This window comes from Arachis stenosperma, chromosome 2 (assembly GCF_014773155.1).
Source record: "Arachis stenosperma cultivar V10309 chromosome 2, arast.V10309.gnm1.PFL2, whole genome shotgun sequence".
Taxonomy (NCBI): Eukaryota; Viridiplantae; Streptophyta; class Magnoliopsida; order Fabales; family Fabaceae; genus Arachis; species Arachis stenosperma.
In genome coordinates this window covers 92,377,435-92,449,523 of record NC_080378.1, presented here as the reverse complement: position 1 = coordinate 92,449,523, position 72,089 = coordinate 92,377,435, and the positions used below count along the sequence as shown (strand labels likewise).

General features: G+C 33.1%; 4 protein-coding genes across 4 annotated transcripts; 1 reads left to right on the top strand and 3 right to left on the bottom strand.

Annotated features, from left to right (window-relative positions):
* Positions 1–18,548: 18,548 nt before the first annotated feature.
* LOC130963164 (uncharacterized) lies at positions 18,549–19,190 on the bottom strand. Its single transcript, XM_057889313.1, has one exon. The coding sequence runs from the start codon at positions 19,188–19,190 to the stop codon at positions 18,549–18,551; it is 642 nt and encodes a 213-aa protein (XP_057745296.1).
* Positions 19,191–37,584: 18,394 nt separating this feature from the next.
* Positions 37,585–41,279, top strand: LOC130961024 (receptor-like cytoplasmic kinase 176). The gene is made up of 6 exons (XM_057886631.1): positions 37,585–37,961; positions 38,479–38,801; positions 39,329–39,464; positions 39,592–39,734; positions 39,844–39,967; positions 40,493–41,279. Exons 1-6 carry the CDS (start codon positions 37,910–37,912, stop codon positions 40,945–40,947), a joined length of 1,233 nt encoding a protein of 410 aa, XP_057742614.1. The 5' UTR covers positions 37,585–37,909; the 3' UTR covers positions 40,948–41,279.
* A 1,905-nt stretch (positions 41,280–43,184) lies between these two features.
* Positions 43,185–45,602, bottom strand: LOC130963163 (uncharacterized). The gene is made up of 3 exons (XM_057889312.1): positions 44,952–45,602; positions 43,850–44,846; positions 43,185–43,303 (listed from the first exon to the last, which is right to left on the bottom strand). The coding sequence occupies exons 1-3, from the start codon at positions 45,600–45,602 to the stop codon at positions 43,185–43,187; spliced, it is 1,767 nt and encodes a 588-aa protein (XP_057745295.1).
* A 22,221-nt stretch (positions 45,603–67,823) lies between these two features.
* LOC130957779 (expansin-A4-like) lies at positions 67,824–70,931 on the bottom strand. Its single transcript, XM_057884626.1, has 3 exons — positions 70,681–70,931; positions 70,063–70,381; positions 67,824–68,575 (listed from the first exon to the last, which is right to left on the bottom strand). Exons 1-3 carry the CDS (start codon positions 70,832–70,834, stop codon positions 68,266–68,268), a joined length of 783 nt encoding a protein of 260 aa, XP_057740609.1. The 5' UTR covers positions 70,835–70,931; the 3' UTR covers positions 67,824–68,265.
* Positions 70,932–72,089: the final 1,158 nt, after the last annotated feature.

The following is a 72,089-nucleotide window of genomic DNA, read 5'->3' as shown; positions in this document are numbered from 1 at the left end:
AATTCTAGAGTTTCATGATGATTTGTTGAAATCTGGCTGGCTGAGAAGCCATGTCTAATCTGATTGGACCGAGGTTTCAACTTATCACCACAAGAGCTTGTTGATTTTCATCAATTTTGCTTTTGGAGCAGTGATCTACTAAGGCTTGGCTGGCCTTTGGCCATGTCTAGTGTTTTGGACCGAAGCTTTCTTTGAAAGCTTGGCTGGCTGTGAAGCCATGTCTAATTCCTGGACCGGAGTCTTAGACTAGCATTGCACTGATTCTTGGAATTCTCATTAAGAATTTTGATACCCTTTTTAATTTTCGAAAAACACAAAAAAATTACAAAATCATAAAATTCAAAAATATTTCTTGTTTGAGTCTAGTGTCTCATCTTAAGTTTGGTGTCAATTGCATGCATTCATATGTCTTAGTGATCTTCAAGATGTTCTTGATGATTTACTTGCTCTTATCTTTGAATTCTATTGACTTGAGTGTCTTGTGTGTCTCATGAGCATTTTCATTTTGTTAGTGTCAGTAGTATACAAACTGCTAAGTTTGGTGTCTTGCATGCATTGTTATTTGATTCTTGTTGCATTTTGATTATTAAAAAAATCCAAAAATATTTTTAATTTGTGTCTTTTCAAGTCAATGATACAAAGAATTGAAGATTCAGAACATACTGCAGAGGAATTATACAGAAAAAGCTGAGCATTCAAAAATGCCCAGTGAAGAAGACAGACTGGCGTTTAAACGCCAGCCAGGGTACCTGGTTGGGCGTTTAACGCCCAAAGAGGTAGCATTTTGGGCGTTAAACGCCAGAATGTATACCATTCTGGGCGTTTAACGCCAGGATGGTGCTAGGGGGAAGATTTTTTTTTCAAAATCAATTTTTTTTCAAGTTTTCAAAGTTTTTCAAAATCAAATCTTTTTCAAATCATATCTTTTCAATCAAATGTTTTCAAAATCAATTTCTTTCCTTTTTCAAAGATACTTCCTAACAATTAAGGATTTGATTGAACATCTCAAATTTGTTACCTTTTCTGTTGAGAAAGGTTTAATGTTTGAATCATATCTTTTCTTGTTAGGCAAGTCACTAATTTTCAAAATCAAATCTTTTAAAATTATTTTCAAAACATATCTTTTAAAATTGTTTTCAAATCATATCTTCTCAATCACATTTTTTTTAAAAACCAATCATATCTTCTCAACCACATCTTTTTCAAAATAGTTTTCAATTAAATCTTTTTAACTTCTAATCTCAAAATCTTTTTCAAAAATCACTTGATTTCTCTTCCACTTTCAATTTTCGAAAATTATCAAACAATTTTTCAAAATATTTTTTAAAATCTTCTTAATTCAATTTTTGAAAAATCCTCTTCCCTCTCTCTCACATCCTTCTATTTATGGAGTACTGCTCCTTCTTAATGCACAATTCGAACTCTATCTCATCAAGTTCGAATTCTTCTACCTTCTTTTCTTCTATTTTTCTGTTCTTCTGACACCTCAAGGAATCTCTATACTGTGACATAGAGGATTTCACATTTTCTTTTTCTCTTCTCTTTCATATGAGCAGGAGCAGAGACAAAGGCATTCTTGTTGAAGCTGACCCTGAACCTGAGAGAACCTTGAAGAGAAAGCTAAGAGAAGCCAAGGCACAACTCTCTTTAGGGGACCTGACCGAATTCTTCAAAGAAGAAGAACACATGGCAGCCGAAAACAACAACAATGCCAACAATGCAAGGAAGGTGCTGGGTGACTTTACTGCACCTACTCCCAACTTCTATGGGAGAAGCATCTCTATCCCTGCCATTGGAGCAAACAACTTTGAGCTTAAGCCTCAATTAGTTTCTCTAATGCAACAGAATTGCAAGTTCCATGGACTTCCAATGGAAGATCCTCATCAGTTCTTAGCTGAATTCTTGCAAATCTGTGACACAGTCAAGACTAATGGGGTTGACCCCGAGGTCTACAGACTGATGCTATTCCCTTTTGCTGTAAGAGACAGAGCTAGAATATGGTTGGACTCACAACCTAAAGATAGCCTGGACTCTTGGGAAAAGCTAGTCAATGCCTTCTTGGCAAAGTTCTTTCCACCTCAAAAATGGAGTAAGCTTAGAGTGGAGGTCCAAACCTTCAGACAGAAGGATGGAGAATCCCTCTATGAAGCTTGGGAAAGATACAAACAATTAATCAGAAGATGTCCCTCAGACATGCTCTCTGAATGGAGCATCATAGGTATTTTCTATGATGGTCTCTCTGAACTATCCAAGATGTCTTTGGATAGCTCTGCTGGAGGATCTCTTCATCTGAAGAAGACGCCTACAGAGGCTCAGGAACTAATTGAAATGGTTGCAAATAACCAATTCATGTACACTTCTGAAAGGAATCCTGTGAACAATGGGACTAGTCAGAAGAAAGGAGTTCTTGAGATTGACACTCTGAATGCCATACTGGCTCAGAACAAGATATTGACTCAACAAGTCAATTTGATTTCTCAAAGTCTGTCTGGAATGCAAAATGCACCTGGCAGTACTAAGGAAGCTTCATCTGAGGAAGAAGCTTATGATCCTGAGAATCCTTCAATGGAAGAGGTGAATTACCTAGGAGAACCCTATGGAAACACCTACAATTCTTCATGGAGAAATCACCCAAATTTCTCGTGGAAGAATCAAGAGAGACCTCAACAAGGTTTCAATAACAATAATGGTGGAAGAAACAGGTTTAGCAATGGCAAGCCTTTTCCATCATCTTCTCAGCAACAGACAGAGAGTTCTAAGCAGAGTACTTCTGACTTAGCAACAATGGTCTCTGATCTAATAAAGACCACTCAAAGTTTCATGACTGAAACAAGGTCCTCCATTAGGAATTTGGAAGGACAAGTGGGTCAGCTAAGCAAGAAAGTTACTGAACTCCCTCCTAGTACTCTTCCAAGTAATACAGAAGAAAATCCAAAGGGAGAGTGCAAGGCCATCAACATGGCCGAATTCTGGAAGGAAGAAGAGGCAGAGGACGCCACTGAGGAAGACCTCACTGGACGTCCACTGGCCTCTAATGAGTTCCCCAATGAGGAACCATGGGAATCTGAGGCTCAAGATGAGACCATAGAGATTCCATTGGACTTACTTCTGCCATTCATGAGCTCTGATGAGTATTCTTCCTCTGAAGAGGATGAGTATATCACTGAAGAGCACGTTGCTAAATACCTTAGAGCAATCATGAAGCTAAATGACAAGTTATTTGGAAATGAGACTTGGGAGGATGAACCCCCTTTGCTCACCAAAGAACTGGATGACTTGTCTAGGCAGAAACTGCCTCAAAAGAGGCAGGATCCTGGGAAGTTTTCTATACCTTGTACCATAGGCACCATGACCTTCAAGAAGGCCTTGTGTGACTTAGGGTCAAGTGTAAACCTCATGCCCCTCTCTGTAATGGAGAAATTAGGGATCTTTGAGGTGCAAGCTGCAAAACTCTCACTAGAGATGACAGACAACTCAAGAAAACAAGCCTATGGACTTGTAGAGGATGTTCTGGTAAAAGTTGAAGACCATTACATCCCTACTGATTTCGTAGTCCTAGAGACTGGGGAGTGCATGGATGAATCCATCATCCTTGGCAGACCCTTCCTAGCCACAGCACAGGCTGTGATTGATGTTGATAGAGGAGAGTTGATCATTCAAGTGAATGAAGAATCCTTGGTGTTTAAGGCCCAAGGACATCCCTCTATCATCATGGAGAGGAAGCATGAAGAGCTTCTCTCAAAACAGAGCCAAGCAGAGCCCCCACAGTCAAACTCTAAGTTTGGTGTTGGGAGGCCACAACCAAACTCTAAGTTTGGTGTTGAACCCCCACATTCAAACTCTAAGTTTGGTGTTGGGAGGTTCCAACACGGTTCTGAGTATTTCTGAGGCTCCATGAGAGTCCTCTGTCAAGCTAATGACATTAAAGAAGCGCTTGTTGGGAGGCAACCCAATGTTTTATAGTTAACTATTTTCTTTTGTTATTTTATCTTTTTTAGGTTGATGATCATAAGAAGTCACAAAAACAATGAAAAAAGCAAAAACAGAATGAAAAACAGGAAGAAAAACAGCACACCCTGGAGGAAGATGCTGCTGGCGTTTAAACGCCAGTAAGCCTAGCAGTTGGGCGTTTAACGCCCAGTCTGGCACCATTCTGGGCGTTTAACGCCAGAAAGGGGCACCAGACTGGCGTTAAACGCCAGAAAAGGGCTAGAACCTGGCGTTAAACGCCAGGAATGGGCACCAGCCCGGCGTTTAACGCCAGAAATGGCTCAAAACGTGAATTTTGATGCCATTTGGTGCAGGGATGACTTTTCCTTGACACCACAGGATCTGTGGACCCCACAGGACCCCACCACCACTCTCTCTCTTCTTCCCCCATTCACCAATCACCTCAACACCTCTTCCCCAAAAACCCTTCACCTATCAAATCCCATCTTTCTCTTCACCACTCACATCCATCCTTCATAAATCCCCACCAACCTCACCCTTCAAATTCAAACCACTTTCCCTCCCAAACCCACCCATAATGGCCGAACCATCATCTCCCCTCTCTCCTATATAAACCCTTCTTCACCCCTTCATTTTCACACAACCTAAACAACACTTCTCCCCCTCTTTGGCCGAATACACCACCATCTCCCTCTTCCTCATTTCTTCTTCTTCTACTCTCTTCTTTCTTCTTTTGCTCGAGGACGAGCAAACATTTTAAGTTTGGTGTGGTAAAAGCGTTGCTTTTTCATTTTTCCATAACCATTATGGCATCCAAGGCCGGAGAAACCTCTAGAAAGAGGAAAGGAAAGGCAAAAGCTTCCACCTCCGAGTCATGGGAGATGGATAGATTCCTCTCAAGGGTGCATCAAGCCCACTTCTATGAAGTTGTGGCCTTGAAGAAGGTGATCCCCGAGGTCCCCTTTTTACTCAAAAAGGGTGAATACCCGGAGATCCGACATGAGATCCGAAGAAGAGGTTGGGAAGTTCTTACCAACCCCATTCAACAAGTCGGAATCTTGATGGTTCAAGAGTTCTATGCCAATGCATGGATCACCAAGAACCATGACCAAAGTGTGAACCCGAATCCAAAGAATTATCTCACTATGGTTCGGGGGAAATACTTGGATTTTAGTCCGGAGAGTGTGAGGGTGGCGTTCAACTTGCCTATGATGCAAGGAGATGAGCATCCTTATACAAGAAGGGTCAACTTTAATCAAAGGTTGGACCAAGTCCTCACAATCATATGTGAAGAGGGCGCACAATGGAAGCAAGATTCAAGAGGAAAGCCGGTTCAATTGAGAAGGCATGACCTCAAGCCCGTGGCTAGAGGATGGTTAGAGTTCATACAACGCTCAATCATTCCCACTAGCAACCGGTCCGAAGTTACCATAGACCGGGCTATCATGATCCATAGCATCATGATTGGAGAAGAAGTGGAAGTTCATGAGGTCATAGCCCAAGAAATCTACAAGGTGGCGGATAAGTCCTCTACCTTAGCAAGGTTAGCCTTTCCTCACCTCATTTGTCACCTCTGTTATTCAGTTGGAGTTGACATAGAGGGAGACATCACCATTGATGAGGATAAGCCCATTACCAAGAAAAGGATGGAGCACACAAGAGACCCCTCTCATCAAGAAATCCCTGAGATACCTCAAGGGATGCACTTTCCTCCACAAAACTATTGGGAGCAACTAAACACCTCCCTAGGAGAGTTGAGTTCCAACATGGGACAACTAAGGGTGGAGCATCAAGAACACTCCATCATCCTTCATGAAATTAGAGAAGACCAAAGAATCATGAGGGAGGAGCAACAAAGACAAGGAAGAGACATTGAGGAGCTTAAGCACTCCATAGGATCTTCAAGAGCAAGGAAGAGCCGCCATCACTAAGGTGGACCCGTTCCTTGATTTCCTTGTTCTTTATTTTCTGTTTTTCGAATTTTAGTGCTTATGTTTATCTATGTTTGTGTCTTGTGATCATTAGTGTCTTAGTGTCTATGCCTTAAAGTTATGAATGTCCTATGAATCCATCACCTTTCTTGAATAAAAACGTGCTTAATTGAGAAAAAAGAAAAAGAATTGCATGAATTTTAAATTTTATAACAGTTTAATTATTTTGATGTGGTGGCATTACTTTTGTTCTCTGAATGTATGCTTGAACAGTGCATATGTCTTTTGAATTTGTGGTTCATGAATGTTGGCTCTTGAAAGAATGATGAAAAAGGAGACATGTTACTGAGGATCTGAAAAATAAAAAAAAAATGATTCTTGAAGCAAGAAAAAGCAGTGAATACAAAAAAAAAAAAAAAAACCGAAAAAAAAAAGAGAGAGAAAAGAAAGAAAAAGAAAGAAATAAAGTTGTGATCCAAGGCAATAAGAGTGTGCTTAAGAACCCTGGACACCTCTAATTGGGGACTTTAGCAAAGCTGAGTCACAATCTGAAAAGGTTCACCCAATTATGTGTCTGTGGCATGTATGTATCCGGTGGTAATACTGGAAGACAGAGTGCTTTGGGCCACGGCCAAGACTCAATAAGTAGCTGTGTTCAAGAATCATCATACTTAACTAGGAGAATCAATAACACTATCTGGATTCTGAGTTCCTAAAGAAGCCAATCATTCTGAATCCCAAAGGATAGAGTGAGATGCCAAAACTATTCAGAGGCAAAAAGTTAAAAGCCCCGCTCATCTGATTAATACTGATCTTCACAGATGTTTTTGGAATTCATTGCATATTCTCTTTTTATCTTATTTGATCTTTAGTTGCTTGGGGACAAGCAACAATTTAAGTTTGGTGTTGTGATGAGCGGATAATTTGTACACTTTTTGGCATTGTTTTTAGTATGTTTTTGGTATGATCTAGTTAGTTTTTAGTATATTTTTATTAGTTTTTAGTTAAAATTCACTTTTCTGGACTTTACTATGAGTTTGTGTGTTTTTCTGTGATTTCAGGTATTTTCTGGCTGAAATTGAGGGACCTGAGCAAAAATCTGATTCAGAGACCAAAAAGGACTGCAGATGCTGTTGGATTCTGACCTCCCTGCACTCGAAGTGGATTTTCTGGAGCTACAGAAGCCCAATTGGTGCGCTCTCAACGGCGTTGGAAAGTAGACATCCTGGGCTTTCCAGCAATATATGATAGTCCATACTTTGCCCAAGATTTGATGGCCCAAACCGGCGTTCAAAGTCACCTCAAGAAATCCCAGCGTTAAACGCTGGAACTGGCACCCAAATGGGAGTTAAACGCCCAAACTGGCATAAAAGCTGGCGTTTAACTCCAAGAAGAGTCTCTACACGAAAATGCTTCATTGCTCAGCCCAAGCACACACCAAGTGGGCCCGGAAGTGGATTTTTATGTCATTTACTCATCTCTGTACACCCTAGGCTACTAGTTTTCTTTAAGTAGGACCTTTTACTATTGTATTTTCATCTTGGTTCTTCTGGTTCCCTCTCTGGGGCCGAAACCAATGATCACTTTTGTTCTTATGTATTTTCAACGGTGGAGTTTCTACACACCATAGATTAAGGTGTGGAGCTCTGCTGTACCTCGAGTATTAATGCAATTACTATTGTTCTTCCATTCAATTCCACTTGTTCTTTGTCCAAGATATTCATTCGCACTCAAGAACTTGATGAATGTGATGATTATGTGACGCTCATCATCATTCTCACTCATGAACAAAGTGACTGACAACCACTCTTGTTCTACAAGCAAACGAGGCTCTAGTGTTTATCTCTTGGATTCCTGATACACGATGCATGGTTGATCGCCTGACAACCGAGTGCTCGCCTGACAAACGAGCCAACCATTCCGTGAGATCAGAGTCTTCGTGGTATAGGCGAGAACTGATGGCAGCATTCAAGAGAATCCGGAAGGTCTAACCTTGTCTGTGGTATTCTGAGTAGGATTCAATGACTGAATGACTGTGACGTGCTTCAAACTCCTGAGGGCGGGGCGTTAGTGACAGACGCAAAAGAATCACTGGATTCTATTCCGGCCTGATTGAGAACCGACAGATGAATTCCGCTATGCTGTGACAGAGCATATGCAATCGCTTTCACTGAGAGGATGGGAGGTAGCCACTGACAATGGTGAAACCCTTGCTTAAGCTTGCCATGGAAAGGAGTAAGAAGGATTGGATGAAGGCAGTAGGAAAGCAGAGAGACGGAAGGGAAGGCATCTTCATGCGCTTATCTGAAGTTCCTACCAATGAATTACATAAGTATCACTATCTTTATCTTTTATGTTATTTTCGTTCATCATCATATACATTTGAGTTTACCTGACTAAGATTTACAAGATGACCATAGCTTGCTTCAATACTAACAATCTCCGTGGGATCGACCCTTACTCGCGTAAGGTTTATTACTTGGACGACCCAGTGCACTTGCTGGTTAGTTGTGCGAAGTTGTGTAATGCCATGGTATTGAGCTACCACGTTTTTGGAGCCATTACCGGGGATTATGAGAGTTGTGAAAAAGTATTGTTCACAATTTTGCGCACCAGTGGGGTAGGCCTTTAGTTCTTTTTCTTCAAGCCCGAGTTTGTCGAAGGCCGTTTTGAACAGGATATCTGCTGAGCTTCCCTGGTCAATCAGGGTTCGATGTAAGTTGGCGTTTGCTAGGATAATGGTGATTACCATTGGATCGTCGTGTCCGGGAATTATCCCTTGAGCATCTTCTCGGGTGAATGAAATAGTAGGTAATTCGGGCAGGGGACTGTCTTCTCGGATGTGATAGACTTCTTTGAGGTGTCTTTTTCGTGAGGATTTGGATGTTCCTCCGCCTGCAAAACCTCCATTTATCATGTGAACATGTCTTTCAGGTGTTCGTGGGGTTTGTTCGGCCCGATCTTCATTGTCCCCCCGCCTTCTCTTCCTGGTCTCTTCTCCTTTCTCTGCTATGTATCTGTCGAGTTTTCCTTCTCTGGCTAGCTTTTCTATAACATTTTTTAGGTCGTAGCAGTCGTTAGTAGAATGACCGTAGAGCTTGTGATATTCACAGTATTCGGACCGATCTCTCCCTGCTTTCTTGTGTTTTAGCGGTCGGGGCGGTGGGATCTTTTCGGTGTGGCATACTTCTCTGTAGACGTCTACCAAGGAGACTCGGAGGGGGGTGTAGCTGTGGTACTTCCGTGGTTTGTCCGAGTTGGGTTCTTCTTTCTTTTTCTGTTCCCGATCCCGATCTCGGAGTGGGTAGGTTGATTCCTTCCTAGAAGAGTCTCTTAGCTGGGAGGTTTTCTCCATGTTGATATATTTTTCCGCCCGCTCCTGCACCTCGTATAGGGAGGTCGGGTATCGTTTGGATAGGGATTGGCTAAACGGTCCTTCTTTTAGGCCGTTTGCTAGTCCCATGATGGCTGCTTCAGTGGGCAAGTGTTGTATGTCCAGGCAGGCTTTGTTGAATCGTTCCATGTATTTTCGGAGAGTTTCTTGGTCACCTTGTTTGATCCCGAGTAGACTGGGGGCATGTTTTGTCTTGTCCTTTTGAATAGAGAATCTTGTTAGGAATTTTTTGGTTAGGTCTTCGAAGCTGGTGATTGATCTTGGTGGCAGGTTGTCGAACCACTTCATGGCTGACTTGGTGAGAGTGGTGGGGAAGGCTTTGCACCGAATCGCGTCGGAGGCGTCGACTAGGTACATTCTGCTTCTGAAGTTGCTGAGGTGATGACTTGGATCGGTGGTGCCGTCGTAGAGGTCCATATCGGGTGGTTTGAAGTTTCGCGGTACCTTCTCCTTCATGATCTCTTGCGTGAAGGGATCGTGGTTGCCCTCGGTGGTGGTGCCGCGTTCTGTTCGGTCTTTCAGGTTGGCCTCTATTTTCCGCAGTTTTTCTTCTAATTCTCTGCGCTTTCGAGTTTCTCTTCTCAGATCTTGTTCAGTTTCTTTCTGCTTCTTTATGTCCTCTTCGAGTTGTTTTAGTCGGTCTTGTTGTGCTCGGACTGCTTCTAGAATTTCCGAGCTCTTCGCTCTTTCGGAATTTTGTGGATCCTTGTTTGGGAGTGACGTTTTTGGGCGATTCTGTTTGTTTCCTCCTGGAGTACGTGGTGATAGAGGGCTGTCCGGTCGTTCTCCGGTGTCAATTTCGTCCTCTTGTTCGGATGCAGCGTGCTCATCGTTGAGAAGGTCGTCCGCCATGGTAGAGGGATGACTTCCAGGTCCCCGGCAACGGCGCCAATGTTCCGAGGGTTTGCCTGAAACGTGCAGCTCGGTCGTCTGGAGAGGCCAGTGGTGGGGGTTCGGTGACCCGAGCTTGGTATGCAGAATGGTTGGTGGTTGTACCTGCAATGACACTCCGATGCTTAAGTTAGCATGGGTCCAAGCAGATATGTGTAGATTTGGAATGAATGCCATACCTGGGTGCTCCAGTGTATTTATAGTAGTTGGCAGTGATCTTCCCTAGATAAGATATTCTTATCTTATCTTATCTTTGGGAGTTTTATCTTTATCTTTGTGGAACCGCCTTTTCCAGGCCTTTTCGGCCTTTAGGTTTGGGCTGCGTTCCTTTTGATGGGCCTTCCTTGCTCTTTGTCCGAGGTCCGACCTTTAGGTGTGAGCTTTAGGATAAGGTCGGACCTCTTGCGAATTTGCCGAGTTGGAGGACCCCGATCAGGGTATGAACAGTTACTATTAATAGTTTGTATTTATTTAAAGCAGTTATTTATCCTTATGATGTGTCTTATGTCTCTAAAGGGGTTAGTTGAAGAAGGTTCACTCACTTTTTTATTTTTATTTAACACATGGACAAAATATACCATTATTTGATCTATGCATGTAGCTCTAAAACAGATACCTTTTATATATCTATGGAGGAAGAAACAATTTATTTTTATCTGTGATTGTATAATCACGGGATTGTGTATTATCGTTATTAAAAAAGTTCTTTTAGCCTGTGCTTACTAAATTTTTGAATATTTTTGTGTGCATTAATCTATACATGCTATCAGTATGTAAGCATCTCTCTTTCAGGATTTCAAAATAAACTCTATAATATGATTTTAAAAGAATTTTTGTTGATGTCAGAATACTGAATGGCTATTGAAAATCCAAAGGATGCTTATCAAACTGCTGAAATTATTCTAACATCAAAGATTCACTGCATAGTATTCATTGAATGAATTACACAGAGACTTTATATTGACACTATCATGAAAGAGATATTTTTTATAGCTTCTCCTTATATGCATGTATAATGAAATTAGAATGGCTACATTTTTCATGGGTTATTAATTTTTTTCTCTATATATGTTCTTAGTCTTAAACATTTGTTTTCTTTTTTAGCAGTTGTGAGAATGTTTTCAAAAAGGTTCACTCATCTGCAGGGGTGCGCTCAATAACGTTTCATTCGGATGGAAGAACTAGACATGAGGATGATTTGAAGGTAAATGATTGTGAAAGATAATATAATGTAGCACTTGAATCAGGGTGAAAAAAAAGTCATTTAAAGTGTCGAAATGATATATTGTAGGTGTATTCATGGAAAAATGTTATCTGTCATGATTCTGTTGATGTGAGATGTACAACACTTGATGATTTTTATATTAATGTGAAACATATGGGATGATCATACTACCAAAATTTTGTTGAAGTCTGAGTAGCAGATATATCAATAAGATTATCTTTTGTCAATCTGTTATTTTTAGTGGTAATTTTTTGAGTTTTTAGGTACCAAATTTTTTATTTTCAATAGAGATTTGAGAAATTACATATGTATTTATTAAATAGTCTATAAAATTAATAAATAATTTGATTTGAGTTTTAAAATGATATTTTTTAAAATTATATGATATATAGAGAAGAAAGGATAAAAACATTTGTATGTTATATCCATTTTGTTTTGATTAATTGAATCCAACACTAAAATATATTTATATGTTTTGAATATGCACCCATCATCACATTGTTAGCAATTCTTAACTGATTAGTTGGATTTTGATTAATTGGATTCAACACTAAAATATATTTATGCTCTCCTTTTTATTAATAAGTTCAAATATATCTTTTGTTTTGAGTTAATAAATTGACACTAAATTTTAATTTATTTTGTATTTTGCTATCAAAATGAAAATTTAAATTTATATTTTATTAATAAGCTTCAATGTAGAGTTTGGTTCAATGCATATTTATTAAGTACTTTCCAAAATGAATGGTAGAAAAATGTATTACATGCATATCATTTTGGACTTACTTCAAAGTGCTAACACCAACAAATGGGAGAGATTTGAGCCCTTATGCTGAATCCAACCACTATGAGGTCATGAATATTATATGCACCACTTTTGTATATGCTTTTTCTTTTAATATTTGAAGTGAAAATCTGTTATATTACTTGGTAATATTGTAGGAACTTTTCATATTTTTCTGATTAAAGGACTTGTGAGAGATAGTAAAATCCAAAAGATAGTGTTTAGGAGGCTGAAGTTGAGATGTTCAAGAAGATTTAAGATCTAATTGAGTGATTTATATATTTATCTAAAAGTTTTATATGTTTTGGACATTGATTTTATGTTATTTTGAACTTTGCATTACGTCTTTATATTAAAAGCTTTTATCTTGATTATTAGTTAGGGAATCAATTTTGTTTCTTTGTTGGTACCTATTATATCAACTGAGTGTACCTTTCATGGATTTTCTATTCTATCTTAGATAATTTTTAATATTTTTATGTGTATATTTTCTTTGTTACAATTTTAGATTTCTATGCTTTCCATTTTAGGACTGATTATGTTCAAAGTGTTAGAAATGTTATAAAACACCTTGGTTTTAATATTAATTCTTTTATGATTTTTTTAATATTCTTTTGATAACTTCTGCTAATAAGCGAACTTGATAGAAACCGAATTTTTAGATGTAAAAGAGCATAATGAATGGCAATCTTCTAATTGATCTTTAATTTTGTAATGATTACTCAGTTGAAGAAATAAAAACTTCAAAAGATAAGTTATGTCCTGGTATGGGATTTGTTTTTTCTTTCATATGAATTTAATCATTGTGAAATATTCATATTTTTTCTGATATGGTGAATCTCATCCATTTAGATATTTTTTATTCCAATAAGAATTTAGAAATAACAGTTGATTTGTTTTAAATTCTGAAAAGATTCTTCTCTTTAAATTTGGTGAGCATTTCTTTCTGTATGTATCTGTTACAATGGAGAATAACAGGTTGATTTAGCAAGATATTCCTTTTTCACTTCTTTTTTTAAAGAATATAATCTTTTATCATGTTTTAGCAAAATATTCCAATAAAAATATATGCTTGATTATATTTTTTGCATTCTGTTGTTTTATTATATTTAATAGATTAGTAATTACAATTAGTTTTTAAGTATTTAGTTTTGATTAGTTGTTGAGCCTTAGGCTGTTTAATTTGATGTATGAGTCGTCTTAATTTACAGCGGTAAAAAATTATCATTCATGATATATTGATATTCATTAAGTTTTTTCTTTTCTTAATGTCAATCCTTTTAGTCTCAAAACATTCAGTTGCTTATATATATATTGCAAAATTACAATCTAGGCAATTACCTAGCCTGACAACTTTCAAGTTTTTCATTGTTCACTTATCCAAGAATAAAAACAATATTTTTCTTATAATAACTTTGATTATTTGATATCATTCATGTTTATTTTTGTTATCTTTCAAGTACAAATATATTCATTTAACATTGGAAATTAAAATTATTGCTTACTACACTCTATTGCTTTTGCAAGTTTTAAAATACAATTTATTCAGGACTAAAGATACAATGTTACTAATTAATGACGTGTGATTTTTTCTCAGTAATTAGACAAAGAAAATATTTAAATATAATTCTGATATAAATTTATTTTTCAAGTTCGTAAATTTGATTATGAGTTGATTTTTTAATTCATGAGCTATGTACATATTTTATGTACATTATTGCTGATCTGTCTATTACTATATTTTTCTGGATAAAATTTTGTATTTGATGGGAATGATGATGATGATTTGTCATTTATCATTTAATCATGTTTTGAAAATTATTGGTTAGAACATATCTGAGTAAAATTGATTTGTATTCCTTGATTGTTTAGGAATTTGAGGCATCTATTATTGGTCTATAGTTGCTCCAAGTTGCACTTGTGGGGGATTAAAGTTGAATGATAGATAGTATTATACTTGTGCTTTCAATGTTATATTTTTTTTAATTTGTATATGAAGGAAATCATAAAAATTTTTATTGCCAAGGGATATGTTCATTTATGTCCTAGTTTTATGCTTAACTTTAGTATGATTATAATCAATTTTTCTTGGCTTAAAGTAATATTAGTTGGTATATGTGATTTATAATGATCTTTCTCTTGGTTAGCGTTCATCTAATGATTTAGGTTCGTTTTATATATTTTCTCACTAAAATACAAGATCTATTTGGCATGAAAGCTTTTATGGTTATATTTGTGAACGGATAATGTATGACTAAGCAGATTAAAGTATCTTGTTGGGAGCAACTTCTGTAATCGATGACCTAGATTGAGGTTAGTTTAACCTATCTAATTTTTTATTTTGTTGTGTTATGTATCTTTTATGATGATACTTGTGTTTAGGATGTTATCCTTATTATCGAATAAATGTCAATTATAATTCAGTTATCCTTTTTAAATATAAGACTTATCATCTAACATGTGCAACTTAGGCATAGTTTCTTTCCTTTTAGTGATTAAACATGAAAGTCTTAAGGAATAATTGGATTTAAGAAAAATGTTGCTAATGGTCATACTAACAATACCTAAATTGTGCATAGAGATAATTCAAACTGATTAGTGTCTTAAAGAAATATTCTCTACCGCCAGACAAAGTGCTGATATCCATGATTCAACTTGATTACAATATTTCAAAAATAACTCTAAAACTCATCTTTAACTCAAAGATCATTGTTGATGCATTCAGAAAATATTCCTGAAGACTTCTTTAAATACCACATTATCCGTCTCATTCTTTTCCTCCCCATCATGACACAGTAGTATCTTAAGTCCTTCCTTGTTTGTGACTCTAGAAACTGCAACATATAGCTGACCATGCGTAAAAATAGGTTTTTTGAGTAAAAGTCCAACCTTTGACAACAATTGACCTTGACTTTTGTTTATAGTTATTGCATAAGATACCATTATAGGAAACTGTCTCCATTGAAACTTGAATAGTATTCAATGATCGAATGGACTTAAAGTCATCCTTGGGATGAACATTTTTTGTCCTTTATTTTTTTCTGTGCAATGTGTTTTTTAAGCTCAGTGATAACTAAGCGTGTACTATTGCACAATCCTAATGAGTGATCAATGTTCCTAAGTAGTATTGTAAGAGTTCCAACTTTTAATGTCAACTCATGGTTTGGAACACCCGAGCATTTGATTGTGTTCAAAAACTCAAGAATGTGTATGGATACCAGTAAGTCATTATTAAATTCTGTTGGGCATGCCTTATTAGAACTATAATAGGTATGTGCTTCAATGGGATTTAAGCTCATCATGTAGTTGTTTATTTCATCCACAATTTGCAATGATGGTGCAAGTATCACTCGGTCTTCTATGTCTTAATCAAGATCTTTCTCCGAAAATAGTTTTGGGTAAGTTACCTTACAGATTACCTCTATTGGGTTATCACAGTCCTTCACCAGAGTGTCATATGAGATTTTAATTCTTTCACCTCAATCTCTAGGTGTACCATAACTTCCATAACCAATACCTAGAATCCAATAAGCAAGTTGCTTTAAGTCATGTGACATTTCATTGGAATTACCTACTCTTAATCTCATGTTTTTTGTGAGGGTCACCAACTAATAACTATTTCAAATATACGATGTGTTTATTGTGGCATTAACAATTTTTTGCCTAGTTTCTTTTGGGATTACTAGTAGTATTTGTCAGAAATCACCTCCAAATACCATTGTCTTTCCTCCAAATGGTTCTATTTCTCTATTCACATTCTTGAATCTTAGAATGTCTCGCATCGTCCTATCAAGGGTTTTAACGCAGTACTTATTTACCATAGAAGCGTTATCCCAAATTATTAGTTTTGTCTTTATCAACAATTCAGCCAAGGCGCCCCTATCTTATATTGCATGTGGAGAAATCATCTAGATTGAGTGGGATTGCAAAACGTGAATGTGTTATCCTGCCACCAGGTAATAAAAGTGATGCTATCCCACTTGATGCAACAGAGTACAATTTGTGATCGATCTTATTGCAGAAGCTAATGTTTGCCAAACAAAAGTTTTTCCAGTCTCACCATAACCACACAGGACCTTTGTTACTATGAACTATCTCCATTACTTTCTCGTAAACCATCATTTGCTCATCTGTCAGTTGTTGTAGATAAGTAATATGATTTGCAGCTAGTTGCCTTCTGTCATACCAAAGTCATCACAAATTAACCTATTAACGCCATCCGCTATTAGTTGATGATTCGAACATTGACTCATATCTAGGACTGACATTGGTGGATAGTCTTTAAGGCTCTTGTTGTAACTGTTTAGTACATTTTCAATTTGTATGAGTGTTAGCTCCTTCAACTCATTATCTATAAGTACTAAATCTATGTGCATAACAGAAATCTAAATCAGTGCAATGTAATAACTCATCTAAATTGAAAAAAGTTCCTATATGACTTATATAAGCTCTGGAATAGCCAAGCTGACCATATTAAGTATTTGATTTGAGTTACTATTGTTCGTACAATTTTTTAAGATAGGACAATTTATTATAAATTAATATATTAGTCTAATTAGCATAAGACCCTTCCTTTTTTAGTCAGTGATATATTTGTCACAAATTCCTATCGATCACTATCAATTGGTTATCCTTTTACTTTATTTTCTCAAAATTTATCACAACTATATTTTGATTAAACATTACACAATGATATAAATATGCATATTCATGAAAATTACTTCATTATTTACATTGTGGTTGGTTAGACTACCAAAATTTCAAATTGTTGTGATAGAACTTATCTATTAATTACTAAAATATCATTTTTTACTTATTGACATAGCGAAAAATCAAATTGTTATGTTAAACATGAATTGAAGTAAATTAATACCTAGATTATCAAGTAGACTTCTTTGCTTATGAAGTATGTTATCACATAGTAGAGTCTAAATTTTTTCATACATATATTTGACCTATCCATTGAATTAGAAAATAAAAGTGTTATAAAGTGTTATAAAAGTATTTCTTGTCACCATAGAAAATGTTATGCATCTTTAAATATCGAATAAACAACATCATCTACAGTCCTGATATCTTCATAGCAAGTTGGTCCCTTCACAAAATTAAAGAGTAGTCTGAGGTAATAACTTTCACCCAAACCTGGAGGCACAAAGAAGATTATTCCAATAACATAATGTGTTTTCTGAGGCAACCATACCCTTTTTTTTTCTTTCCATACATATTTTGTAGGGAGCTCTGCATATGTCAATGACCTAGCCTCCATATAATTCCTATTTTCTTGAAACTATCCAATGAAGATAGATTTCTTGACAGATGCTTGTTTCACCATATCATCTAAATTTTCGTAGTTTTTAAATATCACATTTTGTTCATCGGGTAAGTGAAAACCTAATCTCACAACAAAGAGATCTTTATAATGGATGTTATACCCAAAAATTTTTCAAGGTGCTTCACATAAAAATATGTATTTATAATCATAACGTGTTCATACAACTCAGTGTTTTATATAGCACTTTTATAGAATAAAGTTGTCACACAGTCATATTCTTTATTCACATATTTGAATAAATACTTTATTAACCTTGATTGGTTGCACCACTCAACATTAATATGACCCACATATCTCATAAGTAAGAGCCTGTTATGAGAGACCACATAACTTTTATCAAGGTTAATACCAGACTTTTTAATTATTCTTCCATTTTTCCTGCGTCTATATATCGTATAACCATCATTGTCAACGATTGTGTTATTAACAAATCTCTTAGAAAAGTGACAAATACATCTACCATCCTCCATACAAGGTGAATCCTTCTTAACCAAACCACATGGACCGTGCATCATGTGCTTCTCTACTGCTTCAAAGTAATCTGGATCTGTCTCGTTATCTACTATCTCAGCTGATATAATTTTGTCAATGTCTTTTGCTGTTGGATATTTATCATTCTTATGGAGAAATAGTAGTATATGTGTATGTGGCAATCTACGTTTCTAAAATTCAATTGTATAAATAACTTCAAAATCCATTCATGAAAAGTTAATTAGATAGCATATATATGTGACATAATATTTATATTAATAACATGAAAAGTTTCTAGTATACTCATGTTTCACCCTACTAACTTTAATTAGTAAACTTACCTGCACTAACTCTCCCAAATATCTTGTTGGCTCTGATGTCTTTAATTAGAGTATCTAGTTTTACCTTAAAAGCTCTACAAATAATATTAGATCTATCTTCACAATTTAACTCTCTGTTCTTTAGAAAGTCATCAATCTCAAGCCACTTGAGATTGCATGTGAAGGTAATGAAAAGCTCAGGATAACCCTCCACCTTATATATAGCCATTGCATCTTGATAGTTCTATATCATATATCTGAGACCCCCCTAAATGAAGAAGGCAATAGAATATGTTTATCATATGATGATGGTGTTGTTTTCCTACTCAAAACTGCTTCTTTTATTCCCTTGTATATTTTACAGTTGAATTTATCTTGTTCTTGACATATATAGTTCAACCTGATTGATTCAATCTTGGAATACCCATCAACCAAAAATTGTTGGAATAGTCTCCTTACATATAAGAGGGGAGATCCATCATCTAACTTTTCTTGAATCCTAAATGAAAAATTTTTTCTCATGGACACCTCTTGTCGTGCTTTTTCACCATTATGATTCTTCTTATTAAGAATTATATCTTCTTTGTAACCGTCCTCTCCATAAGAAAATAACAAAGGATACTGTAATTCCAAATAAGCTGGATTGAGTTGATTGATCTTTTGTAATCTTCTACTTTGTGTCTCATCCACAATGTCCCTATCAACCTTATCTATATCAAAATCTCCAACAATCAAAGCAGCTACTTCATCTATTGAAGAAAAGTTATATCTTCTACCATCCTTTCTCCTTTTGCCCAATAGTCTAAGCTTGATTGAATTATTGGATTCTTTAGCAACTAAATCCTTAACCATACGAAATGTCTTGACCAAAATGTTATTGTCATCTAGCATTTTTTCAAATCTCTTATAACGTCTTCATGAATTTGCTTGTTCTCTTCACCCTTACAGTTAGCAATCAAGTAAAATATTATAACAGCAACATATAAATTACAATATTTTTGCTATTAAAATTATAACTAATAATGTGTTCATCGAAAGGTGACAAACCTAGTAGCAGCCATGCAGGTTTAGACTTCATTATGTGTATCAAATATATATATAATTGCACAAATTTGGAAATACTTACTTTTAAGGGTATGAGACTACTCATTAAATGATAGTTCTCACCAAAGAGAATGAAAATTGGTAGGTCTCTGGAATTATTTATGCCACGACCTATCTTTGCGTCCATGGACGTGAACTGGAACATGCTATTGTAAGATCTAATATGGGTTAAGTATGATTTTGGTCTCTAAAGTAGGAACTAAAATTTTTTTTCATCCCCGGTATTTTTTTCGCTATAAAATGGTCCAAAAATTTCAGTTTATTTTAAAATTGTCTTTTTTACCCAATTTTTTATTTTTATTACTAAATTATCCCTAACTAAAAAAATTATAAAATAAAATAAAAAAGAAAGAAAGAAAGGGGAGGACGAAGGGGGAAGAAAGAGAATGGGGGGGAATGATTGTGATAATAGTTATGGTGTTCATGATGTTGAATGGCAAGGCTGTAAAGGTTGCTTAGGCTGAAAATACTGGGAGAGTTGTGCATTCTATGTATGGTGCTATGACGACCTAGACCGAGAATATGGCCGTGAAAAGGCGGCGATTCGTGGACCAGATCCGTGGTGTGACCGTCTAGGGAGTTGGATTTGGGGGATGAACAGACAGAGGGGGCGTTGAATGCAGCCTTAATTGGACTAGGCCTTGACCTTGGGCTTATGCGCTGGAAGCTGTTACTGGAATCAATGTAGCGCTGCTCCAACGGGTAGGGATCAGTCCCTGATGTTCTTTGGTTATCTTGTTATTGGTGTTATTTTTCTAGTTGTTGTTGTTTAACTGCTTCTACTTTTTTCTTCTGCATTCTGCTTCTGCCTACTTCTGTTTCTGCCTTTTGGGGAAAAAGGAGGAAGAGCATTTTCGTCTGAAGGACGATTTTAAAATAAGCTGAAATTTTTGGGACCATTTTGTAGCGAAAAAATGGTCGAAGACGAAAAAATTTTCAGCCCCCTACTTTAGGGACCAAAATCGTACTTAACCCATCTAATATTGTCACGAAAATGCTTGCTCTTTGGACCATTACCATATAACAACTCATACAACACTTTATGTGCTTCTTGTGAGTGTGAAACTTGGACTTATTCTCCTTTACAACATAGTGTGAATTTAGGTTGTCCTGTGTTGTAGTTCTTGTTTGACCTTTCGTCGTACCAGAAAAGAGCATTACAATGCTCACATTCATACATTGCATCCCCCATATGTAAATACTCTGCAAGCAGCAAGCTGGTTTAATTTAGTCCATACGATATACTAAGAAAATCTAAGGCTTTTTATTTTTATGTAAGTTAAACATGTTTTATCTAATACGTACCGTTATCTTTAGAATTTGTTTTTTTAAGAGCTTTGGAAGATTCTCATCCATACCTTATTTTTGCATCATTTTAAGAATTTATACCATAGCCAGTTCTCTATTATTCAGTTTACTGATTGTTGAAACCTTCTTACTAATAGGTCAAATGTACCAATATGCTCACAACCTAATTACTTTTGTTCATTAATCCTAGTATTAATGGCCATAAAAAAATGTACACTGATCTTCTGCATAATTGCTTCTTAGTCAACCACTCTTAGACAGACTATGAATACCTATATGAGGTAAAATATAATAATCAATTGTCCTAACGACTTTTGTAAATATCCTAACCACTGAAAAATACAATAAATAATTAAAAAAGTTATTGGTTGGGTATAATAGTAATTTTATATATATGCATAGCTTATTGTTAAATTTCAATTTAAAACAATCAATTATGAATACCTTGTTTGTGGATGCTGGTCTCATTTTGCCTTGCAGCATTTAACTTCAACCTTCTTCTCCTCCTAGCATTTCTCATTTTTTCTATTTGGTTTGATAGTTTTACTACACATATAGTCAACATTATCTTGATAAAAAAAGTAGTATGGTCTCATTTATAATAAGAAAAGCTAAGCATGATTAGTGATCCATGTACCTTGTGCGTCCATATTCTGTTGTGCTGTATTATCCTCTATATAATCCATACTAATAGTGCTTGAGTGCTTGATATTTTTGTCTTGATAGATTGAAATGAGTCAACTCTACATTGAACTATTCCTAAACCACTTGAATATGTATTTTGAAATGCATTTTCTCTGCACTGACTGTCATTAGGTCTTGCATAATTTAAAGTAATATTCTAAAGCATGATGTCATTTAGCTTACATTGAATTGCAGTCTAATCCATATTGCTTTGGTTCGATGTAGTTGTAGATGTTGTGCCTATTAACCAAAAAAAATCTTTTATTGAGATACAGATTGGTTCTTTTTAGGAGCATTCAAAATCTAATTATCTGTATATCATTTCGCCAATTCATATTCAATCTGATCTGGTCATACATAATAAATTTTACCGTTCTAACTTTGATATAAATTGGTATGTTTTTGTTGAGTTCATTTCAATGCTATTTTTATCCTATCATGCCTTGCGAGGTCTAAATATCCAAAAGTAAATTTGTTTACTCAATTTGTACTGCTAGAGAAATGTTTGGTGAAGTGTTTACTATATATTTGATTATCTCACAGTAGGGTTTCTCTTGCCAAAGTATCAGCTAAGGGAAGGCAAATCTCATTCTAACTATGCTGTCCATTATTGACATTGTTTCCCACCTTGTTAGCTAGATTAATATTCCTTCCATTACTTAAATAACAAAGACTATTTCCTTATCCTCTAGTAGCATTTTCTTTGCATTGTTATGTACGCAATCTATAGTATCTGCATTATGACATCAAGGTTAACTACATTATTTTTTTTTATTTCAGAGCCTTTTAAATTTGTATTTAAAGAGTCATTACTTAATGGTATAGAATCCCTTGTTTAGATAATTTCCTCCTTGCTTCTTACATTGAATTGTGAATGTCCTATAAATAAGAAAATGAAATCATCATTATCTGAATGTAGGACTTGCAACCATATTTTGCAGCATAGAAATCATCCTAACAATAATTTTTTTGACCACAGGTACTGTATATTAAGAAAACATGGACTGATTTTTTAGCACCTATGTCTATATATAAAGATTTTCAACTACCTGATATTTTTTGTTAAATTCAGTAGTTATTGGTCTATTTCCATGATTTTTCCAAATTAAATATTGTTCGGATGCATTCAGTATAAGTATATAATTTCTAGCCTTAAATTTTATCCAAGATATGAAGATATATATAACTAATAACTTAAATCAAAGCCTCTAACATATTTTCTTCCAAATTTACATGTTTTAAATCATTCAATTCTCATTATTCCAAATCAGGGTTACACATGGTCTTGAAAGTATTATAAAGGTATTACCTTGTTGACCTGCTTCATCAGTAAGTTACCTTTTCTGAGTTAGTTTGATTGCTTGTTCCCTTATAGCATACTTTGCATCTCTATTAAGCTATGCTTTGTCAAAACTGTCATCTTTTCAGTGTTCTGGAACTTTCTTTGAATACACACGATATTCAATTCTGGCCGCATATTTTCTTTTACTTGATGAAAGGCTCCCTTATATTTGTTTGAGGGATCACCACATTAAGTATATATTAAGGTAGTTGTTAGCAAGTAAGAAAATTTGATATACTAAGGTTTAGGTTGACCTACCATTGGTTTATATCCTGATTTATTAATTCGTTACCTGGTAAAAAAGTTCTAATGCCATCTTGATGTAGAACTGACTCTGTTTGTATATAAGTCACACCTTGGTTATTTGTGATGTTTGTCCAGTCATTATTGTAATGCTGGTCCATTTTTCTTTTATTATTAAGAGATGCATATTCTTCCTTATCTGCACGTTGTGATTTGAAAAAGATTATTAGTAATACCACCAAATGGATTTGCTCTCTTGTTTTTTTATGTTTCCAACAAAGAAACTAAGTGATCCCAATTACATTTTCAATGAGTATGTATGAGAGTATATCTTACATGTCTAGATTCTTTGTTTGAGAATTGGAACTAATTTCTGTGAGAGGGTTCTGGTCGTCATATCATATGAAGGTTGGCTCTGTGAATCAAGTAAGTTGGTCTTGCTATCTTCTATTTTATTTTATCTGTCCATTAAAGCAATATACTCTCATAAATTTTCACTAATGTTACTTTCTTGCTTATTTTGAAGTTCCACTTCATGAGCTGGAAAATTTCATATGTGCATTGTGTTAAAAATTTGTATTAAAAAATTATTATTGCATTTATTTTTTCAATATGTTTTACTCTCCAAAGAATATTATTCTTTGGTTATTGACTCATCTTAGTATAAAGTTATTGACACTGCCTTTTATATGATATTGCACAAACTTCGTGTTATGATTTGAGTAACCTAAACTCTAAATCCCTCAATCACAAAATTCAAAATACTGTTAAAAATATTATTAAAAATACAATTTTATTTAATTATTGTTGTAACATAATTTGATAAAACACTTAATAACTTGCTGTATAATTAGTCATATACAAATAGTGATCATTTCTTAATTGGATTTTGTTCATGCAGATGCCTTGTTTACGAATTTCTTATTATCTAACTGAATGGTGGTGTGATTGGTTTTTTGTTTCTTCAAGATTCATCTATGAGTCAGTATTCATTTCACTTGCTCTTCTCAGACTTTTCACTTGTTTACTACAATTGGTATCACATAATGTGTATGGATTTATCAATAATCTATTATTATAATTAAAATATCATTTGAAGCCACTCTTTTATATATATATATATATATATATATATATATATATATATATATTGTTAATACATAAGAGACTGAGCTTAATTTAAAAACATAAATAATTCTAGTAAAAGAAAGTTACTAATTTTTTAGCCCATCCCAAACTTATAAATCATTCCTATGACCATGGTTGCCTCAGTGAAAATATTACATTATAATTTCTAAACAAAAAGGAAATAACTCCTAATTCAAATGAAATGCACACACCCTATCATATAAGATGAATTGTCTAACTATAAAATGGTAGAAAACAAAATAAAATAGAAATCATTATACTCACACCCCATCTTCGTCATGATAAACTAAACCATATAGAGTCTATTGGAGTACAGAATGATTGTTTTTACATTAACATGCTTTTACCAAAATCGGTGCACCAGGTGGTCTCTTCTTTCTTCCATGTACCTTAGCTTTGTTATAAGAATATTAGATCTCTCAGTGTCATTTGAATAGCTAGAACCATTCCTAGTCTCCATCATTGATATAATATCCATACCAACTAATAATGAAGGAGTGTATGAAATTTTAAGACTAATAACTTTGATCATTTTAGTCCAATCCAGTTTTCGATCCCCATTCATTTTCATTTCTCAGACCAGTATCTGCCTTGATAATACAACATTGTGATAGGTTACTAATCATATACCATCTTCAAAAGGAGTCAAAAAATGATATTCAGATGTCACCTCTGTGGGTATTTTTGCCTTGTGAAAATATCTGTGCATAAGATTGAATATGATTATACTTACTGGCTTAGGAAAGTTTAGACGCTCCCAACCTATTCGTAGACAAAGCCATTGTCCACAATAGATTTGAGTCAAAGCTTCTGAATGTTGCTTTCGAATGAACCTTCATGAGTCCACTCCCTTTCAACTGAACTATAAAGACTCCATGACATGTTGCTTTCAGAGTAATGTCGCTTGTGTACATGCACAATACGATATTTCATAGTAACTTCTAAATATCCAAAGGCATAGAGAGATACAACATGGTAGTAGTGCTTGCTAGCTTCGTCTGGTGCAAAATGCCTCTTTCGGGTGAGGAGATTCCAGATAAGAAGCCTAGAATTAAGATCTCCCATGGAAATCCTCAAGCAAATGACTCCATGGTCAGAGCCTATGATCGAGTAAAAGCCATAGTGGTTGATTTCTATGGGCACATTGAAATGAACCTGCCGGCCTGTATCAACAAAGGCTTGTACGAACCACATTAAGTCTTGGACACTTGGGGGGACCCAATCCTAACAATGACATTTTAGTCTCTTTATTTAGTTTCCTTATAGTTTTGCTTGATGAATAAGTCGATGCATAGTCTTAAATTTCAATCTCTACTCAGAGTTCTGCACTTTCCTATTGTCTTTGGGTCTGCTTTCACAAAGATCTTCAAGATAAGATCATCACTCAAGAATGGGAGATGAAATCTCTCTGGTGAGATATCACTCATTATGGCTGTATAGGGGTTGAAGGTTTGGGTAATGGGGTTTAGTGATTTAGAAGAATGGGCTTCAATTGGAATATCACTCAATTGTTTGTCCTATCCTATTTATATAATTAGCTTAGATAGTATTCATGTGTGGCATTGTTTCATCGTTCATTGTGACATTAGCATGAGTCAAGTAAACTAATCATTTTTTATTACACATCAAACGAGCTGTGAACAATATTCTATTTGTATTAAAATTTGAGTATGATATAATTATAGTAGATGAACTGTACCAACCTCTTTATGTTTTAATAAAAATTTAATCAATAGGTATTTTTCTTATTCATTTTAAGAGCAATAATTTAAAATTGATGTATTTAGCTATATGTTAACCTTACCTGTGACGGATTTTGGGGATTGCAAGCTATAAGTTAATATGAGTTATTTATATTGATGTTAGATTTGAAAACATATATTAGAATCCCAATAAATCAATTTAATGAACAATGAACTAATAAATTTTCTGATGTTATAATCTATGTTCTATAGTTTAACAGACCAATAAAATGTGAATTGTATTTAAAAATATATGCAAATAAGTTATTTCACCAATAAACTATTTTTGTAATAAAAATCAATAATTTGTTAGTTGAAATATCATATAAATTGTGTCTAAGTTGCTTATTTTTGAAATAATTTATTGGTTATAACAAATTAACAATACTCAATATAATTTTTGTTCTTTTTGTGTGCTGATATAAGTTAACATGATTAGGTTAGTTATAAACCTATTAAAACGTATGTGTATGTGTATTGGCATTTTTTTATCTATCAAAAATTGGTATTGATCAATGGTCACTCATAAAATTTTCTTTCGTCACAATTGCTTTATGCATAACTGCTTTACCCTTTGACTCCCTTCCTAAATCAAGTTTTCACTAATTAGTATATAGTTCATGCTTTTCAATGACACTTAGCTGTGTAAATTCATCATGTCTGGACTTTATCTAGCAGTTATTAGCATATATATCTGCAATTTTAATCATGTATCTCACTGAATTTTTATCAATATCATCAATATGCATTTTATTGAGATCTGACTCAGCATAAGTTGTCATTTTAAAGTGTTTTTGCTGCATATGTTGTAGCATTGAACCTTTTCTCTTATTTAGTAGATTTTTTTTATTGTATATTGATACTATACTAAATAGAAAGGATATGATTTGTAGAATTCACAAATGGTTTAGTTTAAGAGAAATATTTCAAATTGTACTTTATGAAAAAATCGTACTTTCTTAACTTATGATGAAGTTGGACTATTTTTAAACATAAATCAAGATGAGATATTCTCGTTTATTACTACCTTCGTAGAAAAATTATTTGAGAGTTCTACTATAGTTAAAACATAGCTAAATTGCCACTTTTGTCTTAAAACATAAGAAATATAGTTTAGGTAGGCTTTACTAAAATTTAGAGTTCTGTACAATATAGGATTATTGTATTATAAATTTTTTAACATTCCTAAACTAAATTGAACATAATAGGAAATTTGGATTAACTTATACATTTATCAATTTTTTTGCCATTTTATATTAAACTAATACTGTTTATCGATTAACAATGTCGTGATGCAGATTTGTTTGATATGAAAATGATTAAATCTTAACATTTTGATTTTATTGGTCTAAATTTTTGGGTGATATCCACCACCATCAAAACCATTACAAAACAGTGTATGTTGTGAATGATAAACCATTTGAAGGTAACAACTATACATTAATTTTTTGATCCATTGTCCCATGCTAGAAATTTTCGTATATAGTCCATGCATCTGTGAAGGAAACGAAATTTCATTTTACTAATACATCACATAATTATTTTATTTTAGTTACACACTAATTCACATCACCAATTCTGTGATGAAATCTGAACCACCAATTACCATTTGTGTTAGTCACTCGTAAAATTAATTTAAGCATTGATATAGTTAACAGATATCTTGTTATGATACGTACACACTAATGTGACATGAATGCACTTGGTTACTTATTAGATTTTTTTGTAATATCGTTTGACTATATAAAGAATCTTTTCTACGTTTTTCAATGTTTAAACTGAATATAGTATATCTCGATATCTATTATTTATATTGGGTTTGGTCTTGCTTTATGCATTGCCTGGGACATTTGTTGTTACTGATTTTTTCTTTTTGATTAACTATTTTTTTTCGCAACTAAATGAACACATTGATTTACACAGAAACTGTAAAAAAATTAAATTCAAGCTCTGAACCTAATGATGGTTAAAGTCATATATGAAAATTTGGTCAAGACAATTATGTTAACATCTTTAAACACACGATCTCTCTATCCAATGGCCTATGCGTCTATACCATTCAATATTTAGTATAATGTATACTCTTATGATGATGTCATATGTTTAGGCATTTGATCCTATGCACATTGCAAATCTGAAATAGATCTCTTGCTCATATTTTTTAATTCAATGGTTAATACATCTATCAATATCTTATTATATAGATTGTCGAAAATAGATACTGTGTCACCTGATAGATTGACTAAACTAAAAGTTGGTTGTATAAATATGCACAATTAATGCAAGACATTAGTATCTAATTTTATTAGTATACAAAAATTGACTTTATGGTTAACGTATTCAAAGAAATCCAATCTTAGCTAAATTGCTAGTGTATATACCAATGAATCTACCAAAAAGTAATTAAGTTAGATGAATAGGATTGGAATTTTGCTTTCAATCTATATCATAATGCCCATGGTATTCGTTTAGGTGTTTTGACTTTCTCAGATTTTCTAATTTATGGTTAACACTTCTATCAATATCTTGTTATATAGATTGCCAAAAACACTGATATTGTGTCACCTGTTAGGCTGACTAAACTAAAAGTTAGTTGTATAAATATGCACAATTAATGCAAGACATCAGTGTCTAATTTTATTAGTATACAACAATTGACTTTATGGTTAATGAAGGAAATCTAATCTTAGCTAAGCGGCTGGTGTACATACCAATGAATCTACCAATAAGTAATTAAGTTAGATGAATAGAATTAGGGTTTTGCTTTCAATCCATATCAGAAAGTCCATGATATTCGTTTAGGTGTTTTGACTTTCTCAATTAATTAACATTTAGTTTCCCTGTTATATTAGGCATGAATTAACTAATATAAGACAAATCAAATACATCAATCAATAATTAATATACTTATATCACTATTGTTAACCCTTTTTAATATCTATTTGTGTTTTTTCTCCTTCATTATTTAATATCTAGGACACTACACGTATAAATAACTTCAAACATATATAAAATTAATTTTTTACATACATAAAATTCGTCTTGTGCATAATCCAAATGAGATAGCAGTCCCAATTTAATGTTCTTATATATGACAACTAATGATTTACATATCCACTGGCATATGCATCTGTGTCATTCACTAATCTATATAAGATATTTATTGATCACGATTTTAGATGTTCAGACAAAAAATCCCAAATAAATGTTATTACCAATAATCATAACAAATTGAAAATTATAATAACAAAAAAAATAAAAACCAAGAACCAAGAACCAATAATCATAAAGAATAGAAAAATCTTCATGTCACACCAAAAAAAAATAGAAGTTAGAACAGAAAAAAAAGTTTAGAAAAATCAGATTAGACAACAAATCAGAATAAAAATTGAACAAATAATACCTAAGGCTGAGAACGATGGAGTACAACTGAAAATAATGGAAAACCACGGCACTAAGGATGATGCGGCTGCTGAGATCGATGGTGCTGAGAATGACGACGTTGAGAGACGCGGCTTCTGAATAGCGTGAGGCATTGACGGACGACGAGAAGGAAATGGAAGTTGCTGGACAGCTGATGAGCGACGGTAGACAGGAGTAGAGGATTGTGACTGAGAGAGGAGTGTGTGTGAGTGAGATAGGGAGTAAAAGAGAGCAATTTTTGTGTGTGAAAGAAAAGAGCAAGGAGAAGCGGCGTGAGTGTATTAGGGTTTAGGTTAGGGATATTTTGTAAAATTAATTTATATATATATATATATATATATATATATATATATATATATATACTGGTTTGGTTTGGTTTGGTTCAAGTTTTCAGTATCAAAACCGAAAATCTAACCGAACCAAAGAAAAAACTGCAAAATTTTATTTTTTCGATTTATTCGGTTATCGATTTTTTGGTTCGGTTGATCAGTTTTGTTCGGATTGGATCGATTTTGAACACCCCTAGTATATTGTGTTAGTTGACAATAAACCAATTATCTCTAGTTGTGTTTGCATATAATTATTATGTACTTGAGATACACACCATAGAGCATTGAGAATTATTATCAGACTTAATATTAATTACAGGAATTGTAACATCCATTGAATTACTGAACCTATTCTCCTACAAAGAGGCACACAATAATCCTTCTTAGATATTGTAAGTAGCATCTTAATTTCTTGATTAGTAGGTTATACAACTACAGATATATAAGATACATACAGTTAAAATATCAGAAGTAGAGAAATTTTTTTCTACAATTTCTTCATTATCATATATTTTCATAATAGTGTAAACCTGATTATGCTTGTTGATGTTAGCAGTTTTAACATTAATTTTAAAGAGTAACTTCTTGTCTAGCATATTATCTAGAGTTGGGATAACCTTCCTCTTCCACACACTGCAAATGTCAAAGAATTATCAAATCACAATTAGTGTATATGCAAAAAATACCCCAAAAATTTAATATCTAAAAAGGACATATACTAAACAAACATCTTCATTCTTGATTTGTTCAGCTTGCCTTCCTATAAGTTGTGTTATTTTCCTATCCCACATTAGCAGAGTAATACTTTCTGTTCCATCATAGGTCATAACTTCAACCTTGCACCTATTATAAAATATGCAATAACATTAGTAAAAAAAAAATTCTTCGTAATAAATTTCACTGTCAATAGTTCAACAAACCAACAAAATGTCTTCCATATTTTATAATTCATGCCAATAATTCAGTTTTTCATTAAACTGCATCTAAAATATTTTGAAATACTTTATTCTTTAAAATTATTCTTAATGATCCGATAATCAACTCCATGTTTGACACTTAAGGGATGCACTACCATGTGTGTGATCACACTTAGAACATTTATATCAATTTTCAATGGGTGTTTTTACTTTTTTTTAAACACTTCCTACATATTTGTAAAATCAATTGTTCTTGCCAACATTGATAGAGACAATGGTTCTGCTAATCCACATAGGACCTTCCTACACCAACTCCAAGTGAAAGTATCAAACTACCATGGTTGAATTTAATAAATACCAACTATAATTAGTTTTAGGTAAGAGAGTTAGCTAACTGGACCTCTGTTGAATTGAGTGCGTCCTCTATTGATTTTATCATGCTACCTTTTCGATTCAGTTCTGCAACATCAGATTACACACCATGACTGAAGACCTGACTAATCCTAATCGAACTAGACCTTGCACTGTCTAACAAGCTGCATATTAACTCCATTAAAGTATGTCGTTAATGAGAACACAACACTGAAAAAATGCTTGTCATCGAGTAGCACGCAAATCTATTCCAAAAATTATGTACTTCCTTCATTTCTGGATTAATCCGTATTTTTGAGAGATTAAAGTGATTTTGAACCGATGTTTGAAAACAGAAACAATAAGAACCAAACCATCATTAGTAAACATAACTATATCACATCCAATCTTTACTCAACCAACCACTTATATTAATGAAGTGGTTTAGGAACTTTAGCATGTTGATGTATACCATTCCATTGGCTGAATTTAAAGAACTGCAACACCACTATTAGTGGTTCAATCCTGTCATTTTTAAGATGGGGTAGTATTTAGTTTACCATGTCACCAAACAACACACAATGAAGATTGTTGTTACTGCATTATACAACACCCATACAAATTCACATTAAAATAATGTATACGATTTCAAATGACACAGAACTTATTAATTTGTTTCAAGAGACTTACTTTAGGTCTGCTATCACAATAACCATACACTTTATTTCTTTTTTCTTGCTAGTGATTATATCTCTTAAATTCTCTTTTCCAACCATCTCACTTAAGATATCTAATTAACAATCAATAATACCTACTTAGTCACAATTTGAAAGATACTTGAAAGATTGGTTACAATCTAAGATAACTGACTAAGTAATTGCTTACCTAGTAGCTAATAATCATCAAGCTTTTCAACAACAAGCAAATCTAGGATAGGCTTCAAGCAGAAGGGTTTGAGAGGATAGCTTGAATTTTCCACACAAACAACAACTGTTTTGTGGGAGAAATTCAAAGTCCACTAATGTATTGTTTTAATTTTCTCCATCTTGTCCACAACTATGAATTACTCATAGTGTACATTTTAAATTCCTCAAAAAAATTCCTCCACTTGTTAAATAAATCTTTATGGATTGAAGCTTGGATTCTCTCTCTCTCTGAAAAAAAAAATCATTTTGTATAAAATTTTCATTTATCAATAATAAAATAAAAGGAAGTAAATAAAATGAAAGAGCTTGCCTTAATATATTGAAGCACCATCTCTATACTATTAACTTCCTTTTGGTTGTATCTGTTTAGATTTTTTTTATATATGAACAACATACACCTTAAATTTTTATTCAAGTTTTTTGACATTTTCATCCATTAGCATATCATATTCTTCAGACATCTTTACATAGGTCTGATAAAAATGAACCGTTTTCTATTTATTGCTGCTTCTACTCTATCCGATAATGTGTGTATCAAAAAGTTAGTGAAGAAGAGTTTCACTACCTTTTATACTATTATTTTAATTAATTGAATCACAAAAAATTCATTTCATTGAGTACTCATTGAGTTAGTCTGTTACTCTATGCATTGATCCATTTTATTGTATTTTTTTATATTATAATTATCATTTAATTACACTTATCAAACAAAGGATGATCCACATGTTAAGTAAAGACTACTACTACACTCCTATCATATAAATAATTAAATTTTATTCTTATTTTTATTTTTTTTCAACTCATGAACAACATCTTTTTTTTTTTTTAACTTTAGCTTTCTTTTCAAACTCATCATCACACTTTATTATTTTTTTTTTCCACTATCACACTATAATTGATTATATTAGTTAACTGATTGTGGTAATTTAAATAATTTGAAGGATGAATAACGCATAATAATTATTGTGAAATTAATTATAATAAATTAATAATTAATAAATAAATAAACTAAAAATAACTTTTTATTATCTTGTAATGTGTACACATTTTTATTCGTCCACTTTTTTTTTATTTTTTATTTTTACATTTGTTTCTTTTAATATATTAACCAAATCATACTAATCAGTTATAAGATGAATAACACATAATAAATTAAAAAAAAGTACATGAATTAATTTAATTTAATTTAATTTATTCTTTTATTATTTTTTATATATCTAGAATTAGAAGGTGCTTTATGTTTTTTTTTTTGTACTCTAGGTACAATTGTTATACTCTCTTCATTTTTTGTTTTTCTAACCTTCATATTTGCTAATTTCTTTTCATAATTTTATTTTATATTAATTTTTTTATATATTTTGATTAATAATTCTTAAGAGTATTATTATTTTGTTTACTAGTAATTTAAATTTTTGTAATATTTTTTAAAAGTTACTTAATAGGTTCTTTTTTATAATCTTTTTCTTAAAATTTCTTTTATAAGAACGTATCTTAATTTTTTTTCTTTTATTTTTTATATTCATTAATTAGATTAAACTGTTTTTGTAATATATTTTTTCTCTCTTTGCCTCTTAAATCCATCATTACATCACTCAGTCTTATACCAAAAAATTATATTATGTTATTGTGTTAAAGATGATTTTATCTTATTTTGTTTTAAAATATTTTTTTTTCATAATGAATATGTTATGAATTGTGTTGAATTATGTTGAATTGATTATTTCATGATGATTATGTTATACTTTTTCTGTTAAGTTTTTTTTATACAAAAATTAAAAGAATATCTATAAATATCTACAAGTATCTACCTTTTCTAAGGGAATATTTAAAGAGAACTCGAGACCAAGATGAGAAAGAGAGGAGGGAATTTTTTTAATAAGAATGAGAGACATAAAAGGAGTACCTGTCGCACTTTTACAAGTACCTTTTACCCTGCCTGCCTGTAACTGGCAATGGAGATCCAACTTGAACCGATTTACGAGCGAATGCGTGGACTTCATCTAAATTGGACCTTAAGGTAATGAATCCTAGTCAAATTTGAGACCCTCACATTGGACTTAGGTTAATCTTGCTTGCTTGGATCTAGGGGTGGCAACATGTACCCTATCAGTGGATATCCAACTCGACTCCACAACGGGTAGGGTAGAGTGCGGGTTGGGTTCTCGTGCGGGTCAGATAGGGTACGAGTTGAGTCTCAACCCTACTCGACCAACTCGCACGCTATATATGTATATGTTATATATTTATAAAAAAATATGTTTTAAGTGGATATTGAACCAAAAACCTTTTACTAAATGTAAAAGATTCTTAGCCACTAAAAAAAATCATTAATTGATAATTTAATATTTTTTTACATAAAAGTCAGTTCTATTTTAAATTATCATGAAGTTATATAATAATTTTGCATCTTTTTTGTAACCCACGTATAGGATCGAATACCTGCAGATTGAGAACGGATAGGGTTAGGGTTGAAATATTCTCAACCCCAAGTAGAATTAAGGTTGGTTTCAAACCCTATTTTACCTACCTATTGCCACCCCTAGTTAATTGAATCTTACTGAGCCTAAGTATATCTTAGATTAGTATTTCAAGTCATTAGTCATTACTATAGCAAATACATACTATTAAATATTATAACTATTTAATATATATATATATATATATATATATATATATATAAATTTGGATATACTTACAAGAGATTATTTAATTTAAGTTAAAAAAAATTTAATTATTTTTTCTCTCTTTTAGATTAAAATATTATTTATTAATATAATGAAAAAAATAAAATAAAAATAACAATAATCATTCACATAATTAAATAAATCATATTACTATATATATAATATTACATCTAATCTTTATAACATATAATATATTATATGATTTTTTTTCGTATAAATATATTAAGATGTCATTAATATAATTTTGCATACCAGATAAACAACTTAAGTCATTATATAAGACAATAAATATAATATGCCAATACTTTTTATAATTATATTAATATTAAAAAAATTATTTAAATAGTATAAACGAATTTTTTTGGTAGAAAAACATTAATAAAATTATTAATTAAGTTAATTATATAATTAAAAAATTATAAATAATTTTTTAAATAATAAAAAATACTATTTTTACATATTACAAATTTTATAAAAAAATTAAATAATAAATTAATTAATAAATTACATATCAAATATTATTATTTAAATACCAATTATTTTAAACTAAATTCATTTATATTCGTACCAAAGAATATTTATTTAGGATTATAATTTAAATTCTCGTACAGAACACGGAGAATGAAACTAGTTATATAGTTATATATTAATAGATAGATTTTATTATTATTATCTTTTTTTTTTAACTTCTGGTCAACATTTTTTTTTTAAACTTTACTTTTCTTTTCAAACTCATCATCACACTATATTTTTTTTCCTCTATCCGCTCTTACTTCTAATCCTCAACCCCACCGTATCCCCATGTCCCATCATTACAAATTACAGCCACCATACCAGCATCCCTCGCCCCACCACAATCTCCTCCAATTTCAATCCCAATTCCCAACTCCAATTACCCTTCACTCCACGAAATTATCATCACTAATCCAATTAGCACCATGATATTTTTAAATTTTTTTAAAAACATGAAGGAAAAATAAGTGTATATACATTACATATATCTCCGAAAAGAAAATAGAGGGCAAGGAGCATAAACGGTTTCAAAATGTCAAAATCTTTTGACCTTTTCATCTTGTTTTTGTGCGTGTCAAAACTCAAAACTTGGACCCATTCAATTTTCTCCTGTAGTCATGTGACCTAATTTGACATGTTATTGACTAATCAATGAACTCCATAAAGTTTTAACTCTCGGAATAATAATAGCTTTATTATTGTAAAAGTATTGGTACTTTTTAACAATTAATTGTTCAGATTAAATCACAAGTTTTATAAACTGTTAAAAATATTGAAAATTTTTATAATATAAGTTAATAAGATATATGACAAAATTTCAATTTTCAACCATAAATGACATAAATATATTAACATATGATGAAATAGAATAAGAAAGACGGTTTTCCACCCTTCTTAATTGTTGATTCATTTCGTACAATAATTTATTAATTTACGTTACGACTAGCATTATTAGTCAATAGATCAGAAAACCACAATGATCTCATACTGTAGAATGTAGATCACAAATTCAGAAGTAATCTTTGTCCGAAATTTATTTTTTTAAAGCTCATCCATGTGTCAGCTTAGACAAATCGTTTGGAAGCAGTTCAATCATCTAAAAAATAATACTCTGCACATTATTTAAAATAATTATACCAAACATCAACCCACATGGTCAAATTCATGTATACCCTCTAAATTGAATCACCAAGATCATAATGTGTGTCGAATTTTTGTAGCTTGGAAAGGTCAAATAATGAGAAATAAATCTTATATATAAAATAAACCGATTTAACCGTTTTTTTTTTTTTGCTTATTACACATATAGTATGAAATGGTAATGTTAAAAAGAAAATAACTAAAATTATATTATTTATTAATTTAATATCTATAATTATATATATAATATTTATAATTATATATTCATTATATTTAAAATTTAATTATACTAAATATACATTAAATTAGTTATTAATGTAAAATACACATTAAAATTATATTAAATTATATATGTATTTATATATAATACACTATGACTAATTTTTTTTTAAATAGACAAATATGAGGTATTAATTATTCATTGGTATAAATAAGTTGAATGTTTTTTTTTAATATAGAGATAAAAATCGAAGGATCAGATTTTATAATAAAATTTTATGAGTACTATTAAACAACACTTTTAAAATTGAACAGGAGCACCTAGTAACAAAAAAGCGTAAGAAGTAATTGATTGGGATTTTTGGTGTGCTTTGAAATATTTGGTTAGAAAAAAAAATAGAATGTTTAGGAACAAAGAGACATGTGTGGAGATTATAATTTCTAGATCGTTTTTGAGCTATAAGGAGTGGTATAGTGTTAAAAGATTAGGTTGTTGATTGTAACGTCAAAGTCTTAAAGATGACAATAGATTAATGGCTCTTTAATTTTTTATATTTTTTGTTGTTATTTCTTTTTTTTTTATTCCACATTATTGTGTTGAATTTCTGTTAAAAAAAAAGAAATACACAAATCTAACCATTAAATTTGTAATTTTAAAAAAATTATAAATAAAAATCATCTTTAGATGTATAATTTAAAAAAAATCATAAGAATAATTTAAGAGCCAGATTTATAATTTAAAAAATTGTAAATACATATCTAATTATTAAATTTTTGGTTTTTAAATTGACTTTCTAATGTTTTTTTTTACTATTTTTCACAATTTTTGATACACCTCTCATCTTTATGATACAACAAAACATACTTTCTTCTTCAATATTAAATATAAAACATCTAATTTAGTATATATTTAACAATAATAAATAAATATTAAATAAAATAGTTTCAAATTATTTAAATTAATTTTTTATTATCTCCCATATATTATCCGTATAAAATTTATTTGATGTGAATTTTATATTATATTTAATATAACGTAAGATGAAAGCTGTCTTAGATTAATATTAGAATATTTAGGTACACATGTAATTAATCATAATAAAAATGGATAGACATGCATTTATTTTCCATCTAACCTATAAATTTTGTGGGGGATGAATAAATTAGTCTAATAAATTGCCATGTTTGTTTGTTGGGTATAAGAAGACAAAAATTGTTACACAAGTAGCTAGAAGAGAGTTAAGTCAACCATCTACTACTATGGTTTTCCAAGAGCTAGCTTCCATTAACAAAGTGAACAAAGCTCCACTTTATTGCTTTAAGATTCTTCTCATCAAAACCCAAATCATCAAAAGTTGAAAAAGTTCTTCTACTAAGTGGAAAAATCACTAGGATCTGGCTGTGACAAGTGGGTTTACTTTTGCTGTTTGGATAGTGCTTTTACATTTTGTGGTGCAAGCTCTGCCTTCTGCTTGTGTTTATCTGAGTTTATATAATCCAAAAGCTTTTTGATTCAAGAGGTGAATTCTTTCTCTGATGGGTGCTTGTTGGAGCAATAGGATTAAGGCTGTGAGTCCTTCCAGCACAGGTAACATTAACACTAAGCTTCTTGAACTTGCATAGTTGCATTTTTTTTTTTTTTTTTGAATTCCCTCAATTTCAATATCTGAATGAGCTAGCATAGTTTATGTCTGAAGATTTTATTGTCAAATACTTAAAGTTGTTAACTTTATGGATAGAGTTTTGGGAGTATCATATGCATGTATACTAGTCTTTGTGAACCTAGTTGAGATCCATGCAAAAAGTTAAGGATGCTGTGTCTTTTTTCTGTTGTTGTGATCTGTGCTTATTGTAAATTTTCAATCTTGTTTTTAAAATTTTTGGGAAATAAGAATCTTCATTCATAAGTAGGATTTCGGTAAAATGATTTCTTAGGAGAGAAACTGTAATGAGTTTGAGGGAAAATCTTGTTATTAATTGGGGTTTTGTTGGAATTCATGTAAATTTTGGTAAAATGAGAAGTGACTTTGTTAATTTTGATTATTTGAAGGCCAATGATAGTGCCTGAATCTTTGTGAACATTGTCTTTCTTGGTGTTTAAGCAGGGTTCACGTCGCGAAGTGTAAGCAGAGATGGTTATGAAATCAGCTCAAATAGTAGGAGCTCATCAGCCTCCATTCCCATGACACCCCGGACCGAGGGCGAGATCTTACAATCTTCCAATTTGAAAAGCTTCAGCTATGCAGAGCTAAAAACGGCCACTAAAAACTTCCGGTCCGACAGCGTCTTAGGCGAAGGTGGATTTGGTTCGGTTTTTAAAGGGTGGATTGATGAGAATTTGCTTGCTACCACAAGGCCAGGAACTGGTGTGGTTATTGCTGTGAAGAGACTCAACCAAGATGGTTTCCAGGGTCACAAAGAATGGTTGGTAAGTATTAATTCTTCTCTGTTTACTCATTCAGTTTCCCTTTTAAGTACTTGCAAGTTGCAAAATATACTTGGTGTGGTCCAAAAGAAATGTTCATTTTCAAAATTTTATGTGGATCAAAACCATTGTCCACTTAGCAAAATTTATGCACTATTAATTAATTTTTGTCAGTATTAAATGAAGGAGAGAGAAAAAGAAAAAAGAGTGCAATAAAGTGATATTGTACATTCACCTAAAGATATCTAATATTAAGATGCTTTTATTCATTTCCTTAAACGATATGCCTAATTAAAACTGGACAACTCCAATTTGTGTTGGTTACTCCACTTTTCTTATCTGATCCTTTTTGCAGAATTTCAGTGAAACTATTGATGTTAAATGGCATTAATGACCTAGTGTAAAACTTAAATAGAGCACATTTTAGATATAGATTATGATTCATTGATACTAAACCAAAACTTATAATTGGTCCGAAAAATGATTTTGCTTGGTGACTAATTTTGTTGGTCTGTATTATGATTTTGCAGGCTGAAATCAACTATCTTGGACAACTGCAACATCCTAATCTAGTCAAATTGATTGGCTACTGCTTAGAGGACGAGAACCGGCTTCTAGTCTACGAATTTATGCCTAAGGGAAGCGTGGAGAATCATCTCTTTAGAAGTCAGTACTATCTAATTTAGTTGCATAACTTTCTTTTTTCCCCTTCTCTACTTCTTAAATTAGTCTATAATGCATACTTAACTGTTAATTCTGGTACTAATGGCGACTGTAATCGCGGTTAATGCAGGAAGTGTTCATTTTCAGCCACTTTCATGGACTCTGCGATTAAAAATAGCCCTCGGTGCTGCGAAGGGTCTTGCGTTTCTCCACAGCACAGAAACTAAAGTCATATACCGAGACTTCAAGACTTCGAATATCTTGCTTGATACTGTATGTATATCTTGCAAGCTTGGCTATGTCTTGTTTGTTATGGTTGATTTGAATGGGATGGATTAAGAATTCAGTCACTAAGCTGCTTCAGTGGCTTATAATTTTGCAGAACTACAATGCCAAACTTTCCGATTTCGGGCTGGCCAGAGATGGACCGACTGGTGATAAGAGCCATGTCTCGACTCGGGTCATGGGAACACATGGATATGCAGCCCCAGAGTATCTAGCAACGGGTATAGTACCTGGTGGTTTTATTGGATTCTCGACTTAATTTTTTGGGTTATGTCCCTCTTAACTTTAAAAATGTGCAAACCGATCCTTGAACATTTCAAAATGTGGTAGATTAACCATATTGATGATTTTTCCATCAAATGTTAAGGAAATGATACATGTTTAGGGTATCTAACTTGCTATCGAGAATGTTCACGGAGGCGATTTCCACATAACTCAAAAGTTCAAAGGGTATAGTGCACTTATTTTGAAAGTTGTGGGGTTGCTTTGCACATTTTTTTTATTCTGGAGCTGAACTGCACATATGACGTAAAGTTCAAGGAAATGAATTGTAATTAACTCATATTTTTATGGGTTTTTAATTTTTATGAGGATATCCTTCCAAACTCTGCATAAAATGTTATGTTTCGGTTTTCAAATAAAGATTTGTGAACATAACACTTGTGTGGCATTGTCTTCTTGATAGTCATGCAAATAATGAGGTGATTCACATTATATCTTAGCACTAAACACATGCTTTTTACTAGGTCATCTCACTTCCAAGAGTGATGTATATAGTTTCGGAGTAGTTCTTCTGGAAATGTTATCTGGAAGGCGCGCCATAGACAAGAACCGGCCATCTGGAGAACACAACCTAGTCGAATGGGCAAAACCTTACCTTTCCAACAAGCGTAGAGTTTTTCGTGTTATGGACACCCGTCTCGAAGGTCAATACTCGGTTAGTAGAGCTCAAAAGGCCGCCACGCTTGCTTTTCAGTGTCTTGCCATGGATCCTAAGTACAGGCCAAATATGGATGATGTAGTTAGAGAGTTGGAGCAGATCCAGGATCCAAAGGACGTGTCGAAAAATGGCAATAGGAAGGAGCATCGAGTCCGTGGGTCCGGCCTCGGCCTCGGCCTCCCTGCATCTAGCAAAGGTGGTGCAGACTCTCCAAGGAAGACTTCTTATCCCAGGCCTTCTGCTTCCCCTCTTTACGCCTAACTTAAGAGAATTTTGGGATGAGGTAATTAGTATGTGAAATCAAGATGTTGTTAGGTGTGGCAAACACCTCACTTTTATGCAAGCAATGTATAGTTTGAAAAAGTACATGAACCAACTTTTAGTTAACCAATACTAGCCAACTTTAGAGTTTAAGGTTTATAATTTAGAGTGTAGGATTAAGGGTCTAGGATTCAAAACAAGCAAAATAATTTTAAAAAAAGTTGGCTAATATTGACTCAAAGAAGTTGATTACCTAGCGTTACTCATATAGTTCCTATCTTTCTTTGTTTTACTGTTTTGGACAACATAAGAAATTGTTAGATTTGATTTAATTTGGGCAGGTCCAACCCCCCCCCCCCCCCCTTCTCTCTCTCTCTCTCTCTCTCTCTCTCTCTCTCTCTCTCTCTCTCTCTCTCTCTCTCTCTCTTATTTTTCCCCTTGTCTTGATGATAATATTACTTTGTCCTTTTTGTTACATTGGAAGATGCAAATAACAATTTCATGTGAGATAACTAGTACTTTTGAATTTAATTTGCAAAATAGTTTATGGCCTCGTATATTGTTTCTATCAATTAACTCTACCTTCAAACAAATGGATGAACTAGACTGAAGACTCCATCATGTTCCATTAACAATTTAAAGTTTTAAACATTACAAAATGGGTCTAGAAGTAGTAGTGAGAACCGTTAGGAAGCTATTAAAATTAGATGATGGTAGTTTCAGTAGCCCAGAGTCATGAGAACATAGATGAATTGGTGGTGGTAAATTCTCATGCCTTGCACAATCACTATAACTAATTTTAGTTTCCATGCTCCTTTTCCAATTTTAAGTTTAAAAAAAATGATCAACATGGAATTTAGGATTAACTAAAATATTATTTGTATATTATATATATTAGAAAAGGTACATGGAATCAATTTTTAAAGAGACAACATTAGTCAATTCTTTGTTTCATTGTAAAAATTTTTTAACTTTCATTTTTGGAAAATTTAGGGTTAAATGTTAGAATTTAGGATATAAAATTTAATATTTAAGATTGAAGATTTAAAATTTAAGATTTAAAATTTAAAATTAAAAAAATTAGCTAACGTTACTTTGGAAAAAAAAAATAAAGTTGGATCTCTATTTGAACTATATATATTAGAATTTCTATAAAAAAAAATTAAAAATATCATTTGCTGAATATATTAATGTATATATAGTTTTTACATACTTTTCCTCAAACCGAAAAATACCATTAGATAAAAAAAAAAAAATCTAAACAGCTATTCAATTAGGTGTATGAATATCACTAGCTACCTTTAAATTTGATATATTGAGTTTGAAAACCAAATTTTTTTTAGTAGTTTAATTTCCACTAGCACACGAAGGGACACACAAAGATCTTGTGCTTTGGAAGAACTCGTAGATTGCCCAACATATTTCCAAAGTTTTTGATAACCACCAATAGGAGATGTTTTCGGATCTTGGATCTTGGACAATGAACAATGAACACCCCTTTCTCTTTTATTATCAATCCACATCAACTTGTGTTGTAGCCACCGGAAATAGCAACTTAATTGGTATACGATTGCTCAACATTTATAGCGCGCTATAGAGTAGACACTACTAGATATACTTTATTTTTTCTATATTTATATTTAGTCTCTTTTTGCAACATTATTATTATCCTTAAAGAAAGTTATGTGAAGTAAGAAAAAAACTTAATTTAATTTTAGAAAACTATCTTTAAGACTAAAAGATTCAATTTGTTTTATAGTTTTTCTTTATTAGTGTGAAAATATAAATTAAATATGTTTCATAAGAAAAGGAAATTGCAAATGCAAAAAATTTCATTAAATAAAGTATTTCAAAAAAGCAAAAGAAGAGTTGAAGAAACTATTGATAAATACATTGGATATATATCAACCGAAGTATAAACAATAATAAAGATATACGTAATTATATATATATATATATGATTTTCTATCTATAGTTATTAACCTATATGTATCTATTAATCTAAGGGTAAAAAACCATAATAAGCCAAGGCAAGAAGTGTGTAACGTAAATACGCCAAACCGAAAATCGTTTCAGCAATAAGCCAAACACTATCTTTATGTAATTCGAACCAAGGTGGTTCGAACTACAAACCTTAGTAAATCGAACCAGGGTGGTTCGAATTAGGGAGAGAGGAACTTTGAACGTAATTCGAACCAAGGTGGTTCGAACTCATCATGTACGTAATTCGAACTGGTCTAGCTCGAATTATTCATTCGAAACCAAACCATGTAATTCGAACCAACCTGGTTCGAATTACCCTCGGAGTGCTCCTTCATAAATCGAACCAAGGTGGTTCGAATTAGGGGTGATTCGACTATATAAGGAGTTTGAATCACCCTCATTCGAACTATTATTCCTCCCCCCTACCCTACAAAATCTCAGAAGAAGACCTGAACGGAATACTCTGCTCATGGGGGACGATCCGGCACGGTTATATCGCTTGGACGGAGTCGCTCATATAGCCGGGGTCATCAACGAGGAGGTTAGTACGGAAATATTTTTGATTCTAGCGGTATTTGTGCCTTAGTGGTTTTGCATGTGGGTTAGATGGTGGTTTATGTTAGTGGTTTATGTAGGTGGTTTATGTTAGTGGTTTAAGTTAGCGGTTTAAGTTAGTGGTTTATGCTAGTGGTTTAAGTTTGTGGTTTAGGATAGTGGTTTATGTTAGTGGTTTTAAGTTAGTGGTTTCTGTTGGTGGTTTATGTTAGCGGTTTTTGTGAGTGGTTTATGCAAGCGGTTTATGTTAGTGGTTTAGGGTATGTGGTTTTATTTAGCAGAATGGTTTGTTGATGATTTATCGTGCTGCTTACGGTTGTGGTTGGTTTTTAAGCTGGTTCTAACTATGCGGTTCATTTTGTGCGCAGCCCCAGCGATGCATTAGCCGCTACGTGTCGTATGCAGAATGCACGGAACGCAGATGGCGGTAACCAACCGCCGTCAGGGGCCTCAAGCGCAGCCTTGATGCCGTTGTGCCTGTCCGATATAACCAGCAGACCGGGCTGCGGGGTCATGTGCTGTCGAAGGTGCGAGAGAAAGAATGTCCAGGACTCCGCATTCTCACCCTCTACTAGTGCGAATGCGACAGGTAGAATGTTGGAGTTCCCGTCCTGTGCAATCGCGATGAGCAACGTTCCCCCATACTTCCCATACAGATGTGTGCCGTCAATGCTGACTAGCGGCTTGCAATGACGGAATGCCTCGATGCACGGCGGGAAAGTCCAGAAAAGTCTGTGGAAGTACGCTTGAGACTCGTCCTCCTGTCCTCCAACTCGAACCGGGCTCGTCTTAAGGACCGCAACACTACCAGGCATCGTCAGCTGGACACCCAACACCCACCTAGGTATGTCGTTGTAGGACTCATCCCAGTCACCGTAGATGAGGGCAATAGCCTTCTGCTTTGCCATCCAAACCCTCCGGTAAGTCGGCCTAAAACCAAAGTGCGCTGCCGTGGCGTTCAGGAGCACCTTTATGCTCACGGATGCGTCAGCCCTAACCATTGGCATAATGAACACCGAAATCACATGATAATCCAAACTCCTGTGGTCACTCGAGATGGATGTGGCCAGGCAAGTGTGAGGTCCATTGTACCGTTTGACCTCCCAAATGCCCTTGCGCTTCCGGAGACTCAGTCGAATCAACCATGTGCACCCATTCCCAAACTCGGAACACTTGCCCACATACCGGCGGTGATCGGACTCCACCACCTTGTACTGTACCCCTCGCCGGATGCTGTAAGTCTTCACACTTAATAGGGCCTCATCTTTATCCTGAAATTGCTGACCAACCTGGAACTCTGTCAGACCAGCAGTCCCTTCCGCATCTCTAGCTCCGAATCCAACAGCGTGCCCTAAAACCCCCTCATGTCTCATGGCGTCCAAGTCCAACGAGGAAAAATGTGGTGGATACTGCTGTGTGCCAGAGCTAGAACCACCGCCCGCCAATGCAGGCCCATTCGCTCCAACCTCGTCGCCGCTGTCATCCTCAATCGTATCTGGCTCGACGTCGTCCTCCTCTGCATCACCCAAGACTCCGTCTCCGACGCCAACTGGTGGAACGCCCTGTAAGGCGTTCGGCATAATATCAACGGATCCTACCTCGTCGCCTACACCGTCATTCAGATCAACAGCAAAAGACGGGGAGGCGACAAGTTGGACCGCTGGCTCGTACACTGGGACGGAGGAAGAAGCCACGGCAGCCCAGGAACTGGAACCAGCTGCCGTGGCTACATTGGTGGTATTCCGATTCGAACCCCCTGAGCTGGATACCACATCAACCAGCTTTGCGAGCAATTCTGGTGTCCTCACCTCCGGAAACTGCCTCCGACAAAGAAACATGACTTGCAGGTCCTCATCACTACCAATCGTCAGACAATCATACTTCACCGTATCATGCAGGATCGAGACTGGAATGCGATAGAAAAACTTCTTAACCCGCTTCGCACCTTCCAGGCCAAGTTTCATCAGGACAGATCTAACAAGTTCATCACACCTTATCGTTAGATTCACGACAATACAGAGAGGATCCTTATCTGTGAACTTCACTCCCGAACGAGTTTTCCTCTTAATGGATCCTCTGTGGTGAACCAGAACAACAAAACTCTCTTCACTAGCCATCTTACTCCATCTAATGAGACCAACTCACGTTTAGAACGGTTATATAGAGGTCTCTCTCCCACTAATTCGAACCGGCTCGATTCGAACTAAGTTTTGTGTAATTCGAACTAGCCCGGTTCAAATTACTAAGGTCAGACTCTCTCTTTATAATTCGAACCACATTGGTTCAAATTATGTGAACTTGAAGTTCGAACCGAGCTGGTTCGATTTATGAAGAAAATTCAAGTTGTAATTCGAACTGCCTTGGTTCGAATTACTTTCATTTGCAGTTCGAACCATATTGGTTCGAATTATATATATACAAGATCCTGCGCATTATTGAAACAATTTTCACTTTGGCTTATATACGTCAATTTGAGATGCCATTGGCTTATACTGATTTTTTGCCCTTAATCTGATGATAAGAGAAATACATCTGGCAAAGTAAATAACTACTAATAACTTTTTTTTAAGACACTAACAAAAATACCCTTCATATAATATTGTTAAAAATATCTTTAAAATATTATAAAAACCAAAAAGATTATTTTTATAGACGGTAAACAATTTTTATATTTGACAAACAATTTATGTATTTGATTCAAAATTATGTAAAAATATTTTGATAACTATTTAGAAAGTAAATAAAAAAGATAAAAATTTGATCTCTAGAAAAAAAAATTGCATTTTTCTTGGCCATCAACAAAATTAAATAAAAAAAATTACTTAACATAAAATTACCAAATTAAAAAAAATTCTATTTTTCAATTATACATAAAAAATTGCATCAAAATTAAATCTTTAAAATAAATTTTAAGAATATATATTTAATAGACATTTTGTTCGTATTTTAAAATATTTTAAGGATATTTTTATTATTAATAAAAGTGAAAAATATCTATTCATTGTCCTAAATTCTTAGAATAATATAGTTGCAAATAAACTACATTCCCTAAATTCTGTTCCTCTTAAAAATTAACAAGTGCAACCAACCATTGTCCTAATATACTCCTATTCATTGTCCTAATATATTCTTATTAGTAATCATCTCTATTGAATTCTGTCTTATCCTCTCTAAAATAAAATAAAAATTATCTTTTATGATATATATTTAATGATTATTGATAAATATATACACTCAGATTTTTAAGCAGATCCTCGAAAAATAATATTCTTCCAGATGCATGCCGTGTACGACTTACATAATTCTGTATGGCACACAGAGCACAAAATCTAGTAACATGACCTACAATTATGGTAAAACATAATAAGAAACTCAACACAACAATCATTTCGTTCACATGTATCCACAAAAAAAAAAATGGGAAAAGAAAACGTAACCGTGTTAAATTATCTGGCATTAACATAACAAGGCAAAGCTATATATAAACACAAACATAAATAAACAATGAAAAATATAGTAGAGGAGAGCTAATCACATGAACTTTTGTGCTTTTTGTTTTGCAGATATGCAGCCAGAGGCTCTGTATGGGTCAAACACTACAGCACCGAATTGAGGAAGTAAGTATTTCCAAGATTTCGCAACCCAGCTTCCTGTAACTTTTTCATAGAAGAGAAGCTTCATCGTAAAACAGAGCATGGCATAATTCTCATAATCCGTAACAGTGGAAAACACAGCAAGTGAAAAACAAAAAGATAAACTTAAATTCTAATGATAAAAAGACACAATCACGAAGGAAAAACAAAATAAAACTTGTACACTCTCAATTCCCAATTTGAATGAGTATGTCTATAAATTATTCAGCTTTTCTTTTTAAGATTTTCTTACGGTCATATTAGAGGCGGCGATCGAATTCAACGATCTCGTTCAATTTACCAATAATCACAAGAAATAATTTACTCTTTATTTTAAAAAATATATGATAGAATATATATATATATATATATATATATATATAAAACTTGTGTTTGGAGTTATTTACTTTTTGATTTAAAATTTGATTTGAATCCTCTAAAATTTGAATTTCACTTTAGAATAGTTTATAATCTCAAACTCTCAAAAACAACTTATGGAAAATATTTTAGAAATATATATTCTAATATGTCTATGTTAGTGTGGCAACGATTTTTTAAAAAGTGTTGTTAAAATAAAAGTAACACTTTTTTATTATTTAGCAACGGTTTTAAAAATTATTATTAAAAAAAATATTACCAAAATGTAAAAAAATATGACTTTAATTTTAATAACACTTGCATAATCACCGTAAATAGTATAAATTGATCGGATCAGATCTGTATATTCAAATTCGATCCAAAAATTGTGAATATTGATCCAATCCAATTTGCACACTAATATGATTGGATTGCAGATTTCTGGTAGGTATTTGTATATACGTGGATCCGCAAAAAATAAATAAATAAATAATTTTTTTATTTTTTATTTCAACTAATAATTATCATATATATTGTATTATTTTATTTTTATTATTTAAAAAAAGTATGTTTGCTAATATTTTAAGAGTAAACATGTTTTAAAAGAATAAAAAAAATTTATTGATTTTTTAATAAAAATAAACATTTTAAAATATTTTTATATTTTGTGGATATATTTGATATCTAATCCGATCAAATCCTTACATCCAAGTTTAAATGCTGCGGATATTAAATCCGATCCGTTCTAATGATTTTAATGCAGATTGAATTGAAATTTTGACAATATCTAATTTTACCTTTAACAAACAGAGGCAACCTAAAATTTACTTTTATATATATATAATCCGATCCGTTCTAATGATTTTAATGCAAATTGAATTGAAATTTTGACAATATCTAATTTTATCTTTAACAAACAAAGACAACCTAATATATATATATATATATATATATATATATATATATATATATATATATATATATATATATATATATATATATTGATATGTTTATGTTTATAGTGGGTACAATAGCTATAAATTGTGGTTAAAATTAAAGTCACAATTTTTTATATTTTAATAATATTTTTTTAAAAATATTACTAAATTATAATAAAAAAATTTTAGTTTTAGCAACTTTTTAAAATAGTATAGTCACTGTTAGGGATGGCAATGAGTAGGGTAGAGTATGGTTTGGATCCAACTCTAGTCCTACCCACGGGTTTAAATTTTTATATATATAAATTCAATCCTACCCTATCCGCGGGTTGAGAATATCTCAACCCTAATCCTATCCGCTTTTAACCCGCGCGTACTCGACTCTACCCGTAGGTTATAGAAAATATACACTATTATTATATAACTTGATGATAATTCAAAATAGAAGTGACTTTTATGTAATATATATATATATATATATATATATATATATATATATATATATATTAGCAATTAATGATTTTTTTAGTGACTAAGGATCTTTTGCATTTAGTGAAGAATCTTTGGTTTAATATCTACTTAAAACATATTTTTATATAAGTATATAATATATACATATATAGAGTGCGGATTGGTCGGATAGGGTTGAAGCTCAATCCGCACCCTATCCTACTCGCACAGAAACTCTACTCGCACTCTATCCTACCCGCTACAGATCGGATTGACAATCCTACTCAACTGAGTAGAATTGGATTGAATACCCACAAGTAAAGTACATATTATCACCCCTAGTCACTATATGTAACATATACATATTAGAATTATATATATATATATATAAATTATGAAATTTGACCTCCCTATGTAGTAAAGATTTTGTTTCTGACGTGACGCTCTTCATTGTGACAAAAAAAATTCATGCATTCCGCGAGGTAAATCAAATAATATGGAGTCAAATACCAAAAAAACCCAAAACAATAATAATAATAATGATGATAGAAGAATTTTTAGTATATTTGAAATATCGGTATTTTAATTACTTTAATTATTGATTTAAAGTATAAAAAAGATATATAATATATATTAATTAAAATTAATAATTAAAATAATTAAAATATCGATGTTCTATGTACCCTTAAAATTTTTCGAATAATAATAATACGATCGTTCATAATAATCTCTTTGTGATATGGGGGGCCGTTGATGAGAAGGAGAATCTGTTTATAGTGTATCCTATTCCAAGGGCCCACCAACGATTTATTTTCTTACCTTTGTATTGAAACCCAATCTCAATGCTTATACTCATCAAAATTGGTGCATTGTAGTGTACCAAAAAAAATCGGATTAGATTAGATCGGATCAGATTCGCACACTAATCGGATCAGATTGTAGATTTTATGTAAATATTTGCATATTCGATTTATATATTCGCGTATCCACAAATATAAAATAAATAAATAAATAAATATTTTTTATAATTTATTTCAACTAATAATTATCATATATTATTTTAATTCATTATTTAAGAAATGTATATTTAATATTATTTTAAGAGTAAATATATTTAAAAGAATAGAAAAAATGAACTTTAATAAAAATAAGCTTTTAAAAATATTTTGTGTTTTGCGGATATCGGATATATTAAAAATCGCGGATATTGAATCCGATCCGATCCGATGATTTTAGTGCGGATCGAATCGAAATTCAGCCATACGATCCGACCCGATATGTGTTTACCCCTAACACATATATACATATAATGTAACATATGATCCACGGATACTAACACGCATATGGAATAGGCAGATACGCAAATTTTAAAATTTTATAAGACACGAAGATATTGAATAGATATAAAATATAAAATATTTTTCAGATAAATTACAATAATTTTTGTTATTTTATTGGTATTAAAATATAAAATAATTTTTTAACTATTTTTAATGTCTTCTTTTAACTATATAAAAGTATTTAAAATATTTTTTGGTTTAATAAATAATAATATATATTATTTCTAAATTCATTTCAAGAATATATATTAAGAATAAGACTTGACACACTGACACGTGATATTATTTAGGTATATCTAAATGTGTCCAGAGAAAAATTTTTTATTTTTCATTAAGATATGGTTGGACACAGCAAACACGCGTGTCAATAAATATCGTGTTCAAAATGTGTCCGACACATAAATATGACAAATCAACAAAATATCCGTGCTTCATAGAATGTAACTAATTTTTGGAGTAGATGTAGTTGAATACTAAAGCAATGTATGATTTGCTTTGACTTGTTGGTTGCATTGCCAAATCCATAATAACTTTCACTAGTAATGTTTGTGCATAAATAGTCAAATTAGTTCTCAAAAGATCACTTATTTTTTAAATTAACTTTTAAAGATTTTTTTAATTAAATTCATCCTTTAAAGATTTTAAGTTAATCATTTTATTCTTTCTGTCATTTTCGTTATTAACGACATCAAAATTTGTTGATGTAACACATTAAATGACACCATAACACACACTTAGTAGTCTTAATTGGCAGTTAACATGATAAATTTGTGAAATTAGATCAAATCAACCCCAAATTGAAGAATTCCAATGCTTCAAGTTTTGTCCTCAATTAGGTTTTAATTTGATCTAATTTCATAAACTTATCATGCTAATAATCAATTAAAACTCCTATGTGTGTATTCTAGTATCACTTAATGTGTTACATTAATAAATTTTGTTGCCATCAACAAAGAAAATGATAAAAGGATTAACGCGATTAATTTAAAATCTTCGAAGGACGAATTCAATTAATTTTTTTTAAAGACTAAGAAGAGTTCTATCAACTCCTGCCAACTTCTATTGGGTTGGACTCTAGAGCCCATTTCAAAAAAAAAAAACACATGTCCAATCATTTATGGTAAACTTAATTCACTCTCAATTACCACTAGTAAACATAATTAACCCTATCTTTCACGTTCAAGTCCAGCCTCATCTCCCAATCCCGTCGGCTGCCCCTTCCCGACCTTCCTCTTCCATTCTTGGACGTGTTTCCATTGCCAGTGTCAATAGTGGTTAGTGCCGCTCGTGCTTTTATTGGCGAGCAACCACTGGTCTTCAAAAGTGTATCTGAGTGTTGTCATTGCTGTACAAGACACTTCCTGTACAAGACACATTCGCAAATGACACATCTGTTTAAAAGACACATCCACAAAAGACACTTCTATTAAAAGACACTTCCTAAAGACACATGTATAAAAAGACACCTCAATTAGAAGAACATTCATAACCCACATCAGTGAATTGGCGACGCAGCAGTTATTGCGACTGGAACGGCAACGTACCGTAGCGATGGCGAATCGGCACTTGGAGAGGAAGATGACTGCAGATAAAAGTTTCTGCCGGAGCAAAACGGTCACGCACCAAGGAGCCGTTGACATGGTGATTGTGCAGTTGTGACGGGAGCGCATTGCAGCAGCAGGAAAGCAGCGCCATTGGTGAGAAAGAAGATGGCACGATGATAGAAGGAATACGGACACTGATCACTGTAACTTTGTGGACAGTTACTCAACACAATTCTTATTATTCAAATTTTTTATTATCATATTTTAAAATTTAAATTTATTAAAATAATTTAAAATTATTAATTATTAATTAAATTGTCAAAAATTGATATACCCAATACTTTTCTATATACATATTACGATCTTTTTAGAAAAAGTCAATTTTTTTTCAATTAAAAATAACTGAAAGTCATGTATGTGATGTGAAGTTATTTCTTATCCGATTGTCTCTGCATATTTAGAAATTAAACTTGATGAGAGGGAAAATGGTAGTGGAGGAACTGGTGGTAAATAAAATAAAATGCTTCGTCAACATTAAAAATTAGCATCAATATGAAAAATAATATGTATTTTGTACACGTATATAATGTGTACTCTTTTTTTTTTTTTTTATCAATGAGTCTACTTGGATATAAATATCAATTTGTTTGATTATGATGGTATATGATCAGAGTTTGAGTATAATTGTAAATTTTTTTAGGGAAAAATATTTGTTGTCTTTAACATTTATAATTTTTTTAAAAATATTTTTAATGTTTAATTTCATTCAATTTTATCCTTAACGTTTTCGATTTATTTTAAAATTATTCATAAATATTTTTAATTTTATCTCTAATATTTTTAATTCATTTAAATTTACTCTTTTTTTTATAATGAAATTGCAAATATACAGCACACCTAAATTTGAAGAAGAGAGAAGAAAAAGAGGGGAAGCAAGTGAAGCTTGAATTGAGAGAAAAGGTAAAGTGGGTTAGTGAGAATAGTGGAAATAGTAAGAACTAAGAAGCACACACTAACATAGCAGAGAGTACGTTAGAAAAAGCAAACAAATAGACCCATCAGTGACAATGAAAGGGGCACATGCATGGCCACCGACAAATGGAAGACCTTTCAACTTGTTACCATTGCCTTCTGTCTTTGTAATTGTCTGCATCTATTTATTTCTCATTGGGGTTTTTGACAACTTCAATTCTCATTATATCCTTGCATTGCTTCCACTGCAATTTCATTTTCCATATTTTAATGTCTCAAAATGATAGTAGAAGACTAAAAGTGACATCACAATAGACATGCTAATTAAAAGGAAAAAATTTCTAGCCTTATTCTATTTCAGTGTTGCGACACTTGACGGCTCATTTTTTTTTATATGAATATTGTAGGTGTGTCATGTTAGAATATAATCATATGGATATGGGTTGTGTTATATATCGATGTGATAGCTACTTTTTTTAAATTACAGAATAGAAATTAGATTGTTTGGTTTTTTTTATTGCTGAAGATTGATATAAAACAAATAGTCCGATTTATTTAGAGAGAATAAATTTTAAAATTATGAAATCAGGCAATTGGTAGGTTCGATTTCAATGTTTTAAAATTTTTTATTTAGACACGCATTAAATCGAATCGTTTGATTTATATAATTATAAAAAATTTTAAATACTTAGCTACAAATCGGACTATTCAATTTGTAGCCTTATATATACACCACCTTAACCCAATTGGTAGAACTCTCTTCTTCCTCTCGTTGCTTCAAAACAATTATAGTGAGTTTGAATATTTTTAATGTGAGTTAAAAAATAAAATAAAATGGGTGATAGAATTTTGTTAAAAGTATATTATCATAGTCAAATTTTGTTAAAAACATTTGAAAGAGTGAAATTTGTACGTATGTGAAAATTTATTAGATGTTGTTATTTTATTCACACTCTCATTTGAAGAACTAAAAGGTATGATTTGTTTGAAAATAGATCCTCAAATATCAAGAAGAGTGTCATGTATTTTGTACAGGTATTTTATATCAGTATTTAATGGATTCGTTCCATTTCAAACTAAATATGTGATTGATGAAGCGAGCATGCAAGAGATGTTTTCAATGTATATTGAAACTCACTCTCAGATATCGTTCATTGAGTTGTATGTGAAGTTCGAACAATTTGAAGCCGACCGACATATCGAACGGGAAGATTACAATAGTGATAGCAAGGAGGAGTTTGAAAGCAACTACGAGGTCGCTGATCTAAATGGAGATGAAGATCAAGCTGATGGCACTATGGAAGCAGATGTCGCGGAGATGGCAAATGTATTAACAAACCAGCATTTGTTTGAGAAGCCATCTATTATGCGTGTATTGAATTTGGAGGCCATGTATACAATGGAATTTTCTGAATATATAAATGCAAGTATGGAATTAGATATTTGTACGAGAGATTAAAATTTTGTTATTTTTTATATTATAAATCGATTAATTACTTATGTGAAAATATAATTAGTTAGCATTTGTTTATGTATTTATTTGGTTGAATTTAAGATAATTACCCTACTAGATTTAAATAATTTTTTGGTTAAATATAAAGTAATTACTTGATTAGGAATAAACATATGTATATATTTATATTAATTTATTAAATATTTATCTACAATGTATAATTTTAATATAAATTCATAAATTTGTTTATGATTTATAATTTATAGATAAATTTAAATTTAAATTTTATTTATTTAATACTTATTTATTAAATATTTATTTCATGGTATCGTTGTCAGAAATTATTTTTAATATGGAAAGAGAGATGGTGTTTTAGTTGAATATTGATATTTGAAGTGTTTTACAGTATTGTGGACATTGTCCAACACGCCCCCCACGTGGTGCAACACGCTCCCACGTGTTGGCTAAGATGCTGTCACGTGTCCAACACGCCCCCCACGTGTTGGCCGGAATGCTGCCACGTGTCCAACACGCCTCCTACGTGTTGCAACACGCCCCCCACGTGTTGACTTCCCACCTAAAAAATCCACCCATCTGTAATTACAACAAATACTCCCATTTTCAACAAAAACACCAATATTTTTTTCATATAAAAAAAATTAGCCTATCGTTGTAGCATAATTTTATATTGTGACGGACGATGAATTTATTGTAAGAATAGAATTCAGTTTCAAAAAAAGTTCTTATTGTGGCGATGAAATATTATACCATCCGCATAGGTGTAAACTACTGGTGTATGAGTCGGAACCGATGATATTTTATGTCAAATATATATACAGTATGACACAGGCTGTAATTGGTGATGACTGTGGTTGTTGCTCTTGATTCTCATGATCAGTCACATGATTGCCCTCTTGGTTCTCTTGTATCATAAGATCCGACAAGTTCAAACAGTCACTACAATAAATAAGGGTTTTCACAATGGTAAAAAATCGTTGCCGTAGATTGAAAAATTGTTCCTAAAACTTTAGGCAACGCTTTGGCAACGTTTTTTGACCTGTGGTATATGCTGCCGTTGCCAATGATCAAAGAAAACGGTTTTTTACCTAAGGCAACGGTAACAAAAAAATCGTTGCCAAAGTTACTGGCATAGACAACAGTTTTGAAAGAAAACTTTAAATAACGGTTTCGAACCGTTACTCAATAAGCAACGATTTTAAATTGTTCTCTTTCATGATCCAACGGTTTAAAACCATAACTGGATAGGCAACGATTTTAAACTGTTGTAGTTTTATTATTCACAAAGCCAACGGTTTTAAAGCATTACCGTTGGTGTCATTTTTTGGCAACGGTTTTAATACCATTGCCATTTTATAGTCTTCTAAGACAACGGTTTTAAAGCGTTACCATTTGTGTCATTTTTTGGCAACGGTTTTAATTTCATTTTTTTTAATTATTTAGTGTCAATAAATAATCTAAACTATTTGAATAAGGTCATTAAAGAAAAATAATTGAACATTTCCATCAAATTTGACTTATAAAAATTGTTGTAAGATCCACAATCACATATTATTTGCTAGTAAGAATAAAATATGTGTACATTTCCTTAAGTTTCTAAAAGAAACAAGACTAATATTCTCACTTGAATATATTCCCAAATAGCTTCTTTATCTTTAATTCCCTTCCAGTTTGTGAAAATTAATGGACAAACATCTGAATTCCTTGCCACTGTGCCCAATTTGCTCAAGTTGTTTACAGCTTCATCGGTAGGACCAATTTCCTCTCCTTCAATATCTAGAGTAATTTCTTTTGTATCTTCCAACTATCTTGCATGAATCTTCAACCATTATGTAGGTCCTCATGTTTTCTTCACTGTTGTCCCTATACAAAGAGACTAATTAAAATTACCATAATATATTCAAAGAGACTAAAACATTAATATTTTTAGGATTATATACCATTCCTCTTATCGATTTATATATATTTAATTAAAAAAAACAGCTTCATCCATTTAGCCAGATGAATAAAATTCAATAATTTCACTATTGCTAATGATTTATTCCATCTACGTAGAGAGAGAGTTATTTATAGAAAAATCATAGCAATTACAACTTAATGACATATAGAGAGAGAGAGAGTTATTTATAGCCTAGTGCACTAAGTAAAAGTCACAAACTCTCACAACTGCTATAAGAAAACTAACTATTTAGCACTTGAGTCTTGATTTTCTTGTTCGGGTTTTGCTATTTAACTTGAGTCTTGATTTTATTGAAAGCCTAGCTCAAATTAATCAATTTAAGTAAATTAATCGTGCTTATTAATGAAAATAACAAAAAGCCATGTCCTCACATACAACCATTTTCATCATTATGCTCATCGAACACTCTTTTTCAACTCCCGTCCTGCCGTCCCCACCAATTAATACATTCAATAAATTATTTATTAAAATATATCCCTATTATACAAAGAAGTCATCATATATAAATCTTTCACAGCATTAAATTTAAAGAGAAATGATGTCATAAAATGTTTTTAAAGAGATCAAAAATTTAACTTTCACAGTATTGTCTATGACCTCAGCCTCAGTTGGATTAATATAATTCTCTTCTATATTATCTCCTTCATTCTCATCCAATTGCTCTTTACCTATAGTGTAACTCAATTGTAGAAGATTTAAATTTTGGATTCATAAAGAAAAAAGTTCAAACAGTAAAGACTGTGATAGAGAATATAAAAAAAATAAATAAATACGTTAAAACTTATAATATAAATGCTAGAAGAAGCTATGAAAGTACTAGTTTTTGAAGAAGATAAAAAGTATATACCAAGTCAATTTATGACTATTAAAGCCAAGACTTATTACGTACTCATTTTTTCATATATTCCTGAGTGTGGTATCTATATCCTTCTCACAGTAAATAATCCAAAAGAAAAAAGATACCGTTTGGTTTCTCTGCAACATTCATCAAGAACTAAGAGTTAGTTATAGCATTTTCCAAGGCATCTCTTGCACACTGCTACCTTTAATATCACGGTAATGCAAGCTTATCAAATCACATATGAATCTGGTAGTCTCTGCAATGGAGTGTTAGAAAGGTCAAGAAAAAATAGATGAATCAGTTTCCAATACTCTTATCCTATTCTGACCAAAATTAGAATAGCACTATACCAAATCAATATTAAAATTAAAATAAAATTAAAATAGCATTTTCAAAGAACCAATTTCCAAATCAAAATCAAACAGTATTATACTAAATCAATATAACATTAATATTAAAATAAAAACAAAACCAGAACAACATTTTCAGAGACCTAATTACCAAATCAAAATCATAACAGTATTATAACATATTAATATTAAAATTAAAACAAAATCAGAGCAGCATTGACAGAGAACCAGTTACATACTAAATCAATATTAAAATCAAAATAAAATCACAACAGCATTTCCAAATAATAATTTAGTGAACAAAAGCAACAGCAAAAGATTAACAAATCCCACATTCCCATATTTTATTCCGCTCCCTAATCGCAACACCATAATCAGTTAATCACGTCTCATCTCATAATCCAAACTCTAATTACTATTCAAAGGACTGAAACAAACACAAAAGCAGAAACTCACACACCGGTTTCCTTTTTTCTTCTTAACTCCAACAAAAATGGCCAACAGCCAAACACGCCCTAACTAAACAAAAGAAAATCAGAAAAAGACCACTTACTACAGATGACAACTCACAATCAGCCAAGGCAGTGAAGCAGAAGCAGCGAGGTAGAAGCAGCAAAGCAGAATTAAATATAATACTAAGTTCTCCCTCACCTTCATAATGATTTTTCAGTGAACAAAAAAGTTAGAAAATTAAATATAATACTGAGCCTAATGCTAATAATGTTTACTAATAGAGAGAGGGGACGAGGAAAACAAAAGATAACTGTTAGGATAAAATTTGTGGAAAGAAGACTAAATAAAACATTTAAACAATTCGGCTACCTGGTGTTTCTCATAGCAGTACCGCACTTGTCTGCAACTACTGCAGAGTTTATCTCCTTTCCATGTTCCACACCAATTGCAAAAAGCAGAAAAAGATTCCCATCTTTTAATAAGATGTGCCTAATCAATAGAAGTACTAATACACCGATCTTAATGTGAAAACAGGTCATATATTAGTCATATACAAAGCAAAAATAATAGTAGAAATAATGCACAGTATAGCAACAATAAAAATACAATGAAAGAGCAGCTTTTTCAGGGTATCAAATTAAGTCTAAGATTGAAATATAGCAAAAGTATAGTGCCACAAAATCAAAAAGATGGATTTCATGTACTCATGAACTCTATAACTCATGCAATAACTCTAGAATGCTACTCCTCATAAGGAAATAGTCACTAGTTATAATCCATCTCCATGTTTACAGTATCTTTAGGGTGGTGAAGTGTGATAATCCATCTCTATGTTTACAGGGAGTGTCATAAATCTTAATTTACATAAAAGTTGCATCACTCAATCACTTAGAATATTATCACTGAGAGAATCCATCATTTAAACTCAAAGAAGCAGTGACCAAAATAGGCAGCATTATACCAAATCAAAATTTAAATCAAAACAGAAACCAAATCAATTAAACTCCAACAACAGTGACCATGGTTGCAGCAAAATGGAGAAATCAAACTAAATGGAATAAAAAAAATGAATTCAATGGAATTTAAAACAGAGATGGCTTACAATAAAAGAACGAAGCAACAACAACAGGAGAATTCAAACTCAATGTTATCAAAATTTATTTTAATTATCTTTAATAAAATAATTTCTGAAATCAAATTCTGTAATAAATAAATAAATTAAAATTAGCATATAATAAGAATTTTTCAAAAATTAGTTCATAATATTTGTTATTTATTTATAACAATAATTTTTTAGTATTCTACTAATTTAATATTTACAGAGAACTATTTTCATATGTATCTTTTAATTTGTATAATTATTTAAATATTAAAAAATTATTGCTTAATAAAAAAGTTATTGTAATAGTTATAAAACTGTTCATTCAAATAGTCAAAGAGAACGGTTTTATTTTATTGCTATAACTTAATGAAAAATTAAACTTCAATAGCAACATTATAAAAACCATTGTCTAAAATCATCTAAGAGAACGGTTTTAAAGTGTAGCAACTTTGGTAACGGTTTTTAAGCGTATCTTTTGTATAATTATTTAAACAACATTAAAAATTGTTGCTTAAAAATAAATTATAGTAACAGTTATAAAACCGTTCTTTAAAATAGTCAAAGAGAACAGTTTTATTTTGTTGTTATAAAATAATGAAAACTGAACTTCAACAGTAATACTGTAAAAAACCGTTGCCTAAAACTATCTAAGAGAATGGTTTTAAGGCGTTGCAGATTTTAGCGTTGCTAAAATCCATATTTGTTGTAGTCAGTTGTCATATTTTGTGCGGTACCCATATATGTAAATCTCTAAGAAATGTTGTAGTTGCATAGGAAGCTCAGCAAGAACATGACTATACTTGTTCGTCCATTGCATCACCCAAAATGAATGGGTGGTGGTCGTGGACCACTCAAGATTCTTATTACCAATCAGGACTTCTCCTTGTGCTTTGTTTAGATCTCATTCCTAATGAGGAACTCCCTAGATAAAACTAAAATGTCCCTAAACTTATCAGTTGCATGTTACTCAATGCATTTAAATGATATCAATGACATCGTAGTGCTCCACATAACTAAATACTGACATATGTATGCAGCAATCACATCTGGCTCAATGCAATCAATGCCATAAACCTTTCACACAAATTGCACACATTAAAAGGAATAGATGATTACGCATCAAATAATAATAAGGTTCAACTAAAAATAGACACTTATATCATGATAACATACTTGGTCTTTCTACAGCTCATCTAATGACTTACTAAAGTAAGCAAGAGAATGAAATCTATAGCATCGACCAGCATGCTCCCAGTTCATCCTAAATCTTAAAATATGATGTGTAACACTTAGCTAAAGTTATTAGTAAATAATTTCACCTATTTGTAAGCAGAAAAAGTTAGGGATTGTCAAAAATCAGCAAAAGAAATGGTAGACAGATCCAAACCCAAGTTAGCAAAAGTGTTAGTGAATCATCGATCTTCTTGCAGTCAAAACGAGATACCTTACATAGCGCTCTCCGTACAAGTGTGTTAGGTATGTTGATCCTTAACTAAATTCTCTGATACTGGCAAAGTCGTGAAGCAAAGGCAAAAATTTTCAAAGCACAGTTATCCTAGATTTGTCTCTAAACAAAATTACTCCAAATAATAATATGATGTGGCACTTCACGTAACTCTGAATGTCATTTTCGTCAATCAAATCTAAACGATCTTTCAGATTCTGAAGCCACGTCAAGTTTATGAAGTTTTCTCTACAATTTATCTTCCTAAGTGCAACCCAAATTGGTGCAAACACTCAGTATCTAAGGCATCGTGACTACTCATAGTCACTCTGATCCTATCACTAGAAGACCATTATTTGTCGCAAGACCAAGGATAACAGCCACATATTCCAATGTCATAGCACACTCACCAACCGGAAGGTGAAACATATGTGTGTTAGGATGCCACCTCTCTATTAGAGTGTTTACCATTGCCGACTGATATTGAATTATTCCAATATGAAAAAGCGTGATAAAAATCACGCTACCATAAATGCTCCACCATAATAGAATTCTACAGATCTAACCGCAATAGTTAATTACACATTAATATTCATAAACTTTACAAACTGTAGCCAAATATTACATAAAATAAAATTGTCCATAAACACTGAATAATTATTTTATGATAATTTATAATAATAAAAATAGAATTATTTATTATCATTAACATAATTTAATTATGTTTAACAAACCCATTACTTACTTAAACAATAAAATAAAATTATAATTAATTATAATTTTAATAATACTAATATTCTATTCTATTCTATTCTATTCTATTCTATTCTATTCTATTTATCCATATATATACAAATATATAATAACACAAAGCTAATACAATTTATATTATTTTAATAATAATTATTGACATAAAATAACTAACTAGTTATATATTAAAAAATTTGAACACTATTTTATTTTCAATAACTCAAATATTATTAATGATAATAAATAATTTATAAAATTGTTTATTAATTTATTTATTAAATTATCCATTAAATAGTTATTTATTTATTGATAAATAATTTATCAAATAATTTATTAAAATAATACTAAATTTAGCGTTAATAAATTAATTAATTAACTAGCATTACGTACGGCTAACATACAAATTACTTAATTAACACTATTCAAAAATTAAAAAACTTAACTACAATAAATATATTAATAAAATATCTAACAATAATCAATTAATTATTAAAATTTAAAAGATATAATATTTAAAATATGTTAAATCTATTTTACAGAAGCTCCGCGATAATAATTTAACTTCTGATAATAATTAATAAAACTTAAATATATCTAAAATATAATTCTAATAATTATTACCAAATAAACTAAAAATATATTTTCTAATAACCTACGTTAACGATATTCACTAACTAAATTCAATAATACATTTTCAACTACTATAACAATTATCATTAACAACATTAATCTCTATCATTATTATTATTATTTTTGTTAAATTAAAAAAAAACTTACATAATTAAAATGGCTAAGATAATTAATAATATAAAATTTTTTACGATAAACATCTTTAATTTTTTATTTTTTGGTATTGTGTTATTTTCTAAAAAATTAAAGGAGGTTGATCAAGAAGAAAACAGAAAAAAATCGGGGTTAAAGTTTCTAAAGGAGAGAGAGAGACTTTAAGAGAGAAAAAGAGTACTCGCACGAAAGAAACTAAAAAAGAGACTTGTGTGTGTGAGGGAGAGAGAGAGCGCGCGCTCGTTTGCACGGGTTAAGCGAGGACGAGGGGCGACACACACGACAAGTGAATGCTACACATAAATTGAAGGATCTAATTTGTACACTTAAATTAGACTGTCCGATTACTCTATCCTCAATTTAAAATGTTCGATTAGTGACTTCATAACATCATAAAGCACCCTGCTTTCTAATAACGTAGTGATACACTATTTTAAACTCCATTTTAAAATTAAAAAATGACACCTGACTTATAATTTTGATGAAAAAATATTTATTTAAGGTGGATTTAATAAAGTTTGTATTTTTTTAAAGTGATTTATTAAAATTGGTTTTATAAAGATATTTTTTTTACAATTATAGTGCTATGTTTATAAATTAAAATAAAATAACATTTTAAGAAACACATGTTAAAATAATTGTGTTTAATAATATTGTTTTTAAAATTTAAAATGACTTCAATAGATATAAATGCAATAAAGAGTAATAATAAAACTAGATATTCATTAATATATAATATTATATTGAATATTTTAATTTAAAAAAACATAAGTTAGTTTTGAGATGCATTTAAAATACTCTTAGCTTTATAAGGATGCACAAACATATATTTTATCAAACACAAAATAAAATACTTCAAAATACTGATAGACTTTATTGAGTGTATCATTTTTATGTAATTATATACGTAATATTTTAAATAAAATATATTTGTAATAAAAATATTTATTTAAGATGTGTTTAGTTTTTGTTCCGACCTAGTTCAGTTATGCAAGAGTTCGGGTTCGGACAAGCCGTTAACCCGACAACACACCATATATACCCGAACCAAGGGATAATCCGCATGCCACCTCTTCATCTGCGTGAAACCAGCTAGCTGGAGGAGAAAAATTTTTTGGAAGGTGGATCTGCTTACATGGGACCCACCCTAGTACAGGGTATATATGGGGAGGGCCCTACCCCTCCCCGGAGGTACGTCACCTAACTCTCATTTTTTCTACCACCTTTTACGGATTCTGACTTAAGCGTCGCAGTCTCGTTTGCAGGTGGCTTCCCCCCGCACCACTTTGTCAACCCGGAAGATCCTCGAGCGCCTTTCCTCTCCCTTCAACGTCAGCCTGGGAGGTCTAATCTCACACGAGCGACCCGGATCCAGGTCTCCTGTCGCCCCTGCATATCCAGCACACCCGAACCGTTCAGGAACCCTCTGAACATTGGCGCTATTTGTGGGAACCTGGCCTGAATGGACTTCCTGTTGGATCTAGTGGAAGGGCAAGAGGGAGGCGAGCCACACGTAGAGGAGAACGCTCACCGAACCAATAGGGTGGCCTCCTTGGCTTCCTCCTGCGAACGCACGAGATCCCCCTCCCGTGGGGATCTCCCGTTCCCGGAAAAGGCACCCTTTCGGAGGAACGGGAAGCGACAACGTGAGAATAATGCAAGAGTTGCGCCACAGGGGGCAAAACGTTGGGAGGAAATTGGTGACTAGGGAGCGCTACCAGCCCAGCCTGAGTCAACCTCATTCCCGGTCTCCTCAAAGGAGAGGAAAAACCCGAGGAAGAAGCCCCCGGAGGAACCACGCCAGGCGTACACCGGGCTCCCAATTCCCCCCGACCCGTGCGGAGTCGGAGGGCCAAGGAGAAAGCAGAGAAATACCGAGGAGACGAAAAGATTCCATAATCTACACTCGGCCCTTAGCGAGACACGCTGAGGAGGAAGACCGAGAAGATAGCAGGGAGAGACCGGGAAGGCGACGAAACCCCATAATCATGGAAGCAACTCCTTTTCACCACTCCATTCTCGAGGTTTGGCTGCCAAAACATTTCGACAAGCCAACGGATATGAGATACGACGGAATCCAGAATCCCCAGGTACACCTAACGATCTTTGAGGCTAGGATGAACCTGTAGGGTGTGGGCGACGAGGTGAGATGTCGCGCTTTTCCCGTGAACCTGGCAGGACCAGCAATCCGATGGTTCAACGCGCTCCCTCAAGGGTCCGTGACAACTTTCGTGGACATAACCCGTGGCTTTCTAGCACAGTTTACCACGCGCATTGCCAAGGCCAAGCACCCGATCAACCTTCTGGGGGTGACCCAAAGAAACGGGAAACCGACCAGGAAGTATCTTGACAGGTTCAACGATGAATGCCTAGAGATTGACGGCCTAACCGACTCGGTGGCTGGCCTATGTCTGACAAACGAGCTGTTGAATGAAGACTTCAGAAAACACCTCACTACCAAACCTGTGTGGACCATACAGAAAATTCAGAATGTAGGGAGAGAATACATCAACGATGAGGAGGTCAGCTAAGTGGTGGCAGCCAACAAACGGCAGCCCGCCCATCTTCCTATTCGCCAGCCCAAAACAGGAAAAGGCCCAAGGAACACTCCAAGGACAGAGGGCCGACTAAACCCTTCAAATTGTTCCCCCGAGTAGGAAAATTTACGAACTATACCCCTCTGACGGCCCCGATCATTGAGGTATACCAACAAATAGCCAACAAAGGCATCTTGTCAAAACCTCGCCAGCTCAAGAACAGAACTGGTGGAAACAAGAATCTCTACTGTGACTACCACAAAGGTTTTGGATATAAAACCCAAGATTGTTTTGTCTTGAGGGACGCTTTGGAATAGGCAAATCATGAGGCAAACTAGCAGAGTTCTCACAATTCATAAGAGAACCCAGGAGGTGAGAGTGCGACCAATCTGACGACGACAGAAGCCGTGTTGTGAAGCCAAGGCAAGAGCCCGAAGAAGACAACGACCGCGGCCTTTTCCCAGCTCGGCCTTTGTTCCTCACTGTGAAATTCGCTATCACCATCCCCGCCAACTCCCTTCTCTAAACTTGACTCTGCACAGTTATCGTGTTCTTCTTCTTGTCCTCTGTCATTATCCTGAGTCCAGCCATCCATCACAATTTTCCTCTCCTCCAGTCCCAGTACTGTGTCGCCTCGTAGTAGCTGGTCTTCCTCTGGTGTGTTGCAGCTTCTAACTATGCCATTCATATTGCCGTGACCCGCAGCTCTTATAATCCGCATCCTACTCGTCTCCCAGTGCTCTTTAATTGGTTCTGCGTTAATGCCCGTTTCTTGCCTCCACTGCCATTCTTCTCCCTCTTTGTTCATGGCTTCCCATGTGTTTCTCTTCCCTCTAGCAAGGCCCACAGCCGCTGCTTCCCCTACAATCTCATTTGGTGTGTGTAGCTAACCACGGCCTTCGTCCATACCATGTTGCGACCCATCCCCTGCGCCACACGTTAGTCCTGGTTCTGCACCCACCACAGCCACCATCAGCAACTACTCCCCTTGTCGGGTTAACCTGTCGGACGTTTCCCCTCCTTCGACGTAGGATCTCTGTAGCAGTCCTCCCTTCCATGTCGCGTCCCAGCCTCTGCTTCCCTCAATCTTGGACACGCCATGTGTGAAGCATCGTGGATCAGGAGCTGCTTCTCATGCCGGGTCAGCATGGAGATCGGGTCAGATCCAACCCAGTTGGGGAGGCCCTTAGAGCTCCATTCCATTGGGCCCTCTCCTGTCTCCAATCACCATGTCTTTTACTCCCTTTTTTGGGCATGTTAGTCCCCAGCCCAATATCATTCCTTGTAACATCAAAAATGTAGTTTCCATAACGACCTTCATTAATATATGATATTGTTTCCTCGGAATCTACCTCGTCATTAATTTCAAAAGATCCCTGAAAATCCTCCCTTTTCTTTAATGCCACAAAAGTAGCGCTCCCATAATTAGGATTTGAATTCTTGTGATTCTATTCATTCAAAATTATACAGGAATTTACCAATCTGACCTTTTCTTGTTCACCATTTCTATGGTTCACCGCCATCAGCACTGCCGCCTGATCCCAGTCAACCACCCGCTGTTCGTCGCGATTATTCAAAATACTACCAAGATTTTCGTGCTACACTCTTCTCCCTTTATTATGTGCATGTCACATGTCGCCTCCTTACACTTTCGAAAGCATTCCTCCCGATATACCTCTCCCTCCACTTCTCTTACAAGGACGTCAAACCCACTTGCACCTATTGTAACGTGTATCCACTCGTTAATCATATCAAATACACATGTATCAATCAAAACTCTACCCACACTAAAAGAAGTACATAATTCCGTCAGTTTATCATATTCCACCACCTCGCCCCATTGCTTCCCAATTCTGTGAAAAGTGTCCCTTGACCATACATGTAATGGAACTCCATAACAATCCAACCAAATTCTTTTAGACTCGCTTCTCTTAGTCTCGTCCCATCTCCACACCTTATAAAACAACTTTAACAAGTCGTTAATTCTAAAAGTGTAAGCTTCTTCAGCACTAAGCACAATGTCGAACGCTATCATTGCTTTATATGCTTCCAGCTCCCTTACTTGTGTTATCTCTGGCCACTCTCTATGAATCTTTTGCTGCAATGCATTAAAATCGATCGCCAACTTCGTACCTCTGATGATACTTCTCTGCAATCAGACGACATTCTCATTCGCTATCAGTACTTGTACCTTCTTTGTCTATCCATTATTTTTTTATCTTTGATGGGTGTATCAGACTCCTGCCTTACCACTTTCTCTTCCACTACTCTCACACTCCTTGTCTGTGGACCATTTTCTCCAACATCCTATCTGGTGATCACCCTCACTTCTTTGCCCCTCGTATTATGCATCACCGCTCCCCTTCTATACTTCGCTTCTCCAACAAACAGTCTTTTGTCTCTCAACACCACACTGTTCATATCTGCAATAGCCTTCAAAGTTGCTTCTTTTGTAGTGTATCGTACAAATACAAACAGATAGATATGTCTATTTTTATTATTCCACGACAAATATATGTCAATGATTCTGCCTGTCCATTTGAACATATTAAAGAGTTCCCTTTTTTATATATCTTCCGGCAAATTGTTGACGAAAACAAAGAAAGAATCAAACTCCAATAGCTGATACTCTTCTTTGCTCCAAACCCTAGGATCTTTAACATGTTTACTTTGTTTAGTTCTTTTCCCCCCTGTGTTTTCCCACCTCATACGCTCAATCTTTTTCTCTCTCTCTCTCTCTCGCTCATGTTTTTGTATTAGAATAATGACATTAAAACATAGTACATCCATAACAAGTTTCTAACCGCGAAAATAAAAAAGAGCAAAAATCCTAGAACAAGCAACCAAATTCGCTAGAAAGTTCCTCTCCAAGGATGGGCCAAGCTCAACACAGACAGGTTAAGAATAAGTTTAGACACGCTAATATATGATGGTAGTTAGGTATGTCTAAGCGTGTTCAAAGAAGAATTTTTTGTTTTTTATTAAGACACGATTGGACATATAAGACATGTGTATTACTCATTCCAAGTACGAAATAAATAAAGAAACTATAATTAGGAATAACCTTGTCTTAAACCCTTAAAAGTACTAATCAAAATTAGACGGATGAGAAGAATAGCATCCATAGAGAATCATTCTTTTTCCGGGGAGACACGAAGGAAAAGCAAATATTCACTTTTAAGAAATAATTAAATTCAATTCTAAAGTTTGTATACCGGTCATTATTGCTAAATTATATAATCAAATTCAGTTTTGCAAATTATAGTAGGTAAATAATGCAGACAAAATTCACACTATTTAACAATATCAAAAAATCAGAAGTAATCCCTTACAAAGGAAACCAACAAAATTAACTTGAGAACATATAATAATAATAATAATAATAATAATAATAATAATAATAATAATATCTCATGTTCATAATAAAGTGAACTGCGGGCTACATGCACCTTGTTGCAGCCTCCTCAGCCCTTCCATTACATTAGTTAAGAAGCATTGCTGGGTAACAAATATTCCAACAATACCCCTACCCCCATCACACTTTTTAGTAACAAACACATTCACAACTTCACCCTCGATAATAATAAGAAAAAAGAAAAGACACAAAAGCTAAATTCCACCAACATACATACCACTCAGTCACTCACATTTATATAAAGTCACTTTCACTTTTTTTTATCCTATCTACCCTTCTCTTAACATTTTGGTCCCTACCCACTTACACTTTACCCAAACACAGCTTCAAAAACTTTTCCCGGTAAAATAGAGGAAAAGTTGAAGGCGCCAAACTAAAAACCCAAACAAGTCAAAACTACAAATAATAATTAATATCTTTTTAAAAATTAACCTTTTTTTTTTAGATGCGGAAATTCTTGCCCATGAAGGTTTGGCCAAACTGCCAATTAGATGGTGCCACGTTCCATGAGGTAGAGGCGCGTCTGTCACTGCCTTTAACCCTAAAGGAGAGGGCCTGGCCCACTAAATCAGCATTGGATTGCCAATTTTGCCCCCAGTTACGGCTCATGGGGTTCCATTCAGTTTTGGATCCCTTTATGCTCACGCGCACGATATCCCCTGCACCCGCGACGTTGGTGATCAAAACCAAGTTGAAGTAACGGAAACCGTTGATTGTGAATCTGATTCCACCTATCTTCCTGCATGGCACCCTGTACCGCCCAATAAAATATTAAAAAAAGTTATAATTTATGATTCAACTATTCCGCAGATAATTAAAAAATCTCCAAATAAATTACTGGTATGAAATATATTTTAAAATATAAAAAATATATTAAAAATAAATTAAATATATATTTACATATAAATATATAATAATTGATTTAATAATAAATTCATTACGTACACTTAATATTTTTTGTTTATGATTTAGTATAAAAATTGAAAATAGAAAAATAAAAATAAACAAATAGTAGTATCAATCAAATCATCATAACTTAAGCTTTGACTGGGATTTTTTCTTTGGAAATTTCCAGGTTAATCTATAGGGATTAAGGGATGTGGTAACTAGGATTTTGCTTTAGGTGCAAGGTTATTTTGGTAATTATCCATTTACACGGAAAGTAATGGCCTATAGGGTTACATACTTACATTACATGGCTAAAAACCTTTTTGGATTATCTTTGAGCACTTGAATTTTATTATTCAATAATCAATACTAACAAAGGACAGTTCCAAAAGAATAATTAAAATTGAAATTGAAAAGAAAGCTCCCAGAATTATGCAATGCCAATGGGGCTTTCTTTTATTCGGTTTGGGGGCAAATGGACGAAACTGCTGAGGAGGGGAGATTTTGGTAGTAGCTCTTTTGTTTGTTTCCCAAGAAAATCAGAAAGAACACAGAAGAAAACAATCGACTTAATAAAGCAAGATTTTCAACCCCCATCTTCTGCAATTTCTGGTTGGTAATTGGTAGTACTGTATAAAGAGCAAGGCAATTGGGAAAGCCCGTTTTGGAAATTATAATAAAAACGCCAAAAGCTCTTGAACCCTAAATCATATTTTCAGGATTTTTCTATAAATGAGTAGCAGACAATTCACTCCTAACGAAACTACACTAAAGAAAAAGGAAATGGTAGTACTAGTATATCTCAAGTGCATTTAATTTCTATTAATAGTTTAATTCTAGTTCATTTTAATTTTCTAGTTTTAAATGACAAAATATTAACCCACTATAACTAAGACAAAAACTAGAAAACAAAAGCATAAAATAATTTCAACTAGTTATAGTGTAATATACTCTACATTCTACAAGTTTCTTTTAGAAGCTAAAGCATAATAAAAACAGATCACGTCCAGTTAAATTATTTTAACAAATTTCACAAACCATAAAAAAATTAAACAAACGCTAAAATATGTTATAACGCACCAATTTATGCAACCTAAGATCTTGCATAAATTCTATAAAACAAAAAGATTTTATTTTCAACCTTTTTTCTTCGAAAGGAAATATTTTATTAGATTTTCTTAACAAAACTCTAAAACAAAGGTTGTTGGGTATAAAAGCTGAAAATTTAGACTAAAAAGAAAGAAAGTAATGTAAATGACTTTTTTACCCTCAAGTAAGAGTCTAAGACATTATATATTTGAAGCAGAAGGACAAAAATGACAAATGAAATGAGGGGGTTTGGGAACTCACCGGCGGTAGCTGACGGGTACAATTCCAGCGCGGTACTGAGCGATCTTGAGGAACATTGGCATAGCGAGGTCGAAGTGTTCCCTTGGGGGGTTACACCAACCGCCGTTATCGCTGGGTTGGGCAAAATTCGGTGGGCAGAAGTTGGTGGCGGTTACCACGATGGAGGGGCTGCCGGGGTTGCACCACCGCGGGTCCTGGTCGCACTTGATCTCGAAGCATGCCCCGCAGCTCAGCCCGTTGTTGAACAGAGCTGTGCTCAGCGCCGCCGTGTTCACGCCGTACCCTTGGCTGTATAGGTTCCCGTACCCACATGCACCGCCTGGTAACCAAATTACAAAAATGCCCCCACTCAATTTATATTTCAAAGGGTGTTATATTTTGCTTAAAAAATAATGTGTGACAGGGGTAATAAATGTGTGACAACCTACTAATAAGTTAGGTACATGTTAGTAAAAGCATTGATGGATTTGGAAGAGAAGGTGTTAGCTGAAACGCGGGTAGTAGAAACAAAAAAAATAATTAAGTGAAACAACATTTTGGTGGATAAAGACAAGGCAAATTAGAGGGTTTTGTTTAAGACGTTTTGGAAAATGAGAAGAAATGGTGAAGAGGTGATACCCATTGTTCCAGATGCATCATTTCCACCGTAGAAAGTGGCGTGAGCACCCTGCCAGGAACCTGCGGTGTAAACTCCGGGGATTCTGGCAGTGGCTGCAGCAAAAACAGAGACCAGTGTTGCAATGTAGAGAAGAGTGGTTCCCATTCTAGCCATTGGAGAGAGAGAGAGAGTATTTGGTTATGTTTGGAGGGAATTGGGGGGTTGGGGCGAATGGGGAGTGAGTGAGGTGAGGGGGGTACTTATGGAGCGAGCGAGGGAGACTAAGGAGTGGAGGGGAATCTTCAATAGTCTGTAAAATAATTACCATGTAATTAATGCACCTATTCACTCTCTCTCTCTCTCTCTCTCTCTCTCTCTCTCTCTCTCTCTCTCTCTCTCTCTCTCTCTCTCACATTAACTTCTTTTCTCTCTCTATTTTATTTATTTATTATGAATAATTCTTAGTCTCTAACGAACACGAAACATCACATGGACAGAGAAACTGAAAAAGGCAGCTATCTCCCAAAGAATTTATTTCCTTCATATGTATATATTTTTTTTCCTGAATACCTTGATTTTTTTATATATATTTATTTTAAAAAATTACGAATGCGTTTGATTTACATTTTTTATTTTTTTGTATTTTTTATTTTAAAAAATTACGGACATTATTAACATTAATTCCTCTATTTTAAAGTAAGAATTTTGCTCATGAAATTACTTATTTTTGACACACTTTTAGTTTTTATATAATTTTTTGTACAATATATATTTTTAAAACTAAAAGGTTTAGGTTTTCAACATAAACTTTTTATATTAACAGATGTTATTAACATAAATTTAACATAAAAATCAGTTAGCCAACCCTCATTAATTTTTCATGTGTGGATTTTAGGACATAATTAATTTTTTTTCTTTTTCAGTTTCTTGTTTTTAAAACTTTGTAAAAGAAAAATTTTAAACAAAGAAAGCAAGATTTTTTTATTTTTTTCATTATTTTTTTATCAAACTATAAAAATAGAAAATGTTGAAAATCAAAATAAGAAATAAAAATAAAATCAATTAAATTCTTAGAAAATTTTTCAATAGTTGAATATAAAATTTGTTATAACTATTATAACTAAATAATTAATTAATAACAAAGGAAGTAGGTTTTTTTAACTGGGGTTTGTGACTTGATATGGAGTTTGTCTTCGTAATTAATAGTGAATAAATTAGTAAAAATAAATTCTTGACAAAAAAAAACTAATAATAATAAATTAGTTACAGTTTTATTTACTTTTTGTACAAGAAATGTTTGGGTCACCCATTAATGGAACATGAATTGATGGGCATGTGCATTACACATGGGCCTTTCTTCATGTTAATTTTGCTTCGTCAATGAAAAGGAACCACCAGATGAAGCGCCATTTTACTAGTTAGTCGGAGA

What these genes read in the sequence shown, in the direction of transcription:
- LOC130957779 (XM_057884626.1), bottom strand. Translation starts at nt 70,834, where the DNA reads ATGGCTAGAATGGGAACCACTCTTCTCTACATTGCAACACTGGTCTCT. An exon ending in TGATGCATCTGGAACAATGG is followed by an intron (nt 70,382 to 70,680) that starts GTATCACCTCTT and finishes TTTGGTTACCAG; the next exon opens with GCGGTGCATGTGGGTACGGG. An exon ending in GTACCCGTCAGCTACCGCCG is followed by an intron (nt 68,576 to 70,062) that starts GTGAGTTCCCAA and finishes TGGGCGGTACAG; the next exon opens with GGTGCCATGCAGGAAGATAG.
- LOC130963164 (XM_057889313.1), bottom strand. Translation starts at nt 19,190, where the DNA reads ATGCTAGATGACAATAACATTTTGGTCAAGACATTTCGTATGGTTAAG.
- LOC130963163 (XM_057889312.1), bottom strand. Translation starts at nt 45,602, where the DNA reads ATGGCTAGTGAAGAGAGTTTTGTTGTTCTGGTTCACCACAGAGGATCC. An exon ending in AGGATGACAGCGGCGACGAG is followed by an intron (nt 44,847 to 44,951) that starts GTTGGAGCGAAT and finishes ATGAGACATGAG; the next exon opens with GGGGTTTTAGGGCACGCTGT. An exon ending in TAATGCATCGCTGGGGCTGC is followed by an intron (nt 43,304 to 43,849) that starts GCACAAAATGAA and finishes CTCCTTATATAG; the next exon opens with TCGAATCACCCCTAATTCGA.
- LOC130961024 (XM_057886631.1), top strand. Translation starts at nt 37,910, where the DNA reads ATGGGTGCTTGTTGGAGCAATAGGATTAAGGCTGTGAGTCCTTCCAGC. An exon ending in TGTGAGTCCTTCCAGCACAG is followed by an intron (nt 37,962 to 38,478) that starts GTAACATTAACA and finishes GTGTTTAAGCAG; the next exon opens with GGTTCACGTCGCGAAGTGTA. An exon ending in CCCAGAGTATCTAGCAACGG is followed by an intron (nt 39,968 to 40,492) that starts GTATAGTACCTG and finishes GCTTTTTACTAG; the next exon opens with GTCATCTCACTTCCAAGAGT.